The 70,900-nt window shown below is 33.8% G+C and overlaps 1 protein-coding gene across 1 annotated transcript; it reads right to left on the bottom strand.

Moving 5' to 3' along the window:
• Nucleotides 1–21,036: 21,036 nt before the first annotated feature.
• On the bottom strand, nt 21,037–45,498 carry LOC138700964 (uncharacterized). Its single transcript, XM_069827417.1, has 10 exons — nt 45,351–45,498; nt 39,510–39,562; nt 35,519–35,546; nt 33,492–33,517; nt 30,292–30,331; nt 28,059–28,114; nt 24,544–24,586; nt 24,319–24,353; nt 21,322–21,359; nt 21,037–21,234 (listed from the first exon to the last, which is right to left on the bottom strand). Exons 1-9 carry the CDS (start codon nt 45,406–45,408, stop codon nt 21,345–21,347), a joined length of 354 nt encoding a protein of 117 aa, XP_069683518.1. The 5' UTR covers nt 45,409–45,498; the 3' UTR covers nt 21,037–21,234; nt 21,322–21,344.
• Nucleotides 45,499–70,900: the final 25,402 nt, after the last annotated feature.

Raw genomic sequence — 70,900 nt, 5'->3', positions numbered from 1 at the left:
CTTAATTTTTGCAAATATCTAAAAACAATAATTAACATTGCAATTTAGGTGAAATTGCAGTGGTAAGTTTCCAATTTATAATCATTACTATGTTAAACGTCTCTAAAAATAATATGTTAAAAGCCTAAAGCAGTAAAATGAATGTCGCGCTTAAGCGGTAAGAAGAGGGAAATTGCTATGTGTGTTAGGTTGGGAATACTGAATGTGGTATTTCACACTTACCGCGTATTGGTTCTGTGCGGAAAACAAGCAAATACGCACGATCTCGCACAAACATATATTACTTCTTTCTGCGAGGCGCGTGAAATGTATATTATTATTATTATTATTATTATTATTATTATTATTATTATTATTATTATTATTATTATTATTATCTTCTTTTTCTGCCTGACAAGTGTTAGGTCACAAGCCCTGTTACGGTCTCACATAAAATTTTCATGCCGTCTCTTAGCAGGACGACCCACAGATCTTTCGGCATGTGGTACATAATCATAAATTGCCTTTGGAAGTCTACTATTACTCATTCTTTCCAAATGATGTTTCCAATTAGACCGATATTGAACAATGTAATCTAAAGCTGGTTGAGTTTTTAGTTCCTTTAACATTTCACAATTTCTTTTCAGATCCCATTTAGTATAGCCCGCTGTTCTTCGCATTTCACAAGCCGTTATTCTGCTTTTATCTGCTTTCCTCAGTGTCCATGCTTCGATGCCATAGCTGAGCATCGGTCGTGCCAAAGTGTTGTAGAGACGTATGCGGGCATGTTTCTGAACCAAGGATGGTTTCATCACACTATTTATAATGCCCATAATTCTTGTGTATTTATTAATTTTCTGTGATATGTCCAATTCTTCAAAAATAGAAAGATTGTAACCTAAATATGGGAAACTATTACATATTTCTAATATTTTATTATCCAGACAAATTTTACTTTGTATTGGGTATTTCCCAGAGAATGCCATAATTTTTGTTTTGTATGTGGCTGCTACTTGCTGCAAATTATATATTGACCATTGAAGGTCGTCTTCTGAAAGTGCTAATAATAGCAAATTGTCTGCAAAGAGAATTTAATCCAATTTAAGGTGCCTGTTAATTTGTATATATCCATGGCGAGTTTGCTTCCACTCTTTAATTATTCGGTTCATATAACTAATAAAGAGAATGGGTGATAATCCACATCCTTGCCTTACACCAGTATTGATGGGTGTCCAAGATGGTAGCTTACCATCTTGTTTAATTGCTATTTTATTTTGGTTCTATATGTTACGAATATTGTGCATAAACTGTTGTGGAACATTGTCGTCTACTAAAATTTGTAATAACCTTGATCTGTCTACTTTATCAAAGGCCTTCTTGAAATCCACAAAAGCCATATATTTGTCAATATTAAATTATTATTATTATTATTATTATTATTATTATTATTATTATTATTATTATTATTATTATTATTAAGGTGAACCTTACCCTTTAAATCAGAATATTGGGCGTGACACGTGGTTTTGAAAAGCCACGCACAACCTTGGGGGGGGGGGGAAATGAGGAATTTAATATTTCTTTCATACTCAGAAAATAAAATAAAATAAAATTGCGAGTGGAAATTTCTATTGTTCACAACTGACTCGGAATAACACTATTTCGATACAGACATTGCGAAGGTAAAGCCGCCACTGATACTATATTTCTGGAACGCACTCTACTCACTAACTCAGTACTGCATACGCGGTCTCGGTTCTCTGTGGAGGACGCTTGGAATTTACTAGTAGAGGGGTGGGAGTGAAGTACATTCAAAAACTCAGGTACAATAAAAATTGAAGTAAAAATAAAATGATGTCCCTGTATATCCACCGCATTTGCAACTCGGTCAACACCGGGACTCGAACCAGACCTAGCAGTAAGCCACTGGAGAGTATAGGCTTTTCGCTGTTTATCTCAGATGTTTTGACACATTGGTCGCAAATCATATAAACAGACGTGAAAAAAAGAGATTATAACCCGGTACACAGACCTACTGCAACGGTGGAACGTGATAGCGTGCCGGGTGGTCGGTTGTGTCATAGCCGTAAGCAACGGTCATAGCCCTCTTTAGTCATGGCCCGGCCCTGGTAAATGTGGCAACGCCGCAGCCCGTCCTATCAGCTCAGCTCTCATTGTAAGGCGCTCACCTCGCTTGAGAATTTGCGCCTATATCTCCATTGCTATCATGTCTGTGATAACATAAACTTTTAAGAACCTTGACAGACACATGTGCCGAGCCGCTTAAGTGACTACGATAAGAAAATAAAAGCAGAAGGATAAATTGTAATCAGTTTCTGGTTTCCTACAGATCCAAAACTGTGCAGTAAAAGTATTCGTTGGGTTCCATGGACGGACTGGTCACCAACCAACAGATCTGTGGTATGAAAGGAACATTTTCAGGAAAAGTAACTTGAGCTTTGTTGATAAATACACCGACAAGGACGAAAAGACGAATTTTCGTAAACGGGATCATCCAATTCCGAATGTTTTTCCAAATTTTCCTCCACATCTAAGCGGCGTCAGTGGCACCAAATGGAAAACTCCGTAACAGAGGAGAGAAGAAATTGACATTCGCCTTAAAACCGAAAGGAGAGAGGCAGACAAAGAAAACCGTGTGTAGTATTTTCGTATTTATTTGGAAAATGTATGAAAGAAACTATCTAAAAAAGACGGGTCACTATTTAAAAACGAATCTTGTTGAACAGTGTATGAACAAGGCGCAACTAATGCTCTTAAAATGACTCTTAGTATTAGAATAAACAGGGACTTTAGTGTGGAAATGCATATGAATGCTGGACGTCTACCGAATGAAGTTTTTATATGGACAGCCTCTAACTTGCTAATAGCTGTAGAAATTCTTTGCTCGCAGAATGAAGTCAGCTTCCATCTCTAATAGATTTTTGCGATTGTTGCGTTTCACCAGATACCAATAACAAAAGCACTCTTGTATCTGAAATTACTGCCTCGCTAAAAACGATGAGAACTGTGACGAAAGCATCTTAAAAAAGTTTGATGTGTTATGTATTGAGTTTGATCTAATATTTACGAAAAACCTAAGTACGATATAAATTAAATTATGTTTTACTAGCCGTACCCGTGCGCTCCGCTGCACCTGTTAGAAATAAATATAAAGTAATTACACAATTAAAATAGGACGTTTGATCCAGGGAACAACTTTTACAACAGCGCAAGATAATCTGCTTCGCTCATTACCCAATTCTTTTTGCATTCCATTTATTGCATATATATTTTATGTATTTTAACACGATTCAATTGAGCATAGTTAAAATTTGAATTATAAAATAATGGATTGCTAAGCTAACGTACTATTACTGCATACTAAATCAATACCCTCTCGTTGTTCGTTAATTCTCTGAGATTAAAATGAGTGTACATAAATATTATTTTAAGAAATACTGAAAACGAATATACAAAATAGCCTATCAAATTTTCTGTGCATAAGAAGCTATTTTAATCTTACCTCTCCTCGATTTACTCAGACGTTGCTGTAATAACTTTATAGCATTATGTCCATCTAGAGAAACTATACTTTCCAATGGTGAAATAATAATTAATTATACAAATCGGTTAATTTAGCTTCTGATATTACTTCATACAAACACAGAAACATTGTCTGTAGGCTATGTTTAATAGCTTTCGATTGTTGATGTCCAAAGCCCCTGTTTCGATTGTTGTTGTCCAAGGCCCCTTATAGACGAAGTCATTTGTTCTTAATTCATTGCACCGTCTTAGATGGCGTTATTTTAATTTTAAAACTCATTTATCTCATTAAATATCAGTCCTATCAAAATTTTGTAAAGAATAAAACTTATCGGAAATCATTTTTAAAGAAACTTTTGTTATCTAACATTTTTCACAAAAATCAATAATAAGCGAGATATTTCGATTTATTTAATTCAGGCCCCCTTATAACACCCTTTTAAATAAAGTATTTTGAATGCCATATAGCCTAAAATCTAAGTTACAACGAACTTAATTTATATTCCAATTTTCATATAAATCGGTTCAGCCATTATCGCGTGAAAAGATAACAAACATACAGACAGACATACAAACAAAAATTTCAAAAATGCGATTTTCGGTTTCAGGATGGTTAATTATATATGTTAGGACCAATTATATTTGGAAAATCGAAAATTACCAGAAAAATTTCGGCTACAGATTTATTATTAGTATAGATTTAACGACGCTCGCAACTGCCGAGGTTATATCAGCGTCACCAATGTGCCAAAATTTTGCCCCGCAGGAGTTCTTTTACATGCCAGTAAGTCTAGTGACATGAGCCTGTCGAGTACTTAAATGCCATCGACCTGGGCCGGGATCGATCTCGCAACCTCGGGCATAGAAGGCCAGCGCTATACCGACTGCGCCACTCAGGGCGACAGTACGCTGTATCCTCAATAATTATAAACTTTTTTTAAAATTTATATCCAGAATGCCAAGTGTTAGGATATGATTTGACTGAACTTCATCTTGTCATTCCCGCACCCTCAATAGCCTTTCCTCGTTGTTGAAAGTGTCCCCTTCTTCAATATCTGAGAATAGACAGTTCTTGAAACATGTTAGGCAGTATTCAGAGAGTGAACATATTGTGAAGATTCTCAAATTCAAGTAAAAGGAACTGTAGACTACAAAAATGGACGATTGTTTGGGATTGCTGCAAATAAAACACATTATCTCGCGAAAAGTGTTGTACCGGGAACTTTTTTAATTAGTTCTGCATTTTGGTAATTTTAGAAAGGTGAAAAGTAATAAGACTTGTTGCGGTTAAACAACTTACAGAGCCAGGTTCGGCAGAAATAGGCCTATGTAAAGATATCTTACAACAAATACAGGGACATCATTTTATTTTTACTTCAATTTTTATTGTACCTGCGTTTTTAAATGTACTTGACTCCCACTCCTTTCACTAATGTCCTTGCTAACGCCAGTCACACAAACTTTCGGCCGCTGTTGCTAGCAGTAAAGTAAACAGTAGAAAGTACAGTGTGTTTCAGAAATATGTTAAGTTTTCTATAGAAGAAAGGGCTTATATTATTGAAGTTTATTTTCACACAGGTATGGTGTGTAGCATAACTGAATTTATCTGTGTGGACTGGGCACAAGTGAAGATTAGAGTTACCGAAAGTACGGCACCCTATAATATGATGCGGTACTTAACAGAATTATTTAAACAAGAGGTTTGTTTTTTACTATTTGTAGGTATGAGGGACGATGATGGAAACTGGAATTACAATATAACCGAATGTGAACAACAGTTTTTTTCTTTTTTATCATGACGTTTTATGAAATGAAGTTGACAACAGTGACTTCAGCCCTTCGATCAGAGGTTCGTATGTTCGAACCTGCCCGAGAGCGATGGATGTTTAACTACAAAATCCTTACATGGCTTTTCAGAGAGTGGAGTAAAACTGTGGGTCCCGTGCCATACATTAAAATCACTGCTCGTAAAAGAAACCTTGCTCTGAAAAAAAGTTTCCACTAGAGTTTGTAGGCCAAAGTTGAATGCCAACCTCAATAACATCTGCATTTGAAGGTAAATTTAGCTTCAAGTCCTGTATGAATGAATGCGGAAATGAGCAGAGAAGCGCTTAAATGGTACGCGAAACGAGTTCTTGCAAGAGAAACTTACGTTCTATCGTCAAGCACACCTCTTGATATGGACGATGTGGCCATCATCCAGTCCTCGGCCCTTCATGGACTGGAGTGCTTCCTTAGTGCAGATGCTGAGGGCCAAGACATTAAGATCCAGTATGGACCTCCACTGCTCCACTGGGCCTTCTGCAGAATATGGAACACAATGTCACTGCAGAGCACTAAAGGGATGTGTTTTAGTCTGTGTTTTGTTGTTCTAGAAAAGAATACATATTATTCTCTGCAGTAATCTCACTAGATGTTTTGATTTATCTAGAGAAAGTATATAAAGATTAGAAAAAATAAAGTAGGCCTACTCTAATACTATAACATTAATAAACGTACTAAAATACTAAACTCTCTTCAAATGTACGAATAATCACTACAAATATTCCGCTAGGTGGCATAGTTTGTTATGATGATCTGCTCTCTTGCTACCAATTATGCCAACTATACAATCTTCATTTGAAGTCTATGGACGATTACTGCCAAGAAATAATTTGCGATTCTCTATACAGTTCTGTAACATTCAAATTGTATCTGAAACTAGTGATAAATTCTTGCAGTCACCTAGTTCCAAATGTCTTTGCTGTAGTGGCAACCATGCACACACAGTGGTTCATGTACTCGCTTACCTTCGTAAGATATTAGACCGGTTGTTATATAATCGAAAGACTTTCAGCAATGAAGACAAATTGGTGTCTTATCTCCCATATGTGCAATAGTGCTCAAAAGTATTTTGTAGATAGCATAATCTATGTCACTTTAAATGTTACTTTAAGTGATCGTAAATTAGGATGCTCCTTGCTGTTATTGTATTATTGTATTACTATTAGTATTAATTACTATTATTATTAATTTATTATTAACTAGCCGTACCCGTGCGCTCCGCTGCACCTGTTAGAAATAAATATAAAGTAATTACATAATTAGAATAGGACGTTTGATCCAGGGAACAACTTTTACAACCCAAATTTTTTTGCATTGCATTTATTGCATATATATTTTATGTATTTTAACACGATTTAATTGAGCATAGTTAAAATTTGAATTTTAAAATAATGGATTGCTAAGCTAACGTACTATTACTGCATACTAAATCAATACACGATCGTTGTTCGTTAATTCTCTGAGATTAAAATGAGTGTACCGGTACATAAATATTATTTTATGAAATATAGAAAACGAATGTACAAAATAGCCTATCAAATTTTCTGTGCATAAGAAGCTATTTTAATCTTACCTGTCCTCGATTTACTCAGACGTTACTGTAATAACATTATAGCATTATGTCCATCTAGAGAAACTACACTTTCCAATGGTGAAATAATAATCAATTATACAAATCGGTTAATTTAGCTTCTGATATTACTTCATACAAACACAGAAACATTCTCTGTAGACTATGTTTAATAGCTTTCGATTGTTGATGTCCAAGGTCCCTGTTTCGATTGTTGTTGTCCAAGAAGTCATTTGTTCTTAATTCATTGCACCGTCTTAGATGGCGTTATTTTAATTTTAAAACTCATTAAATATCAGTCCTATCAAAATTTTGTGAAGAATAAAACTTATCGAAAATCATTTTTAAAGAAACTTTTGTTATGTAACATTTTTCACAAAATCAATAATAAGGGAGATATTTCGATTTATTTAATTCAGGCCTCCTTATAACCCCCCTTTTAAATAAAGTATTTTGAATGCCAGATAGCCTAAAATCTAAGTTACGACGAACTTAATTCATATTCCAATTTTCATATAAGTCGGTTCAGCTATTATCGCGTGAAAAGGTAACAAACATACAGACAGACATACAAACAAAAATTTCAAAAAAGCGATTTTCGGTTTCAGGGTGGTTAATTATATAGTTAGGACCAATAATTTTTGGAAAATCGAAAATTACCAGAAAAATTTCGGCTACAGATTTAGTATTAGTGTAGATTGCCGTTATTGAGCGTAATTCTGCCATCGGGTATGTACCCATTTTCAGTGTGAATAAATAGATACACATATGCTTAGCGCTGGCTCTTGTCGGAAAATGGCGCTGTCGAAACATCAGAGAGCTTTTTGTGTCCTGAATTTTGCAACTCATCATTCTTGTGACTATAGGAAGAGGCAAACGAGTTCAAAACCCAACTTCGCAGGTTTAAGTCTCCTCGCATCCCAAAAGGTAATTTTAATTTAGTAGCCTGACCCAATATTTTTTCTGCCCTGCGACTCAGAATAGCTCACAAGAAAATTTAAAATGAAAAATTATATAAACAGGTTTCAGACAAAATTGATTAAGACATATAAAAAAAATAGAACCAAATATAATTTAAATTGAATGTACATCATAAAAATGCTTACGAAATATCGCTACAGAAAATTTTATTATGGTGGTGACGATGGCATCTTGAAGATCTCTCGTCAGCTTGTATTTTTCCCTCCACTTTACAAAGGCTTTCGGAATGGTGCCTCTCGCTGAAGAAGAGGCCGGTAACTGTGATTTTTTCTATGTTGTATTTCGCCGATAGGTACTGAATCGTGGGCTCGTTGATTTTCTTTTTCTCTTCTTTCACTTCAGATGGTTGAGTGGCAGAGATTTCAAATCTGATGGTAGGATCAATTATTTCGGCTGTCTGTTTATTCCTATTTATAGCTAAGATATCGATCCTACGATTGCTCCCACCATCAGCAATACAATGAACTTCCTCGTGAACGTCTAGATTTTTGGATCGAAGTGCATCTGCGATCATAGAACGTATGGTGTTGTGACGTTTTATTCTGAGTACTTCTCCCTGTGGGCAACTCCCAAGCACATGTGGTAAAGTTTCATACTCACTGCAGTGCCTACAGTGGGTTGTGCCTGTAGAGCGACCAGGGAGAGAACGTACTGGTGCCACCATCGCAGTCATGTTTAGCATTTCTCTTCATTCAGAACTTGATAATCGGTCATGCTTGATGATCCACGAGTTGGCTGCAGGTACTTATTCAAACAATACAACTCCTTTTCCTTTCTGGGGGTATACACACCAGGTTTTAAATTCACGGTGCCGAAGATGTTGCCTTAATTGCTTCACGGATCCTGTAGCCTCATCTCTGCTCACTTGCAATTCCGACAAGCAACGGGTTCTTATAGTTTCGTAGTGTCGTGCAGCATTAACGTGCTGGTCATTTAGGTGTTCTAGCTTGGTATTGATGTTGAGTTGCTGCAGATAGGCTTCCCATGTAGAAGAGAAATGATTGCATATAAAGTACTAATTTTTTCATTTCTTGTAAATATAAGATTATTGAGTTTCTACTTCAGCCGTGTCGAAAATGTGACTCACGAGCATATTGTGGCTCGCAATGATAGCTGTGCATTTCTCTTACTTCCTGCCTTCCCCAACCCCCACCCTCTAACTCATGGAATCCTGGAATCAAACTCCGTTCCATTTGCTTATTTGTCTCGGACCTGCGAGTGGCGTATCGTCGCAATGTCTCTCTCGAAACCATGTACCTCTACAAAAACGAAAGTTTCAAGTAGGATGGGAGGACGCATTTTTTTGCTGCCAATATGATGAGAATATTAAATGTATGATTTTTATATTATTTTATTTTTTTAGTTGGTTATTTAACGACGCTGTATCAACTACTAGGTTATTTAGCGTCGATGAGATTGGTGATAGTGAGATGATATTTGGCGAGATTTAAATGTATGATTTGTTCACAAGTATTACGAGAAAACTGTTGTATAACATAAAATAGCATTATACTACATGTTACTCATGAAACATTAAAAGGTGAAGTATTATTATTATTATTATTATTATTACTATTATTATTATTATTATCTCTGTACATCGATTTTTTTTCAGCAGATGTACGAATAATGCGGTTAGATCTTCAATTTAAACTCACAGATTTACAATGTGATGTTAAATGAAAGCTAGATGTAGACTTGACAAATGTTGAACTTCTCAAATCTTTGCCAAAAAATAAATATCCGAAGCTTCGTTCTTTCGCTTGCTCTGTTGAAGCCATGTTCCCTACAACTTACGTTTGTGAAAAATTATTTTCAACAATGAAAATAGTAAAAACCAAATTTAGTTCACGATTGACAGACAAATACCTTCGTGATCAACTACGACTGACAGTAAGTGACATAATTCCTGATTTTGAAACTTTGTCGCGGAGACATTCTGAAGACAGTTCACTTTAGATTGTGATAATGTGTCCAAAATTTTCTTGTTCATTTCTTTCTTCGTTACACGTACTAAACATTAGCTTGTAGTCTTGTACTGTATAAAATTATATTTAAGTGCGTGACGTAAGGAAAATGAAAATCCGTTCATAAGTCAGACAGTTGCTTCACTTCCCCTTCGGGTGTCCGCCTCGCTCCATAGGTGCTATGCACGTTGCAGGTTACACATTGGCTCGGCGCACGATCACATTTTCGCCACGGCTGCTCTACTTAAAAATAAAATGCCGAATGATTAAAAATAGTTTCCAATGATTTACTTAGTATTTTTAACAGGTGAAGTGAGTAAAGTACACATAAAAAAGTTTGAACCCAAACAGATTGAAAGAGCCCTTTTCATATTCCAGCATCAACCGAGTTTGATAAATAATTTTAATAAGGAAAACATTTGATTACCTAACCATAAACCATAAACGTTCCTTAAGGGGTAGTACCTACAGAAATGACCAAATGTGGGTCAAAATTAATATTTTTTTTTTTTATTTTTAGTCTAAAAATACTTTATAGTATTGACTCATTTGAGTAAAATTTCAAGGTCGTTAGGAAGAAAATAATTGCTGTTACCCCATTTTTAAATATCTCAGACAATAATAGAGATAATTGTATAAAATTTTCAGGCCACATTCTCACCGTATACATTAATAATTCTGTAAGAGGAAATTGTCAAATTTCAAAGTAAAGAATAAGTTAAAAATAGACGTGCAAATTTTCTTTCTGTTTATAAAAATGCAAAATAAAAATATAAAAATTAAAATTTCTAAAAATCGTCAAACAAAACTGATTAGCATTATTTTAGCTTTATGTTTAAGACAAGATTTATGATTCTGTGATACTCTTGAGAGCAGATAGTCTATATCGCTTTCTTTATAATACTGCATTTTTTGCATTTTTTATGTCTGTGACTGTACCATAAAGAACAAAAGTGAAGATGTTGTATATAAAAGGGTTCACACATTGATATGAAACTATGTTAGGGAAATAGTGGCTTTTTTTAAATAATATGAGGAAAGAGATTTCCTGTATGTCCCCCCCCCCCTTATCTTAGGTCACATATACCCAGATAGCTCGGTCTTTTAGGCTTTGGCGGTGACAAACTTTTGTCAGGTGTACTATGCTGCCATCTGGTTATTACATAAGGAGTTATGGCATTACTCCCATTTGAATTGCATTAGCGACTGCACTGCCATCTAGTGTTCGTTTACGGCGGACGGGTGGCGATCCTGGCGGTTGTTCTCTTCAAAGTGCTACCGATTTTAATATGATGAGCTGTCTGTTTATGTATATAACTAGTGGCTTGTGCAGCAAATGCTGCGAACTAAGTTCATTAGACGTTCAAATAAACATTTTTCAGATTTATTTGCAATGAAGAATACCAGACATTCGGTAAGTTATTTGCTTCCATAATAATGAAAGATACTCTCTCTCTTGCCAATACTGAAGAGAACCAGACATATAAATATCTACACCACACCGCCATTAAATATATGGAAAGGACCCAACCCCACTTGATTAATAATTATAAAAATATTTGATTTTTAGTAATATCTTACGTAAGTTTTATAGCTCTCAGTAACATATACTACCCGTATATATACTATACAGCCGCCACTCAGTAAAATATAGAAATCAAAATCTAATTTAAGTTATTCTCTACATCTACTTATATAACCCCAAAATGTTTCACTTTCATATCATCAATGTAGCATTAATAGGTCTATGTATAATTAATGAAAAATAATCACATCATGGCATTAACTACAATAATATTTCATTTCTAATGGTAATAATGTCATCAAACCATCTCAAGTTTTGTAGTTTATAATATCCAATACACAGCTGTACCCAGAAAATTACACACCACAGAATCGAACCTGTAAATTATTTTTAGTAAGTTAAGTTTTTAATAACCAATTTAATTTGAGCTCTAAATATGTCATCATTCTTGCAGATCATGACCTTCGTGTAATATTGTTTACTGTAGTGTGTGTTTTGTTTTATTCTGAAATGCAACACGGCCTACTTGATGCTCGCTTCACTTCTCCTTTACAAAAAAGCGAAGGGTATATCAAGTCGGCCGTGAATGCTACTAGCTAGTTCTCAAAACTGCCGACAGATGGATTTTGGAAAATAGGAAAATTATGTTTAAAAATGGACATTTCACTGAAAACTACTATTTTTCCGAAAAACTTTGAGTTCCAAGCTTCAAAATGAGGGGCCATTTATTAAAATCCGTCCAGCCGTTTTCCCGTAATTTCCATTACTAGTTCAAATGATATATATATATATATATATATATATATATATATATATATATATATATATATATATGATCTAGACCCTTATAAAGCATTTGTAACTAAGTAAATATAGGGAGGCCGGGGTATTGGCGAACACATAGGCACATGATGCAAAAATTGCTAATATTAAGAGACGTTTCACAAATTCCATAGTGTTAACGTATAGTACAATGCTTTCTCTTTCTAACCCATATAGTAACAATATATAGAATACATTATTTTTGTAAAATTTAATAAAAGAAAGAATAGCGAGCATATTCGGCATTACCCCTGCTAACCGGGGTAATCCCGTAATGTGTTCGCCATTTCCCCTTATGTAAAAATACATTGTAAACGTAAAACATAACCACATTCAAAGACGAAATGAAGAATAGATGTAATTGAGAATTATTTTATTAATTGTGTGAATCTAAAAGTTAAGGATGATGAACAGTAACTGAATACACAAGCTGTTTCGATTTCTTATTTTGAGCAAAAGTCACATAAATATGGGTGTAACTTGTTTTCCCACGAACTACAGTCTTTATGGGTCCAGTATTTACAACTTTTGTTGGAACATTTATACCACAGTTCTTTTTCTCTCCCAAATTCCCCACAAACACAGCACACTTCTTGGGAAGGATCTTCAGATTCAGCCTCTAAGGGAGCAATATCGACATCTTCATCACTATCACCACGTAGATCGATATTTTCATTTTCACTTTCATCAGAATCCTCATCTTCAGAAAATATTGTGACCAGATTCTTACTGCAGGAAAGTTTACTTGTGATAGTCTTGCTTCTTTTCACTTTTTTGATGTTGGTTGCACGAAGTTTCACTTTTTCTGAGGCCACGAGTTCGGACGATTTCTGTGCAGCCAATTTCCTCTTCCTTTCTTTTTCTTCGAGCTCCTCTTTCATTGGCGTCGATGTCAAATGCTCAGAGTGTTGTTTGTCTTTTTTCTGTTGCTGGTTCTGGCATTGGTGAAATGTCAGCAACAGAGACATAACTTCCACCATCATTATTTTGTGGGATTCCAGCGATTTCTGCAGAGTCTTCGCCATTAGCAGCATCATTCTGGACATATGCTGGAACACTCCTGACGTTGGCCCCAAAGAAATCATCTTCAGTAAATACCTCTGGATCAAGAGGGTGTATGCCTGCACTCCTGAAGCCTGATATCGCTTTCTCCATGTTTGTCACTCTCATGTAGGCTTTATTAAAAATGGTCGAGACATCAGACATCAGAACTTTGGAATGGCTTCTTAGATGAATGTCGCATTCTTTGTTGTAGGCTGTTTTGAGTGGTCCATAAAAGGTAAGGTCTAGGGGCTGCAATCGGTGAGCAGTGTGGTGGCAAAGACAGTAGATAAATCCCATTCTCCTTGCAAAAATTATATGATGCCAAGGAAATATGGCTGGAATGGTTGTCCAGAATTAGAAGGCATGGTTTCGGTTTTGTTGCACTTACAAAAGTTGCAAAGTGCGCCAACCAAGTGCAGAATAATTCTTCTGTAATCCAGCCTGATTTAGAACAGGCATAGACAGTTCCATCAGGACCACCACGACGGCATTCTGCCTGAATACGTGAACCAGGATAAATTATCATTGGAGGAACAAAAGTTCCTGATGCATTCATGGAACAACATATTGTCACAGTTCTTCCTCTCTCTGCACTGGTAACAGCCCCAACCTGCTTTTGCCCTTTAGGAGCCAGAATTTTACCTGGTTTTTGAACGCAGGTTAAACCACTTTCATCCATATTAAATATTCGTGAAGGTGGGAAATTATGGGCATCCATTAGATTAGACAAATTGGAAAAAAATCTGTCTACTGCAGACTTATTGAAGCCTGTAATTCTGTTTAAGCTTGTGGCCTCCGGTGTTCGAACACTTATAAGTGGATTCCTTTGTAAAAATCCATGTAACCAGTCTTCACCTGCCTCCTGTGTTTCTCGCGAAAAGTTGTGGGGATATTGTTTTTCTCCGCAAATTCAAACGCAATACGTCTCAACGCTTTCGCAGACACGCCATAAAATGCCTTAGCCATTAAAATTACATGATTAGCCATTTCTTCCTCCTGCTCTTTGGAAAAAACAGGTTTCCTCCCCATTTTTGGACCTTCAGCATTGCCGGACTTCAATCTGTCGTACAATGTAGTTACTGGAATGTTAAATTCTCTAGCCACTTCTCTTATTGATCTTCCACTCGCTCTGGCATCCTTGGCCTTCTGAAGATCTTCCTCCGTCCACTTGGCTTTGGTTGTTTTTCTTATTGGGTTCCTCACGACGTAAATACCAGATCACTTATCTGTGGCACGCTAAGTATACCTCTTCATAGAACATCTTGTTATTCAACATCTTTTACAATATCCACCTCGCGTCAATGGAATCCCTTGTCACAAAGTATTAGGGGCTGCAAGACAATAAACACCTTTAAGAACAGCTTAAAAGATAACCTTATTAGCATTTCACTCCAATCATACTGATTTAAACTATCACTGACTACATTGTTACTTTTTTCTTTAGACATCATCCTGATTGTGCTGTATTTTAATTGTCTCGTAATAATCTATTTCTATTATCTAATATTATTTGAAATATATTAACATTCTATGTATTTTAGTTTAATTCTGCTACACAGTTTATTTCAGTGTTTAATTAATAGTTCATAGTATTTTGTTGTTTAATTTGTAAATAACTCTTGTATACATGTAACTCTCATCTAAATCAAATTGTTGGATTCTTTGTAAGTTCATGCATATGTATATACACTTTTTGCTGGTTGAGTGGAAGAGACGGCCTTACGGCCTTAACTCTGCCAGCTAAAATAAATTATTATTATTATTATTATTATTATTATTATTATTATTATTATTATTATTATAATGAGAGAGGTTGATGTTTTTTCAAGCTTATTTAAAGAAGCATTAACTGACTAGACCTATCAATTCTAGAGGGTCGGTGTGTATCAGTAGGCTATTTGTAGTCTATTAACTTAATTCCAATGCTATAATTTGTTTTACATGCCTGTGAAATTTACACTGATATAATTTTGAATCTTGATGAATTGAGATGATGGCTGTGGTAATTAAGTTACCAATTCGGTAATTACTTTTGCGACTGAGGGACAGCAAGAAAAATACAGAATAGTCGCGTCGGGAATTGAATCCATACCTTCGGAACATGAGTCTCAAACACTACGGTGCAGTCCAGTCACCTCATTCGGTAGGAAAATGCTTATAAGTTAAAGGTACAGAAATATTAAGTTCATTGTATTATTATTTAGATTATTTTTATTATTATTATTTATTATCCTTTGATTATTAATATTATTATTATTATTATTATCATTATTATATTATTATTATTATTATTTATTATCCTTTGATTATTAATATTATTATTATTATTATTATCATTATTATATTATTATTATTATTATTATTATTATTATTATTATTATTATTGATAAAATAGGTTAGAAAGCCTCCCGCCGCATCAGCGCCCTAGCCTGCTGCGGGGTAATGCCGAACACTTGTTCGCCAATACCTCATTCTGCGCCATGATGGTTTCGTCATAACCACGTCAAAAGTATGTTATTTCCAAATACACTATTCTGACTATAACTTTCTGCAATAATTGTACAATCCATAAGAATAAACAACACTTCGAAATAATATGAATATCTCCACTTACCTTGATGTCAAAACAGCATGAATTTTACAAGCAAAATGGAAGAAATCGTAGTTCGTCTGCAGCATCCAAGTCTTCTCGCACAATGGGGAAGTAAGCGAGTTGAAGAAGTTAATATAGCGGACGCTAGACGGCAGCACCAATCAGAACTCGCTACTGAAGAAATACAAAGAGATAACTGGTGTTCGCCAATACCCCGGTGTTCGCGAATACCCCGGCCTCCCCTAATAACTACTGGCTCCTAACATATGTAAATTCTGCCTATGGTAGTTTTGGGGAAAAGGTGCATTAAAACCCAATGTTTTAAGTTGCTGAAAAAAGATAATTCATCAATGCAGCTAAACAATTCCATTGAATCATAAACAATTCAAGCGGCCTACGCATAAGTTATCTTTGAATTTTGTTATTGTTGCATGATCACAAACATTTCCTCTTCGTGTTATGAGAAAATAAGAAATGGGGGAAAAATACGGTTCAAGTAAATGCACGAACCACGTAATGGCGCTCGCAATTTGGTAGAACTCGTTATCAATGAAGTTACACCATGTCCTCGATATCATTATCGCCCCACCTAAATAGATACTTGCAAATAGAAAGCACATTGTCGAAGTAGACTAAATTCAAGATAACTCCGCAATATGGACTACATGTATCTCGATTCAATTTCGTTTTTACCTCATAGACCTAAATCTTAAAAGTAAGGTCATCAGAGACTGAGGCCCAGTTTCACCAAACTGTGTTAAATATTTAACATGTCGTTAAGGCAGTTTAACAGTAAACTTAACAGTAGAGATGTTTCATCAACTGTTGTTACTGCTAACATTATGCTAAATCCACTGTTAAATTAACACAGCCTATTCCCACAGTTAAATCCTTAACATCCTGTTACAGCGTGAATCGTGGTTGCCAGGGAATGTATTGTACAAGCTGCATTATTATATCGAGGTAAACAATTAGCTGGCAATTACTATTCCAGCATTTTTAATTGTTTAGAATAGATTAAGTTCATAAATACTAAAATTATTGATATTAATATTAGCACTGCATCCACAATAAAGAGCAGATGTGTGCTTATTTACGTACGCTTTTGAGTGATTATTATTCCGTATTAATTCTCAGATATAACTGCAGATTTTCAAAACGATATTTCTATACTTCACTGATTTAACAGTTCATTATATATATATATATATATATATATATATATATATATATACACACACACACACACACACACACTATCTACCAAAAAGTAATTGGGCACTGTTTTTTGCCCCTTTAGAACCACGTGGTACCACCTCTTGTTGCTATAACAGCAGCCACCCCGTCAGGCATGTTCTTCACTAGTTTGTGTAGGATATCCACTGGAATGCGTCGCCATTCCTCTTGCAACATGGCACTCAGTTGGACGATGGAAGTTGGCCGAATTTCCCGAAACCTCAATCGCCGGTCCAATTCGCCCCAAAGGTGCTCAATGGGATTGAGATCAGGACTCTGTGCAGGCCAGTCCAACCGGTGAACATTATTGTCTGCATACCACTGCATAGTAGCCACCGAAACATGACACGTAAAATCCTGGGTGCCCAATTACTTTTTGGTAGATAGTGTATATATACTGCTTTAAAATATTACTGACTACACTGTTGCTTTTTTTCTTTAGACATCATCCTGATTGTGCTGCATTTTCAAAATTGTCTCATAATAATCTCTTTCTATTATCTAATATAATTTGAAATATATTAACATTCTATGTATTTTAGTTTAATTCTGCTACCCAGTTTATTTCAGTGTTTAATTAATAGTTCATAGTATTTTGTTGTTTAATTCGGAAATAACTCTTGTATACATGTAACTCTCATCTAAATCAAATTGTTGAATTCTTTGTAAGTTCATGCATATGTATATACACTTTTTGCTGGTTGTGTGGAAGAGAAGGCCTTACGGCCTTAACTCTGCCAGCTAAAATAAATCATTATTATTATTATTATTATTATTATTATTATTATTATTATTATTATTATATATATATATATATATATATATAATTTAATTTCTTCCTGTAACCACTACAGGTTGCCATCGACAAAGACTACCATGATACAATAGAGTAAATGCCTTGAGGCTTAGTGATAAATTGTTGTTAGAATGAAAAATAAACAATTTGAATTATATTGAAACACATGATATTAAACGAAGTAACGTATAGGAGATGCGAATTAGTCATACGTATTATGTAATAATTATCACTAATGACGTGTGACAATATGTTTAATATTAACGCTTAGGGCCTATTATTGTATTCAGCATCACAATCATGTTCATTTCTATTGGTGTACTTGATTCTGGATAATTGACAAATATCCAATCTCGCATTGTAAAATGAAACGTTACGACATTAGTATCGTAAATAACTATTAAAATGTTACATTTGTTCGGATTAAATTTCTGCAGATTTAAAGGACAAAACTGAAATTTTTTCAATCAATTATTATCATAATACACTGCTCTCTTAAACTGACTAAGCATATTGGTAATTAATTCAGAAGCTTTCCCAAAACACACTGTGAAAGGATTCATATTGTGACAGCTGCAACGGGGTTCGAACACGCGTCCGACAGGGCGCGCGGCAGACGAAACGCTGGTACGGGGAGCATCTGCATGCTGAAGGGCAGAGGGGGTGTATTACGTCAACGCGGCGAGGGGAGGGTGCGCGCGCAGCTGCTACTTGCGGAGTGAAGGGGGGAATGGACCCTCCCGAATCTTCCAGAGAAGTCCGTCCGAAGTGGAGATATCCAGATAATTCGAGAGGACACCCGTAGAAATTTCTCTTAACTATGATTTTGCTATAAAAGAAGAAATGCGAGCGAACTTGAGCAGTTTTCAGTTTATTCAGCCATTCAGTGAGTAAGCCAGAGCAAGCAAGCCAGTCTTGTGTACCGGAGTTCGACTTGAGTGTGCGTCCGCAACTGTGTCAGCATCCGAAGGCCTGAGTTCGAGTGCAGTGGACCGCAGTTGGAGGGACCTGAGTTCGAGTACAGTGGACTGTCTCTGAAGGTCTGTGGTTCGAGATACTGTGAACTCGAGTGACTGAGCTAGAAGAACTGTGAACTGAGAACTGACAGTTGTGATTTGTAAATAGTGCTTTGTGAATATTAGTTAAGATTAACAGTTCATTGTTGTTCGTAACAGTCCAAGTAAATTGTCATTGTCGTCTGTGGAGTGCAATAACGAACGCTGTGTTGCTGTGCGGAGAGCAAATCCCATTGTTGACGGGAGTGCAGTTAAATTGTAGAGAGTGAAGAATAGTTATTGTTGAGATAATAAAGTTACATTGATGTTAGTAATAAAACGTTACAATATATATATTTTTTGGAAAAGGAATCAGAAACGAGCAAAACTGTATTAATATTTTTTGTTGGAAGCACCTCAAAGGATAACCTGTTGAAATTAATGGTACTCTGGTTCACCCTGTATAGTTCTTTCACATGGACAGTTTGTTCCCTGGTATTTTTTTTTATTGTGAACGTTGTACCAAGGAATAGGGATTATAAAGAATTGACACTGAGCAAATTTTTCTGTGTTTTGTTTCTCTGTGCGTCGGCGTTTAGTTCCATTTTCAATCCCTAGAGGTTAGTGTAATCGAGCATACGCTAAGATAATAATTGAGTATAGAGTTTAGACACAGAATCCAAACATCGCCTACCTTATTGCATAACCCAGTAACGCTTTGCTTCAAATAAATTCAAGTTAACAGCTTTTTCTTATTTCTCAGTGACAAACTAGTTGTAATAATAATTTTATGCTCGACCATGCCGAAATGTAGTAATTATACACCTGGTAGCAGTCCTTTAATGCATGTCATTAAAGTACATCTACTCATTAAAGTACAGGTGTTTTCAGCCAATGACAACTCAGCTTACAGGTGTTCAGCCAATGACAAGTCAGCTTTGTACCGTTATAAAACCGCAAGAATCGATTATATCGATTATTCTCGGATATGCAATCGAAAGAGAATTAGCGAAAAGTCACGGAGGCTGGAAATCCAATATTGTCGCAGAAGGTTATGTTCTGTTACTATAATAATTAGCGTTAATTGTAAATAATATTCAAATAAATTCAATTTGTCATCTCGTTTTTCAATGTCCAATTCAATAATCAAGGTTATACCAAGTTTAACGGGGTTACACAAGGTCAATGACATTATTGTTCCTCGGAAAAAATCAATACTTTCGCGTCTGCGCACATCTCACAATTCACGACCTAGAACAAGGTCACTTCCGATCTTGTCAGATACAAATAAAATGTATACATCTGAATAATTTCAAGTTAGAAATATGGTCGAGCATAAAAGTCGTATGAAACTCGCCTATAATGGTAATTAAGACGCTCGTATGAAAACTATGAAACTCGCTTGCGCTCGTTTCATAAACATCCATACTCGCTTCTTAATTACTATCATTATAGGCTCGTTGCATAATGTACTATTTTATATTTCAGATATAATAAATTATATTATAAAATAATATAGGCGTAATACATTATAAAATTAAGTATCAAATTCGTTTAATATTTGTATATAATATAATATAATATAATATAGATATATGGTTTTACTTATCATAAGTGTTTTGTTTTCCATTTTCAATGCTATCATCAAATCATTACATATTTTAATTGTTGTTGGGGTCAACGTCTCAACTCTCATTATAAAGGAACTCTAGAGTCTAGACATTACAGTTAATGACGGATTTATTATTTTATGGATCCAACTTATTTTATTTGAGTACATAATGTACTTAGATGTATTAATTATATGTGTTATATTTCCGCCGTGTCGACTGCTAGCCGGTGTGATGTCAGCGCCAACTCTAGGGAGAAAGCAAATCTCACGCTCTAGCTGGCTTGAAGTTCATTGAAATCAGTCCGGCTACATCAAAGGTACCGACGCGAAGTGTCCATGCTTAATTACCTATACGCTGGTTGTACGGTGAAATTTTAACTGGAGGACAATATACACCTGAGATAGTGTTGTCGTGCGAAAATGTGATAGTTTTACATCTTCGAATACAGGCATTAATTACGTGTCGAAATAGCCAATATTTTAACAGTTTAAATATCAAAATTGTTATGGATCATTCTGGGAATGGGTGTAAGATAATGATGCGTGTAATGAAGAATATATCTATATATTTTATCTCATTGCATGGATACTACAGGTGAAGTGTGCTTCTTGATTATAGCGTGCTGAGTTATTGAAGCATTTAGAAACTAAATAAGACAAGCCATGTGCAGAAAACTGGAACAAGACGTCCTCAACACGTGTCTCTGTTGCAGTCGGTCCTTTTCGAGGCATGGTCGTTGCAATGTCCTATAAAAATATGAAACGTAACCTGCCGTTAGTCTTCAGCAACAGATATTGGACATCATATGATTGAAGGTTGTCTTTGTAACTCACCATCACGGCAGCTGTGCTTCCCCTTAGAGGTTGACCGCCTAAATAAGAGAAACACTTTAGTTTAGACAAGGCCTTGCGTGTATTAAGAATGATATCGAGTGCTTACCAAGTTTATTGAAATTCTAAATTAAATTAAAGTTAATGGAATAGTATAACCTGAAGCTAATTTCCTCACACAGATTGGTTTTGATTTAAAAAAATGATAGTGCGCTTATTGTCCTTGAATAAATGAATAAATAAATAAGTGAATAAATAAATAGGTAAATAAATAAATAAATAAATAAATAAATAAATAAATAAGTCGAATGAAAGAAAGAAATAGATAAATAAATGAATGAAGAAAACAATTTATAAATAAGTAATTGAATAAGTGATTAAATAAATGAATAAATAAATAAGTAAATAAATAAATAAGTTTAATGAATGAAAGAAATAGATAAATAAATGAATGAAGAAAACAATTTATAAATAAGTAATTGAATAAGTGATTAAATAAATGAATAAATAAATAAATAAGTAAATAAATAAATAAATAAATAAATAAATAAATAAGTCGATTAAATGGATGTATGAATGAAATGAATAAACATATGGATAAATAAATAAATGAATAAAATAAATAAATAAATAAGTTGAATAAAGGAAAGAAATAGATAAATAAATGAATGAAGAAAACAATTTATAAATAAGTAATTGAATAAGTGATTAAATAAATAAATGAATAAATAAATAAATAAATAAATAAATAAATAAATAAATAAATAAATAAATAAGTTGAATGAATGAAAGAAATAAATAAATAAATGAATGAAGAAAACAATTTATAAATAAGTAATTGAATAAGTGATTAAATAAATGAATAAATAAATAAGTAAATAAATAAATAAATAAATAAATAAATAAATAAATAAATAAATAAATAAATAAATAAATAAATAAATAAGTAAATAAATAAATAAGTTGAATGAATGAAAGAAATAGATAAATAAATTAATGAAGAAAACAATTTATAAATAAGAAATTGAATAAGTGATTAAATAAATGAATAAATAAATAAGTAAATAAATAAATAAATAAATAAATAAATAAATAAATTGAATGAATGAAAGAAATAGATAAATAAATGAATGAAGAGAACAATTTATAAATAAGTAATTGAATAAGTGATTAAATAAGTAAATAAATAAATAAATAAGTAAATAAATAAATAAGTTGAATGAATGAAAGAAATAGATAAATAAATGAATGAAGAAAACAATTTATAAATAAGTAATTGAATAAGTGATTAAATGAATGAATAAATAAATAAATAAATAAATAAATAAATAAATAAATAAATAAATAAATAAGTTGAATGAATGAAAGAAATAGATAAATAAATGAATGAAGAAAACAATTTATAAATAAGTAATTGAATAAGTGATTAAATAAATGAATAAATAAATAAATAAATAAATAAATAAATAAATAAATAAATAAGTTGAATGAATGAAAGAAATAGATAAATAAATGAATGAAGAAAACAATTTATAAATAAGTAATTGAATAAGTGATTAAATAAATGAATAAATAAATAAATAAATAAATAAATAAATAAATAAGTAAATAAATAAATAAGTTGAATGAATGAAAGAAATAGATAAATAAATTAATGAAGAAAACAATTTATAAATAAGTAATTGAATAAGTGATTAAATAAATGAATAAATAAATAAGTAAATAAATAAAAAAATAAAAAAATAAATAAATAAATTGAATGAATGAAAGAAATAGATAAATAAATGAATGAAGAGAACAATTTATAAATAAGTAATTGAATAAGTGATTAAATAAATGAATAAATAAATAAGTAAATAAATAAATAAATAAGTTGAATGAAAGAAAGAAATAGATAAATAAATGAATGAAGAAAACAATTTATAAATAAGTAATTGAATAAGTGATTAAATAAATGAATAAATAAATAAGTAAATAAATAAATAAATAAGTTAAATGAATAAAAGAAATAGATAAATAAATGAATGAAGAAAACAATTTATAAATAAGTAGTTGAATAAGTGATTAAATAAATGAATAAATAAATAAGTAAATAAATAAATAAATAAGTCGATTAAATGGATGTATGAATGAAATAAATAAACATATGGATAAATAAATAAATGAATAAATAAATAAATAAATAAACAAATAAATAAATAAATAAGTTGAATGAATGAAAGAAATAAAGAAAGGGGTAAATAAATAAATGAAGAAAACAATTTATAAATAAGTAGTTGAATAAGTGATTAAATAATTAAATAAATGAATGAATGAATAAATAAATATGTAAATAAATAGATATTTAGATAGATAGATAAATAAATAAATAAGTTGATTAAATGGATGTATGAATGAAATAAACACATGGGTAAATAAATAAATAAATAAATAAGTCGAATGACTGAATGAAAGAAATGAAGAAATAAATAAACAAATATTTAAATTAATAAAATAAATAAATAATTGGTTGGAAAATAGTCAAGTAATGATAAATTAATGAACAATAAATGACTGAAAATAAATAAATATATAGATAAATAAATTTAAACCTAATTAATTAATTAATAAGTGAATGAATGAGTGATTGGATAAAATTGAATGTATGAACTAATAAATCGATTAGGTAATTAGTAAACCAGTGGATGAATGAACAAATATAGCCTACATAAAATAATGAATGAATTCGTTAAAGAATGAATAACTAAGTAAATGAGCAAATGAGTGAATAAATAAATAAACTAATATATAAATAAATGAGTGAGTAAAATATGGTTGACTGTATTAATTAATAAATTATTTATTTAATGAATAAATTTATCGTATAATAAACACAGCGTCTTTCGTTCCGAAAATCTATCAGATTTTTTAAATACTCTGTATACCAGAAAAAGGCAATTGAACACATTCTTCCCTACAGTCTTGTTTTTCGTACACTAAGAGCATTTTACTGTATCTTACCTTTTTCAGTCTGTCCAGATCCGCCTGCAGGCGATCTGCAATCAGTTACAATGTTCATGACACTCGTATACAAACTTAAAATTCTGTAATTGAGTCATGAGTTTTGTCTAAAATAGTTACAAGTTTCAAATGACAGAAACATGTTTCAAATTTTGTATCGTTTTAAAATATGAATTGTTGTATGATTTATAACGAGACTATTTATTTGGGTGACACAATTCTTACCTTTGTTTTCACCTTTAGCAGCGTCCAGCATGGGCTGTGTGTCCTGCAAGATATGGAATTATGCATCTATTACAAATCTGTTTGAATCATAAGGCCAACCCTTGCAAGGTGATGTCTATGATTCCCTTCGTAGGAACGATATATTAGAAAAATTAAACACTCGTACAGGGTGCCACATGAAATCAATGAAATGAATTGAATGTTGTTTCATATGGCATACAACTGTATTTTTTAAATGTTTCATTTTCATAATATTCGAATAAATTATCAATAAGTTATGGAATATAGGTTCCTTATGCTGTACTGTGCATACATACATACATCATCAGTAGACTTCGTGGAATTGCCACGAGAATCGTAAGGTTTACTGTGCACGCGGTATAGACTGTATGAGAAGGGGGCGTGCAACGGATGGAGTATGCCTCTGATGTAAACACTGAGCAGTATACTGCGGTTACAATAAAACCTGTATCCTGCATTCAAGAAATATAATGAATGATCACTGAAGTAGGAAATGTCTAAACATGTAAATACACAATTATTTTGTAGTGAGATATATTAACTCTTAAAATTTAATGTAATATACTCGCATCATCCTTGAATATGTGCATTGCAGTAAAGAGTTACGTACATTTTGAGCGACTGCAAAGTAGCCTCCTCCGATGGTCACTTAAACAGGTTTTATATTGGGAAAATGTACATTCGACATCACACGATGTAATAGGTACATATTTGAAGAACGGAAAGTCACTACTTTTTAGTACACAAACTTCAGACGTCTTGTCGTGACCTGATAGTACATCATTTATAATACGAAGGTTGTCAATAGGGAGAATTTTTAACAATAATGTTTCTCAACTCACATTTCACTTTTTCTAAAATTAGTGAATTGTTATTTTGGATAACGGTTTGTGATACTTTATCCACTATATTAAGGGCTTCTGAGAGTTGTAGTTTAGACGATTCTAACAGAATGATGCTTTTGGACACGATTTTAAAACTAGAATCAATGAACAGAATATCTTCCAATAGCTGTTCAGAAGGCAATGATTTTATAGCTGCAACAGCAGAACTGTCTGTCCTATCCAATGCATCAATTACCTCCATTATTTTGCTGTAATGTTCTGCATAATAATTAAAAGCATCCAACCACGTTCCCCAACGGGTCAAGACTGGCTGCGGGGGTAAGGGTATTCCAACAGCAACACTATCATTGTAGTATGTTTGATTGAATTCTTGCCTGCACTGAAAAAATGTTAAGCTTTGCCTATTCCAACCACAGTAATGCAAAAACATGTGCTTACATAGGTATACATTACCGGTCGCAACTCTTAACATGAACTGCTTATACTACGAGACCGGGAGGTCGCTTACCTCCTCTATACTACCTTACATCGGCAACCTGATTGCATGCTACTTGTGGCAATTCAACGAAGTCTAATCATCAGTAATATCTCTGGAAGTGTATGATTCAAAAGCTTCAACACTATTTCCGCTCCATAGAAAACGTGCGCTGGATTTTGTTCACGCTTTTGTGGTACAGTAGTATATAATAATTATTGTTCAGTTTCTCCATGGTTATGATATATGTAATACAGCCCGTACACTTTCGTGGGCCAAAAAAATGTGCTTGTTTACGTATACTTATATTTATTTAACTGGCAACAACTTAAATTCAGCTTGTTTGGCCTTAATAACTGCCGAAGGAATTTCGGTTTCAACAGATCCAGACATCATTTCCAACATAACGGAACATTGTTTATTAAATTCAGAGACTGGTAACTTAACAAGGAAAGAATAAATGGCATACAAGTGCAGCTTTTAAACATGGTGCTAGTTTCGGCCCAAGACTTTATAATAAAATTACAAACCATTTTCCAAATTTGATTTTTTTTTAAATTGAAGCTTTAAAAAAAATTATAAAATTATTCATAATATATAATACTAACAAATGTGTGTATTTTTTTTACCTTTTTATTTCCGTCGACTATGGGCTATTCATGTTTATATTGAATATCACTGGCTTCTGTCTGATTGTCAATATACTGTATATTAAATGTATTTTTTCTCTCTTTTTCTCTTTCTTCTTTTTTTGTGTTATTTATCGGTTAGAATTAAGTTTTATTACTGTATTTAGTAAACTGTCTTTGTAAATTTTATGTTATATTATTGGCTAAGACCACACCGTACACGAGCCTTGCTCTTACGGTAGTGGCTAGAAACATTTTTGTTTTATAATTTTAATTTGTACTCATTTTGCTAAATAAATAAATAAATGAATGAATAAATAAATAAATAAATAAATAAGTATATATATATACTTATTTATTTATTTATTTATTTATTTATTTATTCATTCATTCATATATATATATATATATATATATATATATATATATATATATATATATATATTCAGTTTATAATCAATTAACAAAAATGTATAATGATTATCGACAATATCGTTTATAACTATCGGTAGATCGGTAGTAGGAACAACAGTCGATAGTTCTATCGATACTATTGTAAGAGAATACTACGCATCTCTACTTAGAAATATAACATTAGGAAGTAGAGTGCTACCTTAGGAATAGTATGCCTACCTTAGAAAATTGAGTTCTATCAATTGTGTAGTATTCTCTTACAATAGTATCGATAGAACTATCGACTGTTGTTCCTACTATCGATCTACCGATAGTTATAATCGATATTGTCGATAATCATTATCCATTTTTGTTAATTGATTATAAACTGAAAAAAAAAATATATATATATTTAATTATTTATTTATTCATTCATTCATTTATTTATTTATTTAGCAAAGTGAGTACAAATTAAAATTATAAAACAAAAATGTTTCTAGCCAATACCTTAAGAGCCAGGCTCGTGTACGGTGAGCTACCATAACACATTAGAATTTTGAGTGCTACAAATAGCGAATTAGGGAAGTGAGTGCTACTATAGGGATTTATGATATATTGTAAGAATAACACATTAGATTATTAAGTGGTATTTTAGCAATAGTGGGTTAGAAAATCAGACTTTGGACTGGGTTAAATAGTATGTCTATACTTATAATTAGCATAATCAACATCATAAATGTAAATTAAACTACAAGTTCGTCATGTTTTAATTTTCCGATGCGTAACTATTCAAATTAATTTAACGGAAACGTAGGTATATAGGGTGTATCAAAACTCCATAGCAAAACTTCAGGAATTGATTCCTAACATAGAGAGAAGAAAAAAGTGTATTACGACATGGGTCCGGATATGCATACTTACAGATTTATCAGACTTATCGGTTGGAGCGCTCTGTTCACATATCAGATGGAATGTTCAAAATGACCTCCTCCTGCCCGAATACAGGCCTCCGCATTGAGTGCCGAACACGATACAAATGCCTGGTAAAGTACTGCTTCAATGCTTGAACGGAGTTAGTTTTGATACACCCTGTATCACGCTAATAAAAATGAGTATTTAAGTACAGGCACAAAGGAATATAAGAATACATACTTTTTCCAGTTTGCTGAAGTCGGCGTTAAGATTGCCTGTCTTAGTCAGATAATCATCTGCGAAGGAGAAGATGAAATAAAGGATTAATAATGCAGCATAAACTAGACGTTGTGCAATGAGAACACAGAAGCCGATTTATTGAAGAAACCACATGTTATAACTTGGTAGTGATGTAAGCTCAAGGATCCACAACATTGAAAGAAAAAACAAGAGATGGAATTATGATCACAACGTTTATGCAAAATACAGAATGGTGCAATGTTCGTTCAAAGAGCAGAGAAGAGTTAGAATTCATTGATGGAATGAAAAATTGTCGAATAGTCTGCAATTTCAGCTGGCGAGTTTTGGGGTAGATCATATCGCGTAAGACTGCTCTAAAACTTTTGTAGCGACTGAGCTCTTCGATAAGGATGAAGATGGGGAGCTTTAAAAATGGAGACGGGGAACATAATATGGAGAAGGGGAACTTGAAGATGGAGAGAGGGAACTTGGAGATGGAGAAGGGGGACTTGAAGATGGAGTCGGGGATCTTGAAGATTGGAGACGGGAGACTTGAAGATGGCGTTGGGGGACTTGAAGATGGAGTCGGGGACTTGAAGATGGAGTCGGGGACTTGAAGATGGAGAAGGGGAACTTGAAGAAGGAGTCGGGGACTTGAAGATGGAGTCGGGGACTTGAAGATGGAGTCGGGGACTTGAAGATGGAGTCGGGGACTTGAAGATGGAGAAGGGGACTTGAAGCTGGAGTCGGGGACTTGAAGATGGAGTCGGGGACTTGAAGATGGAGAAGGGGACTTGAAGATGGAGTCGGGGACTTGAAGATGGAGTCGGGGACTTGAAGATGGAGTCGGGGACTTGAAGATGGAGTCGGGGACTTGAAGATGGAGTCGGGAACTTGAAGATGGAGTCGGGGACTTGAAGATGGAGTCGGGAACTTGAAGATGGAGTCGGGGACTTGAAGATGGAGTCGGGGACTTGAAGATGGAGGATGGAGTCGGAGACTTGAAGATGAAGAAGGGGATTTGAAGATGGAGTCGGGGACTTGAATATGGAGTCGGGGACTTGAAGATGGAGAAGGGGAACTTGAAGATGGAGTCGGGGACTTGAATATGGAGTCGGGGACTTGAAGATGGAGTCGGGGACTTGAAGATGGAGAAGGGGACTTAAAGATGGAGAAGGGGACTTGAAGATGGAGAAGGGGACTTGAAGATGGAGAAGGGGAACTTGAAGATGGAGAAGGGGAACTTGAAGATGGAGTCGGGGACTTGAAGATGGAGTCGGGAACTTGAAGATGGAGTCGGGGACTTGAAGATGGAGTCGGGGACTTGAAGATGGAGAAGGGGACTTGAAGATGGAGTCGGGGACTTGAAGATGGAGAAGGGAACTTGAAGATGGAGTCGGGGACTTGAAGATGGAGTCGGGAACTTGAAGATGGAGTCGGGGACTTGAAGATGGAGTCGGGGACTTGAAGATGGAGTCGGGGACTTGAAGATGGAGTCGGGGACTTGAAGATGGAGAAGGGGAACTTGAAGATGGAGTCGGGGACTTGAAGATGGAGTCGGGGACTTGAAGATGGAGTCGGGGACTTGAAGATGGAGTCGGGGACTTGAAGATGGAGTCGGGGACTTGAAGATGGAGAAGGGGACTTGAAGATGGAGTCGGGGACTTGAAGATGGAGAAGGGGACTTGAAAATGGAGAAGGTGACTTGAAGATGGAGAAGGGGAACTTGGAGATGGAGTCGGGGACTTGAAGATGGAGAAGGGGAACTTGAAAATGGAGATGGGGAACTTGATGATGGAGACAGTGATTTTGGAGATAAGTTGATAGTGATAATGTCGATAATGAGATACATGATGATGAACATTAAAGGAGAAAAATACAAATTCTGAAAGAATAGTGGTGGATGAGGAGGCGAGAGCTGGCATGTGATCTGTGCTAGAGGGGAGAGAATGAGCTATCAGAAAGAGAGTTTGTTTTATGATGGGTGATAGTGTACGAATCTACAGACACGGAAGTTCATCGTAGACTAAAACCTATCTTCCCCCTCCATGCCCATTGGTGATGTAGCCACGGCACATGATGAGGTCACAGGACAGGTCTTGCCTTCTGTACTGTACTGTAGCAGATGTTGATGATGATGATGAAAATGTTGAAGAAGAAATAACATCTTTCTTTATTTAGTAGGCCTAAGTTTGTCGGATTATTTGGAACTGATCACGGTGTCATCACTTACCTACGACACTTCTCAAACTTGACCGGACTTTTTTCACTTCCTGAAAGTAGGAGAAATATCAGTATTAGTATCACCTGCACTGGTGAGCAGATGTGTTGTCGTGATTTAAAATATCTCTCAACTTCTCTTACCTTATAATTAATACTTAATATTTCATCCCAGAAACGGGTTAAAGTTAATGTCAGTCTACTCTTAACAATTAAGAAAGCTGTAGAATAATAACGAAATTAGTTCAACGACAATGATGAAATGTCTTTCAAAGGAGTTTTTTTCTCTTTGTGAAGAATGCTGTTGATTTGATATTCAGAGCAGCGCTTTGCAAATTGTTCCTCAGAACAATGAGAGCCTAAGCTTAAACCTGTGTAGTAATCGTGTTGTTATGAGGTTGGTGAAGTCAGCTTTTTTCTATACGTATTGGGTTCTGCAAATTAAGTTTACAAATCGGTTTGTATGTAATGTTGACAGTTTTCTACATCCCCGCCTGGACCGCTGCCACCGGAGTATAGAACAAAAATAATTAAAAATGGCTAGAGCTCTTTTTGTGTAAAACGCAGTCTTATTATATTTTTGATAATGTGCCATTATTGTTTGACTGAGTTGATTACATTTCATGTACATCACTTCCGGTTGAATTGAATTGTAAATCTTAATATATAAAATTGAATGAATGAATGAATGTATGTATGTATGTATGTATGTATGTATGTATGTATGTATGTATGTATGTATGTATGTATGTATGTATGTATGTATGTGTGTTCTGTATACAAATCTACACTCTTTGACCGATATGTGCCAAAGTTTGCACATTTAACCGTCATAACCAGGAAAAGAATATACGCTACATTAAAATTGTGCAAATGGAAGTTAAACTAATTAAAAATATAAAAAATAAAAATAAATACGGTCAAACATTCATGTGTAATACTAAAATGCAATCTTCTATATTCAATTGTTTTTTATTATTGTCTGTTGAATTCAACATCGACTTTCACGAGGCCATGGATTATAACACGAAATAACATTGTTGGTACACATCACGAAGGCTAAAACTAGATAATTCGTGCAATAAGTATCTTTACGCATTCCAGGACCGTATTATGAATTTCTCGATGCAGTTGTAGATAGTGAACTGTTTATCCAACTGAATTTTTTGAAACCACAGGGATTGCTACCACATATTTAATACTTTTAATCACATAATGAATACTTAATATTGAATCACCAATAGTATTATTGCGAAAAATATTGACCCACCAAAATTATCCAATGGAACGAGAATTGTGAGAAAAAAAAAGACTCATGAAAAACGTAATAGAAGTGACAATATTAACTGTCAAAACGAAAGAAGATGTTTTTATCCCATGTAATCCTATGACACTCACTAAAATGCCTTTCGATTTTAAGGAACTGCAATTTCAATGCGACTAGCATTTGTAACGGCCAAAATAAACACACACACAATATATATACATAAAAATTAAAAAAAACTTTTGAACATATGGGACATGATAAAATGTTTTCTTTCGCTGCCTGACCCACACTTTTAATTTGAGTTAATCCTTTCAGGCATTCGGCTAAGAAGTTCATTCATTCATGTAAATGGTACAATGTAAAGATTCCATCTTTACGAACGAGGAAATCTTAGTAAAGACATTTCATTTTGGTTGTCTATAGTTGAGTTTCTGAGATTTCCGAAAAGTCTAACAACCAGTTTAATTAAAAAAAGAAAGAAAAGGACAACCCGGGCAACCCCGGGTGCTTTCAGCTAGTACTGAATGTGAACAAAATGTTAATATAGAAAAAAAAATCATTGAACACATCCTGGTCGACAGACTGACAAGCGACATATTGAAATCCATTATTTCGGTGACAAAGAAAACGACGTTTTTGTGTGAAAGTGTGGAAAATAGCTTAACGTTGTACTGTGTGTAGTAAATATGTTAAAGTGGTTCTTATGTTCGGAGTGTCCACTAAATGAGAAAGGGTTGTCGAATGTGGGAAAGAATTAAAAGAAAAATTATTACAATTAAAATTAAGACCTATATGGAATATACTGTATAATGCTCTGTGCATCAGTGGCGTAGCGTCAATGTAAGCTAAAAAGCTCAGTTTCCCCAGTTAATAATAATTTCATAATAAACCTGCAGTTTATGGACAAAATTATTTATTAATTTTAATAGAATTTAAATTTACGCGTTAAATATTGTGATGCGGCAGCTCAGGATGATTTGTGATGCAGCAGTAAACAAGAAGCCTGCACACACCAGCTTCCAAGCAGACTGGTTTCTTCTGTGTAATCCACCCCGCAGATTTTCCATCCCTCTCTAACTAAACTACCCTAGTCGCAAGGCTCGCAAGAAGCTAGCTTTAACATTTAAAATAAGTAGTTTCCGAGTTATCCCTTTTCGTCAGTTGTGTTCAGTTGAAGTGTTAGTGTGCATTGTGGCTGATATAATAAATAATGAGCCAAATAACAGTTCCTGACACTAATTTACTTGAATTTTTTTTAGGACAATTGTATTATCAAGACTGACTTACGAAGAAAAGTGTGATTTAAAAAACAAATGACCGACTCCCTTGCTGTCAATGAAGGACACAACCAAAAGACAGACGCATACTTACGTAATGATACTAATATTGTGATTTCTGTAAGTATGACAGGGAGTGAGCTAATGTTATACGTATACGTGACTATTTGTTAAGAGATATGTGTAAACCGTGAAATCATATTTTACTACGTATCATTTGAGGCCATGCCGTATTGGTGTTACTTACGAGGTTCCAACCAATCTTCGACTGCTGACTTGAAATTTACTACTACTAATTTTAAGACTGTATTTTTATAATACGTTTTCTCATATTGCATGAAAGACGACTTCAGTTAGCTTCCCCTGCTACGCCAATGCTGGTCATACATAATTATTGCACCTTGCCATTTTTATAATGCCGTAAACACTCGTTCTTTTAATAACATAAGCTGGTAGTTTGAATAAGTTCGCATTTTTTACACTAGATAGCACAGTCCTTAAGATTGACGGTAAACTGAGTTTTCTATTTCTTGCGTATAGATGGCAGTTACGTTTCGTTCTAGTTCTGCACACATGAAGACAAACGAAGCACGCTTACGTGCTCTTGTTCGCTTGGTTGTCATAGTAATTGAATCTCTGGATCAATTGACATAGTTATGGAACTCTCACCTTGTTCCGCTCGTCTTTTGACCACTCTGTAAAGAAATAAGAAAGAATTGTTTAGCGTTTGCGGAATTGATCTTAGGCCTACATATTCAGTTTTGAATTTAATGTAAAAGGATGAATAATGTCCAGGATGAAATTATTGGATGAAGAAAATCTTTGCGATTCTTTACTTGATGTAACAGTATGGACACAGTATAGAGAACATATTCTTCTTATACTGTGGTATGGAGTCCAAGTTTATTGGATAGAATGTTTGTAATTTAGTCTGTTTTTTTTTTTTTCAATGCAGAATATGCATGGAACTAACTGGTATCTTTCGGAGAGAAATTTGGAATATTCTCATCACATATAACCAGGTTTTCCGATATGCATGGAGCCTATATTTTCTGATTAAAATGGAAATAGACTGTGGAAAGGAAATTTTAACATTTCACGTAAATCGTACTATTCATTGATGTAACTTGATCACTCATGAATGACAATAGCTGATCCTGAACAAGGCTGAATTTTACATCTATTCCATCTGAAAAGATTCACAGGAAAAAATTATAGCCTACGTCTAAAACTCTAGTATGTTGCGTCTATCCATGTGGAAAATCACACGCTTCTTGTCAGCTATGCTCAAGACACATTTTTCACTGGAATGCACTTGCAACTTTCTTGATTTCTATAAGAATTCCTCGCATGATTTTCTTCACTAGTTCTGCTTACAAAATTATAAGTAAGTTTTATAGTTGCATTGTATTATAACAAAATATAATCATAAAAATTAATATGAAAGCTTGTTTTATACATGAAATGAAAACCAATTAAAAATTAATATATATTTTCAACTAAAACTTACAGTAATTGCAAAGCTAAGTACACAATGTAGGCTATAGCAATGAAAAAAAATTATTTATTTCATTCATTGAGGGACGAATTGATATCTCAGGTTGTGTTGAATTAGCTTTCCAAGCTTCTGACGTACTTCACATTTCTAAGAATATCTCGGCTCTTGGTAAAGGAAGTTTCTTAACTCCAACAGAGTAAATAAATAAAATAAATTAGTAAATAAATAGATAAATAAATAAATAAATAAAACAATTTCTAAATAAGTACTTGAATAAGTGAATAAATAAGTAAATAAATAAATTATTAAATCAAATAAATAAATAAATGAAGAAAACAATTTCTAAATAAGTAATTCAATAAGTGAATAAATAAGTAAATAAATAAATGATAAAATAAATAAATAAATAAATAAATGAAGAAAACAATTTCTAAATAAGTAATTGAATAAGTGAATAAATCAGTAAATAAATAAATGATTAAATAAAATAAATAAATAAAGAAAGAAAACAATTTCTAAATAAGTAATTGAATAAATGAATAAATAAGTAAATAAATAAATGATTAAATAAAATAAATAAATAAACAAATAAATAAATAAATGAAGAAAACAATTTCTAAATAAGTAATTGAATAAGTGAATAAGTAAGTAAATAAATAAATGATTAAATAAAATAAATAAATAAATGAAGAAAACAACTTCTAAATAAGTAATTGAATAAGTGAATAAATAAGTAAATAAATGATTAAAAGAATAAATAAATAAATAAATCGATAAATGAATAGATAAATAAGTAAATAAATAAATAAAGGAAATCAATTTAAACAATTCAGTAAAAAAATAGAATCATTTTAAATAGTCCTTTGATTAGATAATATTTTTATGGTCATCTTTCATTATGTTGACCCGTTTTATTTCTCTCAAACCAACTTGGCTTTGAACCTCAGGACTCAAAAACCAAATTTTTGAAAACTTATCGTTCAGTATTGATACACATACATGTCAAAGATGTATGAAAATATCCAATGGTTATTTAACTAGTTCTTAACTTGTAGAATACCCTAAAAATGTAATATTTTCATTGTTAGCTATTTTTATTGTTTTCACTTTGCTCCTGGTTGTCTCTGCCTTGTATGGCATCCTGCAGCGGCGGAAAGACTATGAAAGTGATAAAAATAAAACACTGCAGTATACTTACCCTCAATCGTTTTCGCAACTGCAGTAACCTGAAAATTTAAAATAGTACAGCATTAATTACCAGGAAACGGATGTCTATGTAAACATGTATCTATTTATGAAGCTAAAATAAATTATGATATTTATTGTTAATTTCATGTATCACGATGCATAGAGTTTAAAAATGCTATTCTCATCATATTTTTCTATATTTTAGATTAGGATTTACCACATACGCTACTGTAAAATTTTCAGTGTATCTTATATATTTTAAGACATTAAAATATTATAGTCCATATTAAGGTTAATTAAATATTGTGATATTCCATTAAACGCAAACATGAAAAATAGAATAGATCTAAACAAGAGAGTTTGAATCATTTACAGGAATTCCTTTAAAATATATTTGTTTCTGTTGTTATATAAAAATGAATAACACTATCAGCAATAGGAAAGAACAATTATTATATCTATCCGCGTTAGTTTGATCGTTACATCACCATGGTAATGGTATTCATTACCGCACTCAGTCTTACGTCTCGTTCTTGCAAAACACTAGAGATGAACGACGATCGAGAAAGCAAGACTAACAGCGCCCGCAAAGCCGAAAACCCGCAAGACAATGTTGTATACATCGCGTCGTTGACGTAAAGACTGCTTGTGAGTGTTTCGAGAAGCCGAGATTGATCACTCCCGAAGTCCCGGAAGTCAAGCAGCCTTGAATCGCCACAGTTCTGACTGAAACATCATCTCTACCTTTCAGCGTATAATAATCCGTTCCCCAATCTTTATTTAATTATTAGGCCCTTATTAAAAGGCTAGGAATTTTCTTTTCATAAGTTTGGAATCAAGTGTGCAATCTCAAATAAAAATATATTAACGTTATGTTTTACGTTTCTTAGAAATGGGAATTTATTTGAGAATTGTTCTTTTTTTCTATTTATATAATCATAGGTAATATCATACAATAGAACCAGAACATTTTGATAACTAAGATACTGTTCTGTTTTGTCTTTTTGTCTCATTTAAACATTTATAATGTTATTTATTTCAATTATGTATGTTATTCAAAGTTACGAAATCTTTCCACGCCGACCAAATGCTATTTCGAGAATGATGAGCGAGACTTGAAGCGCACGAGAATGACGAGACGAGACTCGAAAGACAAATGAAACGAACACAGCGAGCGAGAGCGGCAGTTAGTTTTGTTCATCTCTACAAAACACACTCGAGCGGTAAAGATGATCATATACCCCTTGTTGCATAAATAACTATTACAATTTTAAGTTTGTGTAATCGATATAGCCTATATCTGAACAGCTACAAGCAAACTTTTGTTATGTTCAGTTGTATCTTATTAATCATTGAAGGCGGTACCAGTTAAAGTAGCGAAATCAACCAGTACAAAGTAAGAAATCACGTTTCTGAATTTGAAGATGAAAGGTTTGCCAGTCAAACAAAAATCCTGGCTCTATCTCAGAAACGGCTGGACTGAATTATTATTTTTCGTTTTTGGTAGACGGATAGAGTTTATCATCCCCTTTAAGGGGACACTCAACTTAAAAATTGGAGAAAAAGTGTCATAGAAATGAAAAATTAAATTTCTACACTAATTTACGTGACAGAACTAAATCAATATGCAGAATTCTTCCCCTATTCATTGAGAAGTCACAGTCAAATGCAGAAAGCCAAAAAAATAAAAAATGATAATTAAAAGTGATATTTCAATTAATGATTGATTAAAAATTGAAATATTTTTTATTTTGAAAAGTATTGGATCTAATGAGCTGAGATTTTGCATGTTACTTTCCATGTGTATATTAAACGTTTTCTCCAAATTTGAAAAATATTGATCAAATAGGAAAAAAGTTCCAAAATATAGTTGAGTGTCACCGTAAGATGATGCACCTAACGATAGGGGTGCAATTTGAAATTCAAAAGTGATGATGGGGGTGGAGGTGTGGAACAGAAAATCCATTCATCAGCGGTTTCGAACGTCCTCTCGAAAACTAAATCGATGTGTTTTTCCTCAAATGCTACATAAATTTTATAAAGAAAATTATATAAAATAAAACTGAAGACAGCGAGAAACTATACAGCGTGTAAACGATTTAAACTGCCAAAATTATACACACTGTGTAACTCGGTCTACTGAACATGTGTAGTAATTTTTTTCTATTTTTTTAATTCCTAAAATATCATGTTTTTAGGATTGATAGTAGTCTAATAATTAATGTTCGAGTTAATGTGAATTTCATTGCCAATGATCTTCTGTCCAATACATGCTAACACCACTACATATGGCATAAGGGGGATAGAACAAACATTTTTCCATTCATATTTGCTTGGACGTTCCCATATTGTTGAAGTAAATGCAAAAAGAAATGCTGTAGCTCCAATTAAATGTGGTGTTCCTCAGGGCTCTATTCTTGGTCCATTCTTGTTTCTTATTATGATAAATGACTTGCCATACAATGTGTCGGCTAAAACTGTAATGTATGCTGACGATACATCTTTTGTTATCACACATAATAATACTGCTGAGTTAGATTTTATGAAGCAAGCCGTATTTGCTGAAATAAGAAAGTGGTTTTCAATTAATGGATTTATTGTTAATGATGAAAAAATTCATGTGTTAAGTCTAAGTTTGAAAAAAAACTCAAAATAATGTGATAAATGAATCTGTAAAGATGCTGGGTATGTATTTGGATCCTAAACTAAGGTGGAACAGCCATATCAGTTATGTATGTACAAGAATTTCTAGAGTAATTTATCTCTTGAGAAGTATCGTGTACAAGATTCCCAAACATTATTTAAAACAAGTTTACTATGCACTATTTGAAAGTGTTATTAGATATGGATTACTTTTATATGGAAATAGTTCTGACCTTCCAAACATTCTGTTACTGCAGAAAAATGCAGTTCGTATTATAACAATGTCACCACCCAGACTATCACGTAGATCTCTTTTCAAAATGAAAAGATTATGACAGTCTACAATCTATAAATTTTTGAACTTTTAATGTATGTAAACAAGAATATTACTAATTATTCAAGTATAGTAAATCTGCATCTCTATGAAACCAGAAATAATGATCAATTAAATGTACCACATGTCAGGTTGCAAAAAACACAATCAAGCTATGTAATTACTGCAATAAAAATATATAACAAGATACCAACAAATATAAAGGCACTTAGTGAAACATAATTTAAATTTCAGATTAAGAGATGGCTACAAAATAATCCCTTTTATAATATGAATGAATTTTTTGAAAATGATGTAGTATTTTAGCTAAATTTTATTATTTTTTACTCTTTTAATATTTTAAATATTGACACATTGTTTTTTATATTATTAGATTGACGAGGCCTCTTGTATTCTTGTACCTTCAGGCAAGTAAAGAATATGAATATGAATACAATACAGAAACAACAGAGTGCCGTGATTTGTAAACAAGGACATCGCCACAGTTGCTATGTACGTGGCGGACCGAAGTAAATAATGACTGTCTACTATCATTTCCAAAAAAGTTAGACTCACAAGTAGCATTTGTTTTCTAGGGAAGCCACAAAAGTTACAGAAACATTTTATTAGACTTTTTTGTTCAGTACTTTATGCACTATCACCAGTATTGTTTTGGTAGTTTATTTCGTTTATACCCTGTATAATTATGAAATAAATAATTGTTTGAACAAAATGTTTACCCTGCTTATGCGATAAATGGAAGAATTGAACCTAAAGTAGATTTACTACTTGCGGGAAACGGAGAAAATACTATTGTTCGATTGTAAATTTCGTGACATTCATTACTACTCAATTATATAAGGACAAACAACGAAATTATCCAAGTTGAGGTTGTGTATTGTACTTTTTATCTCTCTCACAGGAAATATTGTTTACTAAGTAAATAATAAAAATAAATATGACAGTAAACGAAAGAATCAAGAGTTTAAAATATTCAACATGCGATGAAATTTCTTTATGTATTTTTTTTTCTCCGAAGACTTACACTCTTCCTGAAAGCTGTTTCAGCATCTTCGAATTCCTGGTCGCATAGGATGCCTGAAAAGGAAGATAATCAGATATAAGGACGGTGATCCCCTTGTGCGAGGCAGATAATGGAACCCACTGCCAAACTTACAAAATAATTCACGAAGATGAAGCATAGGTCTACTTTCTCATAGTTTAATATATTTGGAAGAATTTATATTGTGTTGAAATTGATATTACTGTTCATATAAAACAGTGGTGGGCAAAATGAACGCAACCTACAAGACAGGATTTAAATGGCAACTACAGACTGTGGGAGGAGTTGCACTCTGCAGTGCAGTGACGGATTTACAGACAGTTGAGCCACTACACTCCTGCCTACCATATGTAATTAGAATAGTCCATTGACGTGATATTTAATTAATCATTTTTCAAAGCAATTTCTTGTAAATTGGGATTTATATCTGTGCATGCTATTTTCAGCTGCGCAAAGAGTTGAGCATCGCTTAAGCGGGATCTGTGGCTGGACTTTATACATTTCATTTTAGAAAACAGCTGTTTGCACTGGTAGGTTGATGAATACATACCGTCATTTCCCATAACTATGATCCTGGAACACAACTATGGTCCACGATACAACCATTCAAAGATCATTGTAGAAGTAACATAGATCGTTCGTAGATAGCTGCAGTGACTTGAATTCAAACTACAGTACAGCAAGAATATAGATAAACGAGTACAAAATTTGAATAGTTGTATCGTGGACAATAGTTATGTTCCAGGACCATAGTTATGGGAAATGACGGTACTCATTATTTTTGAAGCAAACTGTCTAAGCAGTGGATATGTAGTACTGGACATCTTTTTAAAAAAATTTAGCCCCCAGTAGACCTTCAGATTCTGCTTTCAAGAAGCCAACATTCTGCAAATCCACTACCTCTAACTGCAATTCTGGGATAACATTTTCAATTTAAACATGAAAAGGAGTGGCAAAAATATTGAAATATTTCTTCATCCTTTGAAAATCACTGAATCTGTGTTCTTTGAACTCGTATAACAGGTGATCTATTTTAAGAATGTACATATTTAAGTTACCGTCCTGAATATTTGTAACTGATCCTAAACATGAGAAATGAAAGAACCGCCTTTCTTGTAAGTGTGATATTCTCTCGATTCATATGATTCTGCCAAAGACATTGTATCACTAATGAAGCTCCGAAGTAAGCAGTCCAGTATAATTCGCCACGTACACGCGCAGTATTTTCATGGAGTGGGGGAAGGGGAAGGTAGGGGGTACGTTTGATGCTTCACTGAGGTCTGACGTCACTGCGGCAATGCCACAGGACTACCCACCATTGATATAAAATAAAATTATGTTTCGTTTTGTGGTTTGCATGCGAAATTCGTTCTTTATAATAATAAAAAGGTATGATATTAAAACTTTTTACACATTGTAAATTTAAGTATACAGGGAGGAAAGGGAACGATGCACCAAAATTTAAGAGGTGATTATACATGTTAAATACAGTATAACAAAACTTTTATTACAGTTTTCCTTCGATGGACCGCCCTTAAGCAGGAAGAAAAAAAATAGTCTTTGCCCATTGTTTGCAGCGCTCTTTTGCAGTAATAGCCCAACAGAAATGGCTGATTGCTATTCACGCAGATAGGTAAAAATATTCAGAACAGTTAATGTATTTTTTTTTTGCAAATTAAACCGTTTAGCCATGAATTTAAATTAAGTATAATTTGCGAATATCGTTAAAATAGATATTGCAACGCAACGCATTGTAGCGTGACTCCGACGGAGTACAGCAGAGGGGGAGAGGAAGGTAAGGAGTGCAGGCCGTCCTTGCTAGAGTTATAATTATTTTAGGATTATAATACACACCGAGCCACCGACGTAGCTCAGTCGGCTCGGGAGTTGCGCTCCGATTCCCACTTGGGCTGACTACTTGATTGGGTTTTCTCCGATGTTTTCCTCAACCGTAAGGCAAATGTCAGGTGGTCTATGGCGAATACTCGGTCTCATCTCGCTAAATATTGCGCTATCACCAATTCCATCAACACTAAATAATATCGTAGTTGATACAGCGTCGTTAAATAACCAAGTAAAGAACACTCACCGGCGAGACCATTGAATTTTTGTTTGTTTGTTTAAGGTATTCATGCAAAAGTCTGTTTGTTGAATTGTTAATTGAACGAAATGTCGGTATATTGTTGTGAAAACCAACATATTTTAATTTGGTATGGTTATCTGTAGCATTAAGTTATATTCTATAATAAAAAGTAAGAAACTGTGGCGGTCATTATATTTAGTCTTTATTTTTCGTTTAATTAAACGGTTATTTATAATTAAGTTTTCCGGTATGTGTGTACTTGCAGGTATCTCATTAAATGCACCTCGCTGTTGTAAGTGTGAATTTATTATTTTGTTCATGAAAGAATAGTACATTATGCAACGAGCCTATAATGATAGTAATTAAGACGCGAGTATGTTTGTTTATGAAACAAGCGCAAGCTCGTTTCATAATTTTCATACGAGCGTCTTAATTACCATTACAGGCAAGTTTCATAGGACTTTTCATGCTCGACCGTATTTCTAACTTAAAATTATTCAGAAGTATCAACTTTATTCGCATCTGACTGTAGATCGGAAGTGACCTTGTGCATAGCTCATAAATTGTGAGATGTGCACAGACGCGAAAGTATTGATTTTTTTCGAGGAACAATAATGTCATTGACCTTTATATAATTTAGAGAATAACATGAACTAATTTTGATATAACCTGGAAATTGATTTAGAATTGAAAAACGAGATGACAAATTGAATTTATTTGAATATTATTTACAATTAACGCTAATTATTATAGTAACAGAACATATCCTTCTGCAACAGTATTGGATTTCCAGCCTCCGTGACGTTTCGCTAGTTGTCTTTCCATTGCATATCCGAGAATAATCGAAAACCTGAACTTTAATGAATAGGTTTACTTTAATAACATGCATTAAAGGTGTATAATTAATACATTTCGGCGTGGTCGAGCATAAATATTTTTATGGTCTTACACTTTGGACAGATTTGTACAAAACATCGAAGAATGCCTAAACAGAATAGTGTACTTTGTAAATTGAATTGCAAAACATGACCTGGATTGAGATGGTCTGAAAATATTGAATAAAAGAAATTCAAACTTCAACGAGGGGGTAACGAAATACATGTCCTTGAAAAGAAGCAAGCGATGGTGAGCATATGAGACACATTGTAACAAGAGATTTGAGACTTCAGCAACGAAATATTAAAATACAAGTCGTAAAACTCGTAAAACCATGCAATGATTAGATACCGTACTAGCAGATGAATGAAATATGTTCAACAATGAGGGTTAAAACTTCTGTAGCAACATAACATAAAAATGTCCATGAAACTGTTCAGTGATGAGATACTAGAGAGCATGTAAGCATTGTTGAATAACCATAAAACCATGCAGTTCTGAGATACTAACAGGTGAATGAAATATATTGAACGAAGAGTTAAAACTTCAGTAACAAAATAATAAAATAAATGTCCATGAAACTGTTCAGGGATAAGATACCAATCATGTAAGCATTGTCAAATAACCATGAAAGCATGAATTTATGAGATACTAGGAGGTGAATGAAATATATTGAACAAGGAGAGTTAAACTTTCACTAACAATTTAATAAAATACGTGTCCATGAAACTGTTCAGTGATGAGATACCAAGTATGTAAGCATGGTCAAATAACCATGAAACCATGAGTTTATGAGATACTAGCAAATGAATGAAATATATTGAAAAAGTAGATTTAAAACTTCAGTAACAAATAATAAAATACATGTCCATGAAACTGTTCAGTGATGAGATACTAATCATGTAAGCATTGTCGAATAACCATGAAACCATGAGATGGGAGATTTAAGACCTCAATAACAAATAATAAAATATATGTCCATGAAACTGTTCAGTGATGAGATACTAAGCATGCAAGCATTGTCGAATAACCATGAAACCATGAATTTATGAGATAGGAGATTTAAAACTTCAATAACAAAATAATAAATACATGTCCATGAAACTGTTCAATGATGAGATACTAAGCATGCAAGCATTGTCGAATAACCATGAAACCATGAATTTATGACATAGGAGATTTAAAACTTCAGTAACAAAATAATAAATACATGTCCATGAAACTGTTCAGTGATGAGCAGAAACCGGAACTTTGGCAGAATGCCTTTTTAAATGTGTTAAATATATCTTCATTTTGAAAGTAAATCTGTACGAATTATACCTTTGTGATTGAAACGTCAGAGTTTTATGTTGCCCTTTTCTGCCTTTTTAAATATAAATGCCTAATTTACAAAATAAATTTTTTTTTGCCTTTATTTGATTATTTATCTATTATTTATTAATTTATTATTACAAATTGCCTACAGGTATATTTTAATTTATTTGTATAACCGCTGCAATGAAAGTGACTTCACAGAACATAGACTATATTATTGTCTTTGTCAGTTTGTATTTTATTTGTATTTCTCTTTGTTTGTTTTGTAATTATATTTCTTTATTCTGTATATTTGAATTTAAATAAATAAATAAATAAATAAATAAATAAATAAATAAATAAATAAATAAGTTCATATTATCTTTGCAACAGTGAGTGCTGCCGTGCAAGAATACATAACAGTAAGCGTTTTAATTATCGTTCGTGTTTATTTGACGAGGCAGCAATGAGTGCGGGTCTAACGTTATTTTTAACGGTTATTTTTCTTTCAGTTTTCATTGCGACGTTATTGTAGCTAGCTAAATATTTCATATCGCAACATATCAGTACAACCAAACACAAAAATGCACTTTCCAAGGCTACTGGGAAGAAGAATCCTTTACTTCCAACAGTAATTGCAACATCGAGTCGAAAATCTCAATTTGCATTCGTCTTTTGTAAATCCTTTTTTGCTGCTGAAATGCCTTTGTGGAAAGTGCAAGATTGTGGGTATAGTGCAAGGTTTTTGTAATTGCCTTTTATTGCGTATTTTAGCCATTTGCTTGCCTATTTTAGATATTTATTATGCTTTTTGCCTGCCTATTTTCATGATTCATAATGACTAAAAGTCCGGTCTCTGGTGAAGAGATACCAAACATGTAAGCATTGTCGAATAACCATGAAACCATGCAGTTATAGGATACTAGTAGATGAATGAAATATATTGAGCAAGGGGAGTTAAAATTTCGGTAACAAAATAATAAAATACATGCCCATGAAACTGTTCAGTGATGAGATACTAAGCATGCAAACATTGTCGAATAACCATGAAACATGAATTTATGAGATAGGAGATTTAAAACTTCAGTAACAAAGTAATAAAATACGTGTCCATGAAACTGTTCACTAGTGAGCACGTAAAATATGTTGAACAATGGAATTAAAACGTCAGTAAGAAGATAATGAAATGAAATACAACCATGGAGTGATGAGATACTATACATGTCCATAATTACATTTATTGTCTTGTAGATTTTTCATGATTCTCCCGTAGTTATGAGATGCGTAAGAAATACATTTAACATATATAGGCCTACACCAATCGAATGTAATTTTATACACTCGAATTCAATTTTTTTTGTTGCTTGGACAGGTCTGAACTAGTGCCATGAGAAGTGATAGTGTTCGCTGGAAACTTCAAGGAGTGCCAGTATTGATGTCATTACGGAGAATTAGCGGAATGACTGCAGGGGGAAACGGGAGTGAAAAGTTGGAAAAATTACTTCATAATCGTCTTCGTTACTTAAACTTTCACAGGTCTTTAAAAAGCCCTGCAGGCTTGGTATACTCACCTGAAACTGCTGCGAAAGCAATCGCTGCGAAGAGAAGGAACTTTACTTTGCAGATCATCTTGACGTCTTGGGGAACTGACGAATGACTGTGTCTTTAAATACCCGTCACCACGTCACATTTTAAAGAATATCTGAATTTCGAAAAAGAAAGGTCATTCGGAACCTGTAATTTATGTGTTGCTGATTGTGTCAGACAAGGCGGACAAGTCTGTATTGTCCGGCAGTCCCGCGAGTTTGCCCTTATCACTTTTTCTTATTTTTTTATTTGAAATTAATAATGAACTAGCGTGTATTGGGGAAAATATCTTCAAGGTAAACCGGAAAGAATACTCTAGTATTTAGTGTTGACACAATATGATAAAAATTAGTCGAGTTCGTAGTTATTAAGCTATTATACAGGGTTAGTTAAAAGTCCCGCACCACCTAAATAACTTTCGAAGCATACGGTTCAGCAACATGGAACTTGGTATGTGAGGATAACCATATACTAAGAACTCAATAATGCTGTTACCGAGTTTTTCTACTTCCGGTTTAACCAGAAGTAACTGCAACTCCCTTATTTTAAATGGAACACCCAATATATATATTTTTTTTATTTTTGAATAGTGCTCATTAAGAGCTTTTCAAAAAGTACCCACACTTGATACTTCTGTACAAATTCAGTGTTGGTAAGTCGAGAAAACAGAAAAGTGTATCGAATATTAAAATAATAAAATACTCCTTCCTTAACAAAAACAAAACAAAACTAGCTCACCTTCTAAATTATGTGTTCAAATTGGTAGCCCTCAGCTGCTTTACAATGTGTCACTCGACCATAGAAACCATTTAAGGAATGATTTAACCAGGCTTTAGGAATATCTTGCACCACTTCCATTTTTATTTAGCAACACTGAATTTTTACAGAAGTATCAAGTGTGGGCACTTTTTGAAAAGCTCTTAATGAGCTTTATTCAAACATAAAAAAATATATATATTGGGTGTTCCATTTAAAATAAGAGAGTTGGAGTTACTTCCTGTTAAACCGGAAGTAGAAAAAACTCGGTAATACCATTATTGAGTTCTTAGCATAATGGTTATCCTCACATACCAAGTTTCATATCACTGAACCACATGCTTCAAAAGTTATTTAGGTGGTGTTAATATTAGATATACTTTTCTGTTTTCTTGACTTAGCAACACTGAATTTGTACAGAAGTATCAACTGTGGATAATTTTTGAAAAGCTCTTAATGAGCTTTATTAAAAAATAAAACCATATATAGGGTGTTCCATTTAAAATAAGAGAGTTGGAGTTACTTCCGGTTAAACCGGAAGCGGAAAAAACTCGGTAATACAATTATTGAGTTCTCAGTATATGGTTATCCCCACATACCAAGTTTCATATCACTGAATCGTATGCTTCAAAAGTTATTTAGGTAGTGCATTTATTATTTTAATATTCGATACACTTTTCTGTTTTCTTGACTTAGTAACACTGAATTTGTACAGAAGTATCATGTGTGGGCAATTTTTGAAACTCGGAGTATATGGTTATTCCCACATACTAAGTTTCATATCACTAAACCACATGCTCCAAGAGTTATTTAGGTGGTGCGGGACTTTTAACTAACCCTGTATACATAATGTTCTGCCCAAGGACAGGTCTTTCACTGCAAACCCATCACTCTTCAATCTTTTCTATTGTCTGCCTGCCACTTCGTCTCCGCATATCATCCGTATATGTTACATGAATGTCTGTACGGCCTCCAGGAGGTCATAACAAATTGCCCGACGACAGGCGAAATCTTCGTCCTCAAGATGATGGAAAACTTGGATGTCATAAAAATATTTTCGTAGAATTTTCCACACTGTGTTGCGAGGGACATTCAGTTGCCTACTTAGGCGTCGAGTTGCTGCCTTTGGACTCCTGTTTGAACCTGCTGCACAGGGTCTGCCGCTATGCGTGGTCACCCATGACGTTCCTCATCACACACACTGCTCGTGCGCTTAAATTTGTTAACAAGCAGACGAATATGTGCCCTTGTTGGGGCTGGATTATGAAATTTACGACTAAATTCGGGTCTGGAGTCTTCATTTGACAATCTATGTACCCGTGCGCAACCCGTTATTCCGCGGTAAACGTCATCCTCTACTCTAAGTGTAGCCGCAAAGAAAATAAACTTTATCATGGAAATGGATAGGACCTTTAGAGACACACTGTACTTTATTTTTTTAATATTAATATGTATTTGAAATTAATTTGTAGGAAATAAATTGCTAGGATGTACTTAAATTGGACGGAGTTACGCAATAATAGACCAATCAACAATTTGAAAAAAAAAAAGAAGAAGAAGAAAAGAAAGAGATATTTGCACAAATCTTTTGATGGCAGGCTAATTTAACTCAGAAAAATATAACAAATGCGATATCTGAATTTTGCTGCTATTTATAAGCAAAAATTCGTTTTTTGCATAAAATTTATTTATTTACTAGCCGTACCCGTGCGCTCCGCTGCACCCGTTAGAAATAAATATAAAGTAATTACATAATTAAAATAGGACGTTTGATCCAGGGAACATTCGTGTTTGATAGAAGGATAAATCGTTTAATATGTTACTTAATTTAAATTGCATCCAAATAATTAAAATGCGATCATTTTGGTCCAGAGAGGAATCATTTGGTGCAATGACAATTCCTTTAACATGTTTCTTAATTTTTATTTCATGCAACCATAGTTTAATGAACATTGACATCATTTCGATTTAATGTGTATACTTTATTTTACTTGTTATAGGTTTCCATTGAATTATGGTAATAACTTAATTTTAGGACGTTTGATCCAGGGAACATTCGTGTTTGATAGAAGGATAAATCGTTTAATATGTTACTTAATTTAAATTGCATCCAAATAATTAAAATGCGATCATTTTGGTCCAGAGAGGAATCATTTGGTGCAATGACAATTCCTTTAACATGTTTCTTAATTTTTATTTCATGCAACCATAGTTTAATGAACATTGACATCATTTCGATTTAATGTGTATACTTTATTTTACTTGTTATAGGTTTCCATTGAATTATGGTAATAACTTAATTTTAACCCTTGTTTTCTACGTATTCAGTAAATGGCGCTTGGCCCACTATGGTTCTGAACCCTTCAAATAACTTAAATTAGATTATATAATATTACATATTATATTATATTATATTATATTATATTATATTATATTATATTATATTATATTATATTATATTATATTATATTATATCAGAAGTTACTGTAATAACATTATAACATTATGTCCATCTAGAGAAACTACACTTTCCAATGGTGAAATAATAATTAATTATACAATTCGGTTAATTTAGCTTCCGGTATTACTTCATACAAACAGAGAAACATTCTCTGTAGGCTACATTTCATAGCTTTCGATTGTTGCTGTCCAAGGCCCCTTATAGACGAAGTTATTTGTTCTTAATTCATTGCACCGTCGTAGATGGCGTTATTTTAATTTTAAAAGTCATTTATCTCATTAAATATCAGTCCTATAAAACTTTTGTAAAGAATAAAACTTATCGAACATCATTTTTAAAGAAACTTTTGTTATGTAACATTTTTCACAAAACTCGATAATAAGCGAGATATTTCGATTTATTTAATTCAGGCCCCCTTATAACCCCCCTTTTAAATGCAGTATTTTGAATGCCATATAGTCTATAATCTAAGTTATAACGAACTTAATTTATATTCCAATTTTCATATAAATCGGTTCAGCCATTATCGCGTGAAAAGGTAACAAACATACAGACAGACATAGAAACAAAAATTTCAAAAATGCGATTTTCGGTTTCAGGGTGGTTAATTATATATGTTAGGACCAATTATTTTTGTAAAATCGAAAATTACCAGAAAAATTTCGGCTACAGATTTATTATTAGTATAGATTTTCCTTTGAAATATTAATTCAACTGCTGCTCTCTTAGCAAAAATCGGTTAGCCATTTTTGGTATTATTTGTGCTATTTTTTTAATAGTATGAATGTCATTTATATTACCGGTTGTTCTTTATGGTTGTAAAACTTGGACTCTCACTTTGAGAGAGGAACATAGGTTAAGGGTGTTTGAGAATAAGGTGCTTAGGAAAATATTTGGGGCTAAGAGGGATGAAGTTACAGGAGAATGGAGAAAGTTACACAACACAGAACTGCACACATTGTATTCTTCACCTGACATAATTAGGAACATTAAATCCAGAGGTTTGAGAAGGGCAGCGCATGTAGCACGTAGGCTATGGGCGAATCCAGAAATACATATAGAGTGTGGAAAGTGAAATAAACAGATTAGGTCTAAATTGGCTATGGAGAGAACTAGGGTCTATAAACACGAAAACTATTGGAAGAATAGTAAAAGAGAGGGCAAACGAAATTTCAAGACAAGATATTTTTAGTAATATTAAAGACCTAGGATCACTAAAATACTATAGGGAGGTGAAGCAGTTTTGAGAACAGGAAGAATATGTTAGACTAAATTCAAGGGAAGAGAGAACAGGAATGGCATGGTGGAGATTAGGTATCTGGAGACTCAAGGATAAGAGAGGGAACGTAGAGAAGGATAAATGTCCTTTGTGTGGACTAGCTGAGGACGCAATGCATATTGCGTTAAAGTGTCAGGCAACGAATGATTTGAGAAACGGTTGGGTGGATAAAAAATTTCTACAAATAAACGCTATAGTAGCTTATAATAAAAATGAATGGTCACCTAAACGCAAGCAATCTGCATAAATTAGGAAAATTTCTGTTTAGAGTTAAAATTAGATGGAAGAGAAAGTCAAAGCTCTAACGCAGATGGAATTATAAATGCTGAACAGTTACACGATAAGAAACTACAAAGAGTAGTCAATGAAGTAATAGAATAATTCTTAAGAGCGTAGGAGTTTTAAATAAAATGGGTATACTTATTAGCTGATTATTATTATTACTTTTATCATCATTATTATTATTTTATTATTATTAGTATTATTATTGTAAACAGAGGATATTTATAAGTTCAAATGTATTAATGTTTTGTTATATTTGTATAGAGAGTGATGACGGATTAAGAACTGGAATACATCTAATCCGCCATGACGTGAACAATGATTGATGAAATAAATAAATAAATAAATAAATAAATAAATAAATAAATAAATAAATAAATAAATAAATATAGAGTGGTAGTTGGGAGACCGGAGGGAAAAAGACCTTTGGGGAGGCCGAGACGTAGATGGGAAGATAATATTAAAATGGATTTGAGGGATGTGGGATATGATGATAGAGACTGGATTGATCTTGCTCAGGATAGGGACCAATGGCGGGCTTATGTGAGGGCGACAATGAACCTCCTGGTTCCTTAAAAGCCAGTAAGTAAATAAGTAAGTAAGTAAGTAAGTAAGTATGAATGTTATAATACTTCTTGCATAAAATCTTTTATGCTCGACCATGCCGAAATGTAGTAATTATACACCTGGTAGCAGTCCTTTAATGGACCTAATTAAAGTACACCTATTCATTAAAGTTCAGGTTTTCGATTATTCTCGGATATGCAATCGAAAGACAACGAGGGAAACGTCACGGAGGCTGGAAATCCAATACTGTCGCAGAATGTTATGTTCTGTTACTATAATAATTAGCGTTAATTGTAAATAACATTCAAATAAATTCAATTTGTCATCTCGTTTTTCAATTCTAAATCAATTTCCAGGTCGTATCAAAATTAGTTCATGTTACATTACATCAAGGTCAATGACATTATTGTTCCTCGGAAAAAATCAATACTTTCGCGTCTGTGCACATCTCACAATTTACGAGCTACGAACAAGGTCACTTCCGATCTTCTGTCAGATACAAATAAAATGAATACTTCTGAATAATTTCAAGTTAGAAATATGGCCGAGCATAAAATGTCGTATGAAACTTGCCTATAAGGTAATTAAGACGCTCGTATGAAAATTATTTTATTTATTTATTTATTCAGTCATTCATTCATTTATTTATTTAACCTGGTAGAAATAAGGCCATCAGGCCTTCTCTTCCCCTCTACCAGGGGATAACAACTACAATATTAAAAATACAATTGCAATTATAATTACAATTAATATTAAGTTTACAGATACAATAAAAATCAAAGTACTAAAAGATTAACTGATTAGTAAAAGCTAGACAGTTTATTGTGAAAGTTAAGAAGAGAGAAGAATTTCTTTTATTGATAAGTAAAAATTAAACCTACTCTACGCAGTAAGAAAATGCTTAATAAGCTTGCTTTTGAACACTACTAAATTCCGACAATCTCTGATGTCACTGGGTAGGGTATTCCACAAGCGCGAGAGCGAGATTGTGTATGATGATGAATACGATGATGTCTTATGTGTTGGTCGCTTGCGCTCGTTTCATAAACAAACATACCCACGTCTTAATTACTATCATTATAGGCTCGTTGCATAATGTACTATTATAAAGAAACAGATTTATTTCAATGGTCAATATCTCGAAACTGGTTCTTGGCGCTTGGTCCCTTATTGTGTAATTCCTTCCAATTACCCCCTATAAAGCTTATAAATGAAGTCAAACGGCTTTGGGTTTTGGCTTTTCACAATTAAACAAAAGATAATTCCTGTTATTTTGTGGCGCAGTGAGTTATGTGTTTTGAATAATAGTAGTTAACGAAAACCAGTTATCGTTCTGAACACGATGAAGGAAATAGAATGTTGTGAAGCTCGTGAAGCATGTCCGTCATGGTCGTGACTCAATTATTTTTGCGTGTATGAATTCCGATAGCAGCTCATTTTAATTTTTCTGGTGACATTTAAAAAAAAAAAACAATAAAATATGATATATTGCCCTGTCAGAATTTGGGCTGCGATTATTGGGCTGTTGGGAAATACGCAATTAGTATTGTAGCCTAGTTGGTATCTTATATGTATTTTTAAGTAATTACGAAACACAGCTAATTTACGCAAGGTTAAAGCAATTAAGCCAGTACTTCTCTCTCTTTCCCTCGCCCTCGGTGGGGTCCTGAATACCGTATCGTTCGTTCCTTTGTGCGCCCATTAAGGGCCCATTGCGATGTACTTCAAAGAGTGCAAATTAAGCTTTCAGGAATAATTCCCTGTAAAGTTAATTTGAATAATTTCGAGGGAAAAATTGTTCCGGGGCCGGGTATCGAACCCGGGACCTTTGGTTAAACGTACCAACGCTCTCCCAACTGAGCTACCCGGGAACTCTATCCGACACCGATCCAATTTTTCCCTCCATATCCACAGACCTCAAAGTGGGCTGACAACCGTCAAGCAACCAACATTTGAGTGCACACTAACTCTGTGTGACTTTAAATTGTGGTTTTCTGTTACGTACAGTGACGTGTATTATGCAAATTAAGCTTTCAGGAATAACTCCTTGTAAAGTTAATTTGAATAATTTCAGCCCACTTTGAGGTCTGTGGATATATAGGGAAAAATTGGATCGGTGTCGGGTAGAGTTCCCGGGTAGCTCAGTTGAGACAGCGTTGGTACTTCAAAGAGTGTTAGAATCCTTAGCATGGATTGTTCCGGGAGGCAACTAACAAGCAAACATTTTCATGGGGGCAAATAAAAATGTTAATCTTATTTCTTCCACCATGTTATTTTATTGAATTTCCAAGTTTATAGAACCCTATTTTACCCGAAGGTTTATTAGGGCTGTAATTAAAACCCTTTCCAGCCCAATGATTCCATATGCATCATACACTTTACCTGCTCTGAGAATGCATATAAAATGCCAAATGACTCCATATGTTATCATAGCCATATTCTTAGTTATTTCTAAGATAGCTGGCACCCCTGAAATCCCGAAACAAAACACTATCGGGCAGCGTTTCTCCTTCATGTCAAAATATTTTTTTTAATTTTCAATTTAATTTGGGCTGGAAAGGGTTAAATCATACATATTATAGCCCTGTACAAATAGTTACATAAAATGTATACATAATTAAGAAATAAAATAAACATATTACATTAAATATGTATGACAATAAAAATCATAAGAGATAAGTTAATAACTGCCTCCCATTGGAGGTAGCCCTGAAGGACTCGGTATACTCTCCTACATGAATTTTACAATATTAAATGTTTACATAAATTTTGTAGAAAGAAAATTAAAATAAACATACCCTATATGAATAGAAAGTGAACGAAAAAAAAATTAAACAGAGTGAATATGATGACTCAGAATTTGGCAAGAGCGTTTCAAAACTGAAGTTATGATGTCAGCAGTAAGTGTTTGTGGTAGTTCAAAAGTCTTCCTGAAGCTTTCAAAGAACTTGGGAATCACACCACGAGCTCCAATAAGAAGACCAATCACCTCAATGTCTTGAAGCTGGTATTTTGCTTTGAAGTAATCAACTGTTGGCAGATAAATGTTGATCTTTTCTTGATTGACATCCTCCGGCTGGCTACTCCCCGTTTCAATCCTTATGGTAGGATCAATTATATATCCTTTCTTGGTAGTCTGGGAATACGCTATGATGTCAATACGTCTAGAGGAGCCATTAGTAGCAAGGCAAAAAACTTCCTCTTCTACGTACTATCCAAAGACAAAGATATAAGATAAAATAGATATAATATATAGAAATAGATACACAATATATGAAATGCAGACATATTACATACATACAGTACTTTCCCAGGACATATCACACACAGATTTGTTACTAAAAAAAAAAGTGAGCATTTCGTAGAAATATACTGTAACGTTTTTTTATACTCAACAACAATGTAATTTATTGTCACAACAATAACTATTCACTCTCTACAATTTAATTTCACTCCCGTCAACAATGGGATTTGCTCTCCGCATAGCAACACAGCGTTCGTTATTGCACTCCACAGACGACAATTACAATTTACTTGGACTATTACGAACAACAATGAACTGTTAATCTTAACTAATATTTACAAAGCACTATTTACAAATCAGAACTGTCAGTTCTCAGTTCACAGTTCTTCTAGCTCAGTCACTCGAGTTCACAGTATCTCGAACCACAGACCTTCAGAGACAGTCCACTGTACTCGAACTGAAGTCCCTCCAACTGCGGTCCACTGCACTCGAACTCATGCCTTCGGATGCTGACACAGTTGCGGACGCACACTCGAGTCGAACTCCGGTACACAAGACTGGCTGGCTTGCTCTGGCTTACTCACTGAACTAATCATGAATCACACACTCACTGTCCGAGTTCCCTCGCGTTTCTTCTTTTATAACCACAGCGACGTAGCCTCGAAAGTTCGAATTCGCGATTTTTCCACTTCGACGGACTTCTCGGCCTCTCTAGGCAAGCAGAAGATGCGCGCGCAAACTCCCTCGCCGCGTAGCCCCTTTCCCCTCTCTTCTCTCCGCCGCGCGCCGTCCCACAGTGCTCCGTGGATCCCGCGCGATCTGCTCTCTTGCGGGACGCTGGTCGTGAGTTCGAATCTCACGTCGCTGTCACAATACATATTACTTTTAAGGACGTATATGCCATAAAAATGACATGAAATAGACATGACATACTAGTGCGTGTTCAAAACATAAGACATAGACATATTATATACAATACACAGAAAAGACAAATAAAAAGTAAAATTACATAAAAACATATAGGCTATGATATGAAACAGTGATATTATAGCTATTATTATTATTATTACTATTATTATTATTAGTAGTAGTAGTAGTATTTCCTTTTATTGTAGCCTGTTTTGCTCTGTTACATGTTATATTAATGATAAAAAAAAATATAAAAAAATTTCCACCATGCTAATAATGTCGAAACAAGTGCTTGTACAAATTTTAGCCACTCGATCGCAATTTACGAGAGCTTTTAAGTTTGTTAAAATTGTATTTTTTTAAATTTTGATTTATCAATATTTAATTATTTTATTGAAATTTTTTGTCCAGAAAGTAAGCTTCCCTTGGTCCATTTACATAAAGAAAACACAATTTCATGGAAAGATTTATTGGAACAGATACAGCAATTGTTTCACTATTTTTCAACGTACGAGTATTACTCATCGGAATTGAGTCATTTGTCATGCCATGAGATCAACTATGTACTGCTGTGTCGTAGAAGTCTGCCGCCTGGGATCGGAGCCAGCGCGTGACAGCCGTCTGCACCTCTCTGTTGATCCCACGATATGACAAATGTCTCAATTCCGGTGGGGAATATGTTGAAAAATAGCTCAACAATTGATGTATCTGTTTCAACAAAATTTTCCATAAAATTGTTCCCCCCTTTTAAACGGTCCAGAGACTCTTACTTTCTGGACTGCCCACGTAATTTCGCTTGAGTAGCCAAAGTTTGTATAAGCACTTGTTTTGACGTTATTAACATCTATCCCCATGACAATGTTTGCTTGTAAGCATATACGACACATAAATGATCCCTGTCCCTCACAGACCGTTAACATTTTTTATCGTTCACCTTGTATTTTGGCACAAAAAATCTATAGTTGAAAACGCCGTTAGATAGATAAATAGTAAACTGCCCCCCATTGAGGGTAGCCCTTACGGACTCAGTATATCCTCAAAAAAAATTATTATACATACGTAAACATAGATATTAAATTTTAAAGAAGGGAAACAAAGAAAAGGGCGTGAAAAATTACGATTGCTATTAATGTGGCACCATGTGATTAATTAGGATTTGGCAGGGATTTTTTAACACAATTATCACAATGTCATCCCTCAGAGATGTTGGCAGAGCAAACTGCAGTCGAAATTCTTCGAAAAAAGCTGGTATAGTCCCTCGAGCACCTATGAGCAAGCCGAATACCTCAACGTGAATTAAGGCATATTTCAGCTTGAAATAGTTGACTGTGGGCTCATAGATCGACTTCTTCTCAAGGTGGACCTCGGCTGACTGATGACATTCTACTTCAAAACGTATCGTGGGGTCCACAATGATGCCCTGTTTAGTGTCAGCATTGTACGCTAAAATATCTACTCGTCCCGTTGACCCATTTTCAGCCAGACGGGGGATTTCTTCTTCTACTATCCAGCCCTTATTTCTTAATGTGGCAGCAATTTTGGATCTTACAAGATGATGTCTAGAGTTCCTCAAGAGCAATCCCTGTTCACAGAATCCCAAGACGTGTGCCAAAGTTTCAATCTCCGGGCAGCCATGTCTGCACCGGGTACCGTCGAGAGATCTGCTGGGAACGGAACGAACAGCTGCTAAATTTGCTGTCATTTTCAGGCTAGATATCCATTCACTAGTCGAAAGTCAATACTGCTGTGAGTGTCTCAATTTTATTTTATAGAAAACGTTTCTCGTAAAATTATATTTTCAGCACTTTGTTCAGTGAACTATTTTTTTTTTGTTTTGTTTTGTTTTGTTTGTTTTTCAAATTTTACTGGCTGGATACATTTTGGACCCATTATTTTTAAGACAAATTTAATGCATTTTTTTCAATTATTGGTTTTTATTTGAAGACAACAATGTAACTTGTACACTTTTCCACACTAAATATAATATTTAATTGAAATCATATTAATTTTTGTCTTCACAAACCAAATTTTATTCCAAAAGAACAAGCTATTTTGAGTTTTTCTGAGTGATCTTGCAAACCCATTCATTTACATTGATTACATTTCCAGTCTGTTTTCCTGTTTCTTCTTGTTGCCCACATAAAGCATCTTCCACGTCTTCTTTCTCCATCTTGGGCTCTTGGTTGAGTTGTAGTAGCTATTCCCATTGAATTAATCATTTGAGAAATTATATATGTGAAAAACATATTGCTAGACATTATATATATATATATATATATATATATATATATATATATATATAATTTATTTCAAGAAATAGTCTGCCCAGGCATCCTGGGTTGCCAAAAACACAGAATAACACACATATAAGAATAGTAATGATTACAGTAAGATAGATGAGCCAAATTTAAATGTGAACTAGGAGTTTAAGTTTAAGAAATAATAAATTTGTACATATATTTGTAACAATCACACACTAACGAATAGAAAAGGGGGGGGGGGTATTATGATATTCCGTATAAATGATTTTTCAGAATTGCCACAGACCCTTTAATGGTTGAAGTAATTATTTTTGGAATGATGTCATGGATTCCAAATGTTTTGATAGTGTTTACAGTTGATCGTGGGATGGTGCCCCTCGCTCCGATCATTAAACCATGTACTTCCCAGGTGCCTTCCATCTGATATTTTTCTCGAAAATACGGAATAGTAGGCTCATAAATTTGTTGCTTTTCTTTGTTGACCTCGGATGGTTGGGTCTGGCTCATCTCAAATTTAACAGTTGGGTCCAGTATAAAGCCTTTACTATTAGTCTTGTCTAGAGCCACGATGTCCGCTCTTCTAATTCCGCCGCCTTCAGACGCAACGCAGTGCACCTCTTCATGGACCTCGAAGGATTTGTTTCTAAGGGCTTGTGCTATTAGTTTTCGGATGTTATGATGGAGTGAATTTCTCAGGAGTTCTCCATGCTGACAGGATCCTAGGACGTGTGCTAAGGTTTCAATCTCGTTGCAGTATCTGCAACGGAAACCGTCCAAGGATCTCCCATGAAGACTTCTCACTGGTGCTACGTTAGCATTTATCTTAATTGCGTCCCGCCATTCAGAGGAAGATAGACCCTCCTTAGAAAAAATCCATTTATTTCCGGGAGTATATTCTTGAAATAAAGTTTTTAAAAGGAGTGTCGCATATTTTTACAGGAGGTAGCATTGGTAGAATCGAGTTCGGTTGTTTAGAGTTGTCAAGACAGGATCTACATGGGTTGTCCCTCTCTTGGCAAAAGGGACCGATTTGGTTTTTGAAACCGAGCAAGGATAGTCTTCAGAAATGCCCAGTACAATAAATTACCTGGAAATATTTTAGACGTAATATGCAGTACATTTAAATTTTATTGAACGGATAAGTTCAACTACAGGTGGAATGCCTTAGTTTGCAATTTAGTTTCAATTACTTACGAAGTGTAGGAGTCAAAGGGCATTCCTGTCTCTCTTTTGAAGAACAGGTTCAACCATCCGTACCAGAGCTGCTGATAGTTCTTTCAGGGATGTTGTCGGTTGTTTTTAATTAATCATTCTCGGTTACTTTTCATTATGTTTGCTCGGTCTTATTTTTACGCTTAGTCAATAAATAAAATATGGCTTCGTAAGGCACATATGTGTTTTATGTTATTTCATGCAATATGAAAACAGAAAATCATTTTGTTTTCATTTTAATGGACTTCTTTCTTTCTTTCTTTCTTTCTTTCTTTCTTTCTTTCTTTCTTTCTTTCTTTCTTTTCTACCTTCCTTTTTTCCTTCCTTTCCCTTTATTTCTTTTTCTTTTATCTTTTTCATTTTCTTTCCTTCCTTCTTTCTTTCTTTCCTTCCTTTTTTCCTTTCTTTCCTTTTATTTCTTTTTCTTTTATCTTTTTCATTTTCTTTCTTTCTTTTCTACCTTCCTTTTTTCCTTCCTTTCCCTTTATTTCTTTTTCTTTTATCTTTATCATTTTTCTTTCCTTCTTTCTTTCTTTCTTTCTTTTCTACCTTCCGTTTTTCCTTCCTTTCCCTTTATTTCTTTTTCTTTTATCTATTTCATTTTCTTTCTTTCTTTCTTTCCTACCTCTCTTTTTCTTCGTTTTTTATTTGTTTTGCTTTTTTTTTTTCTTTCATTTGTATCTTTTTCTTGCTTTTTTCTCTCTTTTTCTTGTTTTATTTCTTTCTTTTTTTCTTTTCTTTTTTTGTTTTCTTTCTTTCTTCTTTTTTTCTTTTTCTTTCTTTCTTTCTTTTTGTTGCTTTCTTTGTTCCTTTTTCTTTCTTTCATTTTTCTTTTTCTTTCTTTCTTTCTTTCTTTCTTTCTTTCTTTCTTTCTTTCCTCCTTCCTTTTCTACCTTCATTTTTTGCTTTCTTTCCCTTTATTTCTTTTTCTTTTATCTTCTTCATTTTTTCTTTCTTTCTCTTTCACTTTTCTTTTTTTTTCTTTTCTGCCTCTTTCTTCATTTATTTCTTTTTATTTAATTCTTTTTCATTTTCTTTCTTTCTTCCTTTTTTCTTCTTTCTTTCTTTGTTTTCTACCTTTTCCTTCGTTTCTTCCTTTTCTACCTTTTTCTACCTTTCTTTCCCTTCCTTTATTTCTTTTTCTTTCTCCCTTTTTCATTTTCTTTCTTTCTCTCATTTTTCTTTTTCTTTCTTTCTTTTCTACCTATCTTTTTCTTATTTTTTTCTTTGTTTTGATTTCTTTTTTCTTTCTTTCATTTTCTTTCTTTGTAACTTTGCTTGCTTTTTTCTTTCTTTTTCTTGTCTTCTTTCTTTTTTCCTTTGTTTCTTTCTCTCAATTTCTTTCTTCCTTTCTTCTTCTTTTTCTTTCTTTCTTCCTTTTTGTTGCTTTTCTTGTTCCTTTCTTTTTCTTTCTTTCTTTTCCTTCCTTTCACTTTCTTTTTCTTTCTGTTTTCTTCTTTTTTATCTTCCTTCATTTCTTTCTTTCTCTCCTCCTTTCCATTTCTTATTTCGACGTCTTAGTTCAAAAGGAAAATAACTCAAAATTTGAATTTTGAATTTTAAAGCTTCATGTTGCTGTGAAAAACCCAATTAACACACACTAATTTGAAACTTATAGCATGTATAAAACATCGTTAGCAGAATTTGGAGTATATAAAACTTGAATTTCATTATGCACGGGAAAAAACCGAACCTTGTGTACACCGCTGTCCGGAAGAAATCGTTTCGAATACGCGCCCGTTTTGAGAAATTTCTGTACCGTGTGAACGGGCGCTTGGATGTACGGATCGCATGCGGAGACGATGAGGAAGGTGGCAAAGGGTAAAGATTGGAGAATGCTAGGTTTGCAGTGAAGGACCTCCTTGTGGACAGAAACATATGAATGAATGAATGCTTAAATTGTCATTTTTGCGAAATGGTACGATGAAGTCACTTGAAATTTGGAACATGGACGGGATGGAGAACACGGTATTATTTTATTGCTCTAACATCGTTATCTCAGGGGCTTTGAATAAGGAGTCGTTTAATAAGGAACTTAAGTCACATTTAATTTCCCATATCATGTCTTTTAGTACCCGTGTTCGATGTCCGTTTGTGCGAGTTGGTTATCACAGCGTCCCCATATAGCATCAAACGCTTTTTAAATCTTTGTTTTGCATGGGCGCGATTCCTATCGTTGTTTATGGTTTGCTGTAGGTAAAAGTTCCCACGCTATCGGACATGTAGAGTCTGCCTGCCTGCCGCTTGTTTGATTCGATTCAATCACGCAACAACTTTGGCTATTCGATCAAATCGTCACTGAGCTGAGTCAAGTCTACATGTTGAATAGATCTGGACGATTCGCTTCTCGCTGTTTTCTTTAAGTTGATCCCAGAAAGAGCGAAAGGCCAGGGATGAAGATGAGAGAAATATAGTGACGTTACAGATCTGAGAGAGAAATTAATCTGACGCTTGTCCGATGTTTTTATTAAAAATCGTGACCGAAACAACTGAGATTAAATCAGTACTTTTTTGGGGTATTCATTCAGTGAAATTAGTGAAAGTAACGTTTCTGCGAAAATTCATTTTGAGTGAATTTGTAGAAAATACGTAAATGAGTGATTTTCATTTACTGGTTTACTGTTTTTGAAAGCGCTTCAGATGAATTCAAGATATGCACTGCAGTTTAATGAAAAGTTGGTTTACGTGAAAATTCACGTATTCTGAAGTGAATTTTTTTTCAACGTGTGGATCAAGACTACAAAGAAACGAAAAATATCATGCATCTAGGAAATAAATAAGCAACAGTGAGTTCAAAACAACAGACGAATTCAAGAGAACTTGTTGCGGTTATTCTAGGGTTACTGGCCACCAAGATAATGTGTTGTTGCCAGTTCGCTTTGACCATGCCTCTTTTTTGTATCTCTATGTGCGCAAAACGAATTGAAGATGATAATGTTTCGCTGGCGCCATTAATTATGCCTAGATGTTTTGAAGCTGACGGTTCAGATCCCTTTTGCTTATGATTAGGGAGCCCCGGAATAGTGTCTACCTTGAAATTAGAATAAGAGAAAATATAAAACCCTGTTCTTTTACTATAGCATAGAAAGTTTTATACAAATGATCAAATAACAGATTTATAGCAGACTATTGTAAGGCGTTTTAACTACTTTAGTTACTGTTTTTATAATGTTATGTAGATGAAAAGATAAATTTATTATAACTGTGAATTTATGGTGAAGTTCAAATTTGATAGAAAACTGATTAATCTTTAGATCTGAAATACGAGTACCATCATCTATTTCTTAAGATAGGTGTGTCTTCTGCTTATTAAAATACATTAGGAATTTTAGGTATTTTAGTAGAACAGGCATGCGAAACTCAGTTGAAGGGGAAAGTATGTCAACCTCGCTGCAAAACTTTTAGACACGCTTGACATCCTCGCATCGCTCTCAATCAAAAACTTGATTCAGTGGCGGATAGTACATAAACTTGTGTTGTAAAACAATCACCACTCAAAACGTAAATTAGGTTAAGATTGATAAGTCCACACACAAACTATTGAACATTCATCTATTTAGTGATTAACTTATCGCAGGCACCTCTTTTTTCCACTAATATATCAGTATTCGGCTGGATTGTGTTAGAACATAGATGTAGAGCAAGGAGAAATGAAAATCATTTAACCTTGTGCGTGCAGCTGATTGGGGTTATGGGTTCATTAAAAAAATACTGTTGGCAAAAATATGTCGACACAGACATTGCAATTATACGAACAGCAACATTTTTCATGTTAAGATACATTTCTATTGCCAATGACCAGTAGGTATATAAATCTCGACCACTTTTCCCTAATGTTTTTATGAAACTGTTGGCAACAGATCGTTTAACCATTTTGTAATTTATGAAATTACAGAATCCCAAGTAAAAAATAAAACTTCATAAAATAAGCAATAGCTACAACAACAATTTTACATAATTACGTACCTGTAAGTTTGTTTTTCTCATAATCTTTACAATGGGTACATTGAAATGACATCTTATATCATAATGCCGTATGTAACGAAACCGTACGGAACATAATTGGCAATTAGCTTTACTATCACCTTCAATAACAAAATAATCATATTCTCATTCCTCACTAAAGCTATATTTGGTACTTTAGACAGTGCCATTTTCAAATATTCTGTAAACTGTTCGCCACTGAATGTTTACATTCTGCAGCTAACGACTGACTAAACAGAATGAAAACAGAGACCAGGATAGGAAGTGGAGGAAGTAGATATGGTAATGTTTGCTCTCTAGGATGCGCAAGTTTGGCATTCCTGCAGTAGAACCTCACTGATTCGGACTATTTGGGGGATAATCCAGTGAAGATATCAGCGAATGTAAGAAATATAGAGGACTTATTGGAACAGGATTATTTTGACAATTAAAAATATATTATATAGTTGTTTAATTATTAAACATAGTGATTAATCTCTATATTTTACAAGCATACGGAACACAAAACGTTGATTAAAAAAATAATGAGTTTGAAGTACTTTAGTCCAAGTCAATTGCTGCACTGAAATACTATCTTTGTAATTTTCAGACTGGTTTAAAGAAAGACGTGGTAGTTTCTGCTCTGTTTGCACTGCTGTTCTTTATGTAATCATGACGCATTTCTTTGAAGGCAAAATAGCATTTCTGATAGGATTACAGACTAAAAATTCAATTAATGCATCTGAAGAATCTTGTGTTGAATGATTTCAGTCTATTACTGCAATATTCACTAGTTGCATGCATTCACTATGTGAAATATGTGAAATATTAATCTACAAGTGCCCTGTGTAAAACAAGATGGAGCTCTCCGAATTAAAACTAATTAAACTAATTCCGAAGTAATTATGTCCGAATTAAGGGGTTTTCAGTGTATTATTCTCTTCGTCAGATATTCAGCCATGCAAGAAGTTTATTATTGCAGAGAGGACATGTTTTTTCTTCCCCAATCAATCAGCAGCCTCGAGAGAGAAAAATATATTGAACAAGCACATGTTCACAGTTGTTTTGTGTTTGACACAGAGATTCTTACATATTAATTTATTATGAATGTACAGAAGACATTTGGGATGGATAATCTGCATTCATAGTGAGTTGTAAATAATTCACTTCGTTCCGGAACATGGGTCTCCCTTTTCTTCATACATGGAAAATTGGTAGATTTAACTATAAGCGTTGTGATTTCTTTATATTTCAGTAGTAATGGTAGAAGTTCAAACCAGACATTTTCTGAATAATCTATCATTGAACTCTACCTTAATTATGATCTTAGTTCAGATTTGTCACAAACGTTTTAGATGAGGCCAAAATATTTATTTTTTTTATGCTGTATTTAATAAGTGAACTGATTATATGCATATCCATTTTGAAGTGAACTGTGCGGTAGTTACGTTGTGATGTGTTGTGCGTGACTGTCAAGAACTCAGAAACAAATTAAAATTACAACTTGTCTAATGTGTGTTTTAACGCTACATTTTGCAGATTACTGCAGTTTATTGTTAATTTCTTTTGTGAAATTAACTGGGTGAATTTTTGCAAATTTATTTTCTCTTAATTTATTTGTAAAGTGTGTTCGAAGTGGCAAACTGAATTATGAACAATAACTTAACGCTGTAATGATTTTATAGCAATTTCTTTTATAAATGAACAGTGAACACTTTCACAAGGCGAGAAAAGTATGAGGTTGCAGGCATTACTTGCACTATTTCCATAAAAATTCTTTGAAACATTTGCAAGCCTTTTATGAATGCGACTGGTGAGAATGAATGTGACATTTTAGATCATATTTTCTCCACATTTATTATGCTCGGTGGTAGTAAGCTATTGAAAAATTCAGAAGAACTGTTCCATAATGTTTTTATTATTTTGATTATTATGTGCTACCACAACTCAAGTTGAAGTTTTTTTCAACGTAACAAGACTTGTAGGTTTGTGTCAATTTGTTCAGTGACTCTTAACCCTTCTCTTATTTCAAAAGTCTTAAACTTAAGATACAACAAAGAATTTGGTCAGATAAGTGAAGCTAGTCTTGAATACTCACAAACATGGAAGTTCCTTCAATTTCAAAGATGCCAGACATCTTTGATTACTTCTCGGCCACGAAGCCCATGTATTACATGTCCAAAATTTTTGGACTGGCACCATATTCATACGTGAAACAAACGTCTAGTTACAATCTGGTTCAAAATCCTGGGCTTTCCAGCTACTTGTGGAGTTTTATATTAATCTCGGTAATCATAGTTTGTTGTATTTATCGCGCGTGCAGCTTTTCAACAGACCGTGAATTCGAGACACGTAACATTGTGGACTTACTTGAAGACATGCTCCTTGCCGTAGCCATTTTATCCTCACTCGTTCTAAGAATAACAATTCATATGTGCAAATACATCGAGATGATGACGGCAATTTCAAGTATTGATGATAAGTTTTTGAAAACTAAAGAGAAGAAGAGATATAAGACAGAATTCTGTTCTCTTGTCTTACAATTGGCATTCATCATTGGATATCTTCTAGGATTTTACTGCTATAACGTCAGTATAAACAGGAATGTTAAGAAATCTTTAACATTCTTCTGCTACGATATAGCTCTTTTCTTTACATTCCTTGTAGTTATTCAGTTCTTGTCAGTATTACGATTCATAGGTTGGTGTTGTGAAGAAATTCAGAATGTACTGTCACAGAATTGTGATAATATTGTCTCTGCAGCTGGAAGTCATGTATACGTGGTAGAACAAAATTCGTGCATTGTTCACAAACTGCGGTGTATGTACTTGCAAGTCTTCGAGCTTCAAAAGCTCGTGAACGCCAACTACGGGTTCCCGATGCTGGTGCAGACGGTGCACAACTTCGTCGCCGTGGTGAACAACCTGCACCACTTCCTGATCGTCCTCCGCGGTGACGACGTGCACCTGTCTGTGTTTCTGTTCTTCGGCTTCCTCACCTTCGCTGTGAACATGACGGCGTTCATGGTGACGAGTCAGCTGACGTGCAGCCGGTCCAGCGACATCCTGGTCACAATCCACAGGCTGCTGCTGAGTCCGGATCTCAGTCCGGAGGCCGAGAGGCAGCTGCGGTTGTTTGCCGTCCAGGTTTCTGACAACAGATTTCAGTTCACTGCCTGCGGCATCTTTCCGTTGGACATGACAACACTGCATTCTATATGTGCAGCTACTGCTTCTTATATAATAATTATGAACCAATGGAGAAGTGGGTGACGAAAGTCGTCATCGCACTGTTACCCACTTGGTTTCCCCTCCCGTTTATAAATTTTTCAACCCAAACGGCTCCCGGAATTTTCGCAATATCACAGTGCAGATGCCTCCAACGCAGTCAAGACCTAACATGTTGCTAAACACTTCCAGCTACGAAACAATTGATAGAAGAGTTCAGAAGCAAAGATTCTGAAATAGGTAAAAATCCTACTTTCAAGGTTATTAATGATAAAGTTCTACACTTTTTTCCTTTGCGCTCCGATGACGTCAGAGCGGTGGAGGATGTTTCACAACTCACAGCAAAAATTTCAGTTCAAACGCGTTAGCTTAGCGTTGGTTTCGGAGCAGAAGTTTAATTATTTGTAAGAGAAAAGTGAGCTTTATAAATTGAAGAGAGTAAACGACATTTCTTTTATCAGAGCAGGGGACCAAAAGAAGGAAGAAATACATGAGACGGGCCAACATATTACAGTTCATTGAGAAGTAGTAATGCTATTTTTTATTAAAATATTGTAATATTAAGTCTTCCCTCAATGTCAAAATTCATCGTTCTGATTTTTTTTCTAAAATTGAAGATAGTGAACCCAAAACACGTTAAGGGGAGTTTGTACCTCCATATATTATAATGTTAAATTCTTCAATTTTAGGTGCACTTTACTCAGATGTTAATAAAAGATAAATATGTAGAAAAAATAGGGCATATGTAACATACCTTTCTGTATGTAATGGGTTAAATAAATTTAAAATTCCACTGAACGGTTCGCAAAAATTAAAAAAAAACATTGATAACATTTTTTGCATTAAGAATTCTTGCAAATTATTTTTTGTTTTTGCTGAAGATAGAAATAAACTTACTGTGTAAAATGCCATCACATTGATATTGTATATTAATTTCAGCCTTCTGGGTACAATACTTTCTGAGAAGAGTGTACCAATGTCACAAAAAATAAGAAAGTGCAGAAAAGTGGTGTCAAATGCAATGTTAAATTCCTCAATTTTGGGTGCACTTTTCTCAGAAATGATAAAAGATACAAATGTAGAAAAATAGGGCATATGTAACATACTTTTATATATATACAACCGGATGAATACATTTAAAATTCCACTGAGTGCTTGGCAAGAAAAACTTTTTCATTGATAAACATGTTTTGTATTAAGAATTACTACAATATTTTTGCTGAAGATGAGGCTAAAAGTTGACAATTAGAAGAAATAAAATCATATTATCATTTTTCACATATTAAACTACCGAAAACGATAAAAACCAAAAATTCATTTTTTTTTGTCAAAATTATGTGTACAGACTCCCTTTAAATCCATTTTTATGAAATTACTTGGCTACTGTTTTATCCACCGGTCTATTGACTGATATGCACAATAATAAACTTTTAGACAAATATTGGCGGTTGTTTTGGAAGAAAAGAATCTTAAAATATAATGATGGAAATAAAAAAAATATATATATATATCCCCTATGTATAAATCATAAAAATGGCAAATGTACTGAGCTAGTTTTGGGATCATACTCTTCAATTATAAATGTTCTATTTTAATTTAATTCTTAGACGGTATGTACAGTATTTAGGCATTGCGGTCGATGTGCATTTGCGATGGAATAAACGTATTACTTACTTGGGCAATAGATTACGTAAAGAAATAATATATATTTTTTACACTTCTGTCATATTTACCACTTAATAGTTTACATATAATTTATTTAGCTTTACCATATTTCAATATATTCTCCAGTATGGAATTTTAGGATAGGGAAGTGCTTGTAATTCTATTCTCACTCCACTAATTCTAGTTCAGAAAGGAAATTATTAAATTATGCTTTAACAAACTTCTTGATTACCCATTGGAACTTTTGTTCATTGATTTCAATGTCCTTAAATTTAGAAAAATTTATTATAATGTTTTATTAAACTTTATACACAAAATCGCAATAAATTCAAATTGTATCATTATAAATACGAAGCTAAAAGATCCTACTTAACACGTAGGACTGGAGGAATTGAACTGTTTCACAAGCACAGCTGTTAATCATGGTGCCTATTTAGGTCCACGGTTATATAGCAAAATAATTAAAAAAATACCCAAGTTCAAAAGTGTTTTAAAGAATGTACATTTGTCTGATGCGTATTTATGAATTTGTATGAGTTGAATTGTAAGAATTAAATTGTAAACCCACTTTGTTTCTTGTAATAAAATTATGGCCACGAGTTTTACTCCTCAGAGATAAATTTTGTTTATTATTGTATTAAGTCTTTTTGCTATTAATCAATTTATATCTATTATTTACCAGCCGTACCCGTGCGCTCCGCTGCACCCGTTAGAAATAAATATAAAGAAATTACATAATTAAAATAGGACGTTTGATCCACGGAACATTCGTGTTTGTTAGAAGGATAAATCGTTTAATATGTTACTTAATTTAAATTGCATCCAAATTATTAAAATGCGATCATTTTGGTCCACAGACCACTCATTTGGTGCAATGACAATTCCTGTAACATGTTTCTTAATTTTTATTACATGCAACCATAGTTTAATGAACATTGACATCACTTAGATTTAATGTGTATATTTTATTTTACTTGTTACAGGTTTCCATTGAATTATGGTAATAACTTAATTTTAACCCTTGTTTTCTACGTATTCAGTAAATGGCGCTTGGCCCACTATGGTTCAGAACCCTTCAAATAACTTAAATTATATTATATTATATTATATTATATTATATTATATTATATCAGAAGTTACTGTAATAATATTATAGCATTATGTCCATCTAGAGAAACTACACTTTCCAATGGTGAAATAATACTTAATTATACAAATCGGTTAATTTAGCTTCCGATATTACTTCATACAAACACAGAAACATTCTCTGTAGGCTATCTTTCATAGCTTTCGATTGTTGCTGTCCAAGGCCCCTTATAGACGAAGTCATTTGTTTTTTAATTCATTACACGACCTTAGATTGCAGTTATTTTAATTTTAAAACTCATTTATCTCATTAAATATCAGTCCTATCAAACTTTTTCAAGGAATAAAACTTACCGGAAATTATTTTTAAAGAAACTTTTGTTATGTAACATTTATCACAACAATCAATAATAAGCGAGATATTTCGATTTATTTAATTCAGGCACCCTTATAACCCCCCTTTTAAATAATGTATTTTGAATGCCATATAGCCTAAAATCTAAGTTACAACGAACTTAATTTATATTCCAATTTTCATCGAAATCCGTTCATCCATTATCGCGTGAAAAGGTAACAAACATACATACAGACAGACAGACATACAAAGAAAAATTTCAAAAAAGCGATTTTCGGTTTCAGGATGATTAATTATGCATGTTAACACCAATTATTTTTTTAAATATCGAACATTACCAGAAAAATTATTAGTATAGATTATTGAACCTCTCGGAGGACAGCATCTGGCCACTGTTTTAGAGGCATTAGTTCGAATGGCGATTGGGTAGATAATCTGGTTGGGTTATCCTTCGAGGTTTCCCCAACTGTAAGGCGAATGCCAGCTATAACCATGGTGAATCCTCGGATTCTTCTCCCTATCACCAGTTCTTTCCACGGTAGATAGTCACGCAGTAGGAACAGCTTCTTCGGATAGCAAACTAAAATGTATTCGTTAATAATTCCTGTGTCGCTTTATCATTGCTCCACCTTCGTGATGTGTCGTTGCTGCTAAATGGTTTAGCGTCGTTCAACAGCAGCCCATTCACTGCAGACAAGCGTCGTGACGCACGAAGAGCGTCATACTTACCTATAATTATTGTACTGTTTATGTCTGTAATACGAGGTCACGCGATTAGCGTCGCTTGCACGGGAACATATCGACGCCTCTTCTAACAGTTCGTAACATTAAACAGTTTTCCGGACCGTATAGGTGAGAATTCTGGAACTTGTCGAGTGATATAGAAGAGCAACGGATCTATGTTTCTGCTGAAAATGGATACAAGGGAGCATGGTGATAATTTATTTCTCATGTTAACTGTGTAACTTTTCTCCAGTATTTTCCCTGAAATTTATTGAACACAAATTATCATATTTGAAATCTTCCGTATCTTGGTAGATTTTTAATGTTCATTGACTGATACAGAATTCGAAACGAATTCGAGATCATTGAAAGAAGTAATTCGAAGAGAAATGAAGATGGAGAGAAAAAATCGATCTAGATAGACAAACAGTTAAGTGACATGCTTATTATGTAAACTTTTAGCGAAATGTGGACATCATCCGCTATTTAATTCAATAAAAGTGTTAGAAACTCTTCAATGTTGCAATTATCTTTATAACTTTCGTGTGTGTTATACCGGAAGAAAGTTCAGTGAATACTTCCATTGTTTTATATAGTAGTGAGAAAAATAGAAACATATATAAACAAATATATTACCAAGTGATTCAGTGATATTTGTTTTATATGTTACGTTTCTTGTAACATTTTAAGCACAAATGGAAGACACATGTAACTTGGGTAGCCAAATGTCGTCGTTGGTTGAAATTTAAGTTATCTGAAGAATATCTTGAACATTAAGTAGAACAAGTTGCATCCTGAACGTTCAGATATGGAAGCTCCTGCTACTGGCAAGACACTAGCTATCTGTGATTATTTCTCAGCAACAAGGCCTGTATACTACGTGTCAAAACTCTTTGGACTTGCGCCGCATTCCTACGCACATCTGGCCACAGGCTCCAACGTCGTGCACAACGCCGGACTTCGCAGTTACTTGTGGACCATGCTGCTTACTGCGGTCATCATAAGCGGGTATATATACCGTGTTTACAGCTTCGTCGCTACTCGCCAATTCGAGACCAATAACGTAGTGGATCTATTTGAGGACACCGCACTGTCAGTGGCTGTTGTGTCATCTCTTGTGCTGAGAATTACTATCAACAAGCACAAATACATCGATATGATGAAGTCGATTTCGAGAATCGACTACAGATTTCTGAAACAGAAAAATGGGAAGAGATACAGGAAAGAATTTTACAAGACAATCCGGCATTTGACATTCTTAATAGTGTTTTTACTTGGATTTTATTACTATTACGTCACTATAATCAAGAATGTAATGGGAGCCTTAAGGTTCCTTTGCTACTTTTTGGTCATTTTCTTCACTTTCGTACTGGTGATTCAGTACCTATCTATTTTGAGGTTCATCGAGTGGTGCTGCAGTGAAATCAACAAAGAGTTGTCGGTGCAGGTTTCTCAGGTTGCTGGAGGCAGCAAGTTGTTTTTGAGGAGAAATTTGAACCTTCCTTTCTCTGAACCTCAGCAGGCGTACATTGTTTACAATCTGA

Source organism: Periplaneta americana, chromosome 6 (genome assembly GCF_040183065.1).
Source record: "Periplaneta americana isolate PAMFEO1 chromosome 6, P.americana_PAMFEO1_priV1, whole genome shotgun sequence".
In the NCBI taxonomy this organism is placed as follows: domain Eukaryota; kingdom Metazoa; phylum Arthropoda; class Insecta; order Blattodea; family Blattidae; genus Periplaneta; species Periplaneta americana.
Note: the sequence above shows the minus strand (reverse complement) of the source record. Positions and strands in the feature narration are given on the sequence as shown.

What these genes read in the sequence shown, in the direction of transcription:
- LOC138700964 (XM_069827417.1), bottom strand. Translation starts at nt 45,408, where the DNA reads ATGATCTGCAAAGTAAAGTTCCTTCTCTTCGCAGCGATTGCTTTCGCA. An exon ending in CAAAAGACGAGCGGAACAAG is followed by an intron (nt 30,332 to 33,491) that starts GTGAGAGTTCCA and finishes TCCTACTTTCAG; the next exon opens with GAAGTGAAAAAAGTCCGGTC. An exon ending in TGCTAAAGGTGAAAACAAAG is followed by an intron (nt 24,354 to 24,543) that starts GTAAGAATTGTG and finishes AACTGATTGCAG; the next exon opens with ATCGCCTGCAGGCGGATCTG.